At 38.1% G+C, this 72,089-nt stretch overlaps 1 long non-coding RNA gene across 1 annotated transcript; it reads right to left on the reverse strand.

Moving 5' to 3' along the window:
• Nucleotides 1–6,057: 6,057 nt before the first annotated feature.
• Nucleotides 6,058–50,445, reverse strand: LOC117098760. The gene is made up of 3 exons (XR_004443579.1): nt 50,312–50,445; nt 49,709–49,771; nt 6,058–6,156 (listed from the first exon to the last, which is right to left on the reverse strand). It is a non-coding gene; the product is annotated as an uncharacterized LOC117098760 (long non-coding RNA).
• Between the last annotated feature and the right edge of the window lie 21,644 nt (nt 50,446–72,089).

Here is a 72,089-nt window from a genome sequence, read left to right on the forward strand (position 1 = left end):
ATAGCAGTTCAGGTAAAGAATACCAACCACTTGACTTAGGGCAGGAGAAATAGTTTCAGAAAAATTAGGAGGCACAACTGTGAGGATTGGGTACTGGCTCTGTATGTTGAAAAGAAGGGAAGCATCAAAGGTGATCTAGACTCTACCATGGGTCTCCAGGAAAAATTCCAAAGAAATAGGATTAATGGTGAATCATATTTTTTTGCTGGTCCAGTCAGGTGTTTGCTAGTCCATATGTTTCTGACAAATATGTCATGTGTGCAACAATGTCGAGGGAACCAAATGAGATCATAGGTTTGCAAATTGTAAAGTAACAGTGTAATGGTAAATGATATTTATCCATTGACAGATAATTGGATAGCTATTGTGGGCCAGGCACAATTCTAGGTGCTGGGGTAGAACATTAAGCAATGTCTTATTGTTCATGGATCCAGTATTCTAGTGTAATAAGAACTTTTCTGATTTTAAGTTAGTCAAGAATTACACATTCTCCTTCACTCACAAATAACTAACATGGATTAAACTCTTTCATTATACCAGGAGTTTCATAGAAAGAATATCATTTAATTCTGGGAGAACACTTGAGATGAGCATATCATTCCCATGTTGAAGATGAGAAAGCTAAGACTTCAAATATTTGAGTAGCATTACAAGGTTCACATAGATTCAAAGTGGTAAAGCTAATATTTGAAACTGGGTGGAGAAGGTGTCATGACAGACTCTTTGGGATGATGCAAGGACAGGAAAATGCCATGTAATTTGAAAAGGCATCACAAATAATATAAGTGCATATTTAGAAATTAAAATAAGACTTTTTAATTTTTTAAATATAAACTACAAATCTCAAGCTAAACCAATCTGGGGTGAGGGGACTGTTGGGGGTATGGGTTTAAAAGCCTCGGAAATTCTTTCCTAGCTAAAATATTGACAGGACTTTCATAAGGCCCCTTCCCAGTTAAGTTCAGTCACTTACATTTTCAACCTAAAACTATTAAAAACAACATCTCTACAACCCCATGAAGTTAAATACCCTTGTTAAAATGATCACATATATTTCAGTTAAATAATAGCCGTGGGAGAGGACAATTAGCAGATGCGATCAGGAGAGAAAAAGATATGTTTTTCAGATGAGATGGAGAGTCAATGAGGCAGAAATATACAAGACGCTTTTTTTTACCCTGAAGTTTCTTGAATTCTGTTACTAATGATACCTTAAGATTCTTAGAGCTCTGACCAGAAAAGACACATTGCGATCAGGGAAGTTGAAGGAGACTTTCAAAAAGTCTAACCACAACTGACTTTTACCTAGTTCTTTCTAGAAAGCAGTGTTGCTCCTCCATCCTTGTTGCATTTATCGATCACTTGAACTGAGAAAGAATCAGTCATTACGGTTTTGTACCTAATCCCAAAGGGAGAAAGAAGGTAGAAATCTGGTTTCTTGAAAAGGAGAAGGTCATCAGCTTGAAAGAGCAGACAAAGTACTCAACTCAAATTCTATTCCCTGATTCCTGCGAGTCTGCTTGAAATTCCACCACTATTTGCCATCATTCTGGATTTTGATGGATTTTGGTCTTCTAGTCTGGCCGCAGAAATGCAAGCATCTATTTGTGGTCTTTCACAGGATGCTTTGTACTTTTAGTTAAAAAGATGAAGGGGGATAGTAGAAATCTCTGTGGGTGAGTGAGGGGAAAAAAGGATTTGATGTTCAAGTGAATCTAGGTTTAATTTCTGACCCATAAATTTACTAACACTTGTTCATCTTGTCCATCATTGTTTTTAGTGAACCAAGAATACCTCATGACAACTCAATAAACATTTGTTAGAAAACAAATGGGTGACCTTGAATAGCTCTTTTTCTCTCTCTCGTTCTCACCTACTCTCTTTCTCATCTCATAGCAAAAGTCCATCAGTGATAGAATGAAATGATATGGACAATTCTAAGCCAGTTCCTGCTCCACAAAAAATATCAAAAAAATTACTTTCTTTTCCTCTAGAATTAAGAAAGTTTAATTCCCAACTATACTATGCAGTAGCCATTTCTTTGATCAGATCAATAATTCTCTGAGACTTGATTTCATCGTTGATACAAAGGAAGGGATAAAGATCTGTTCCCATTCACCTCTCAGTTGCTCTGAAGATTATAAGAGTTTATGGAATTACATACATTTGGTAAATAGCACAGCACTGTTTAAATGTTTATTATCATTATCCTTATCATAATTGTGCAGATGTGGGTCAAATTCTCACTGCAGACCCATCTTTCTTTGGTTGTGGGAGCATCTACTGTGTCCATAGCAATCTTAGAGTCATTATTTTTAAAATCCCACTATGTTTTCATTAACTAAGTCTACCTTTAAGAAGCCGGATGCTTTCCAGTGCATCTAATTGCATAAAGCAAAAGATCCTAAAGGAATTTATGTGGCCTCAAGGAGCATTATTAATGGAGGTCCCTTCTAGAGATGTAATTTTGGAAGCAATTTTCCATGAAATTGCTGAATGTGTGTATCCATATAAATTTGAGCCCATTTGGTACAATTATAATTTAGCCCAATGATTGCACTAATGACATTTTCAGTAGATATTCTGGTTTAAAAGGAAGGGATACATTTATTACATGTGTATGTAAAACATACTTCAAACTGGATTGTCAGATAAATGTTTCCATGAGGGCTTCCATATGTTTTTTCCATTTATCTTCACTGACACACGACCACAATGGATTCTACAATTGAGTAAGGGAAATATGTGAGTCTGAATTGTCTTTAGTTAGAGCTGAAATATATCTCAACAAAAGGAATTACATGTCATCACATCTTGTGACCTATCAGACTAACAAAGCAGGTGATTTATAGGATGGATTTTGGAACCAGCTGGGGCCAGTTTTGAATTCTGGATCTGCCCCACAGAGCAGATGGCATTGAGCTTTAGTTTTCCACCCTTAAAAAGGAAAATAGTAGTATTAATCCTTAAAGGTCTCCCAGGGTTGTCAGAATAACAACAGCAAAATGCACAGATATAGGCAAAGTTCTTAACACAATACCTGGCATATAATGCACTCTTTAAGTAATTAATGTATATGACATCTTCCTAAGATATTGATTTCAGATAGAACCAAAATAAAGTGTGTGTGTGTGTAATGTGTACTTCTCTGTGTGTGTAACCACAAAACCTGAGGTTCAGAATGGCTGTGTAATGAGTTCAAATGGGTCCAAAGATACACAATTCATTAAGCAGTTAGTTGTGCTGGCAGCAGAATGAGCTTTCAGGGACCTCAGAGATAAATCAGTCCAGTCTCTTATATTTCAAGGACACTGAATTAAGAAGGAATAATTGACTTGTCATAGCTAGCGGAAGCAACAAGACTAGCCCATTAGACTTTGTAAGTTCAATTCAATATTATCTCATTAAAACACACCTTTACCCAGAGGGCCACACAGCCTTTTCTCCACCCACTGCCTTCAGCTTATCTTTGCTTCATGTACGCAGGTTATTGGGCTTCTCTTTCACAAATGAAATATATATGCAACCCTAAACCATATGTCTCTTTTATTTTTTTCCCCAAGACAGCAGGAAGGCATGGGTGTTGGAGAGTGTTTTTCACATATTCCACTTACAGGAATTCAAAATACAGCCTTAGCAGCCTGTGTGTGTGTGATGTTCCCTCTCAATTATGCTTCTGTAGGACATCAGGAGCAACTTACAGGTTACCATGCTCCTCAATTGTCCTCAAAGATATCAGTATCAGAGCTGATCATGGTAGTGTCAATGATTCTATACATATTGGGTATTTATAGTTATTTTGCCCCCTTGAGTCTACAATCAGGTTCTCTTGTCATCAGTCAGCAATCATCATGGCAACACAGCTGTTAATTTCCATACATGGTTCTCTCTTATGCTCCTTACCCTCTCACCAAGCCAGTCTACAACCTTCCGTCTTTAGAGGCTTCCAAAGTAAAACATTCTACCTATTATGTCTTCTCCATCATCCTTCAAAAGCAGATGGGACTGACTTTTTCCACAGGAAACGTAGCATTGTTCCTCTGCATCCTCCCCACTTGCTTCCTCTAATTCTGCAGGTGTGGTTTGTGCCTCTTTCTCCTTTCTGGTGTTGCTGTCTCTCCAAGATAGCAGTGACTCTCCATTGATGGACAGCTATTTTGGGGATCCTTTATTTATTTTTTTCCTTAGAACATGTGGCACTAATGATCATGTTAACCCCATTGCTTTCTAACTTTGAGTTTCATATGGAAAATAAAAGGTGCTCATGAAGGAAAAAAAAAAATTAAGAATAAAAATTTACCAAGAAGCTGAAAAGAAAAAAAGGTCTTATTTTCATGCATTACAGTTAAAAATGATCCTCAAACTTAAATATGTACTCCAGTGTCATAATTATTCCCTATTATCCAGCATTATCGCAATTCTAGTGTCACCACTCTCCACCCCAGGGTTTAAACTTCTCCCAGCCTTTTTGTCACTCACTTTAAAACCAGAGGGCCTTATACCACACTAAAAACACAGCACTGGTAGCAGAGGCTGAATCTTCTCTGTCTGGGCTTTATTTGCTTGTTTAATTTCATTTATGTTTTGCATTTATACAATTTATATTAAAAACATTTTTTTCTCTAGTTGGATTTTGTTGACAAGGATTTCCAGTGCCTTCGTTCTGCTGCATTGTTTGGGCTTGAACACCTGACTTTTGTGTCAATAAGTTCTCCTTTACCCCAACTTGTAAAATAGAATCAGCTGATGGGTTTTCAAAATTTTTAAACAATGAAAATATTTTTAATAACAAGTTTTAGTCTACAATATTGAAATTTTACTGAGCTTCTTGTTTCATTTTGAATTTAATTATATGATAAGATAATATAATCAGTATAATGCACAATTATTTGGAATTTGCTGAAACATTTGGACTTTATATCATTAGATGAGACAAAATCGTAAATGATTCATTTTCTTTGTATATTGCTAGGCTTCTTACCATGAAATATTTTCTTTTCTCCATCATAATAAAACTTTTTGCCCTAAATTTCAGTTTATTTGATATAAATATTGCTATACAAGGTTTCTTTCGATTTATATGTTCCAATATATGTTTTTCTCCTTTATTTTGAGATAAATAGTTCTTGTAAGTAACATATTACTGGCTGTCTTTGTTATTAATTTTTTTGTTTACTTACCTTCTTCTTTTTTTAATGATCACTTTCCTGTTTCTCTTAAATTGATACAGTTTTGGTTTCTGTTTTTTCCTATTCTAGTTTGAAAGTTACTTATTTGGTTTCTATTATTTAAGGAGTTTCCCACAATTGTTATCAAACATTCTATTAATTTACTTTTTTCTAGCAACATCTAAGGTTAATCAGTTATCTATCAAAGACAGAGAAATCAGTTATGCTTTCTTCTCTGACCCCCATCACCTGGTTGGAAGCATTGGAATTTGAATTCCAGATTGTTATAGAGAAAAAAGTACATATGTTTATCTTTCATGTCTAATCTAGACACCAATGTGGTATTTTCTTTACTCACAATTACTTATTGCCTATCATGACTTCCTTTTGTATTCATTATTCTTATACATGTGGAGTATCTTTAACCATAAGAGCCAAAATACAAAATGTTTCAGAACAGAAACTTTTTCAGTGCTTACATAACACTCAAAGAAATGCTCATCAGAACATTTTGATATTTTACATTCTCAAATTGGGGATGCTTGACTGGTAAGTATGTACAAATATTCCAAAATCTAAAAAAATACACAATCTGAAACACTTATTTTCCCAAGTATTTTGGATAAGGAATATTCAACCTCTGGTATATTCTTTAATCATGCACTAGAAATATTTTTGCTAGTGCTTTTTTTAAGTTCTTGTCTGCCCATAAATATCATTATTTATCTCTCATATTCAAGTTATAATTTAGTTGCATATAGCATTCTTATTTTACCTTTATTTTGTGACATAGTCACATGTTCCAGGGATTAAGTTGTGGATTTGGGACATTATTCCCCCAATACCTGTGAGTCCTTGCTTGCCCCATGTTTCTTGGGTTCTCGTTTGTGCTTTCAATCTTCCTGTACCTTTCAGATGCTGTGATACTTTGGATTTCCAGGAATAGGATGCTGTGGCAAAGTTGAAAAGTTTGAATGGTGAGTAACACCTGTGAAATTAAAAGGGAGTGGCAGGATTGGGTGGGTGAGGGAGCTGTCAGCATACTATTTTTAACCTAGCAGTCCCTGACAGCCTGTCAGGGATCTGTCAAGGTCACCCATGAAAGAATCCCCAGCTTCCCACTCTCTTGCTCAGTCACTGGCTAGAGGCTGCCCTGAGAACAGCATGATCTTGACTCAAAAGCTGGGATGGATGCTTACGATGCTACTAGCTGAAGGCTATCAGCTAAGCACAGTCCAGCAGCTGGACAGGGAGTTTTTTTCTTGAAGGGGATCTGGGAGTGCATCTCATGTTACAGAAATTCATTCTGAGAGATTTTTACTCTTCCAGATCACCAGTTTCTCCTTGACTCTGTCCACTCTGTTATTCAGTCTATCTCTTCTGTGGTTCCTGTTATTCTTTTCATTATATAACCATGTCAATTTCATTACTAAGACCTCCTCCTTCTTCTTTTATACAACCTCTTAATTTTGTTTCATAGAAGCTCCGCTTACCTATTTTGTTGATAATGTTAATTATGCTTATTCTAAATTTCTTGTCTGCATTTTCTATCAGCATTTTCCCCTCTTTGTTCTCTCCCTTTCATTGTGCTAGTTCTCACATATCCATAATTCTTGTCCATAGCTTATGTTTATAGTTGACCTTAACTTCAAGACCGTCAGCTAACTTTTTAAAGGGTGGAAGCTTCTACTGAAATCTTTCCCTCTCGGTTTCAGTAGGATTAAGGAATGGGTGGAATGTAGCAGGAAGAGAAGGATTTTTCCCACTGATATCTCCGGATTTCTGGCCACTTGGGTTCTGCCTTGTCTCCTACCTGGAAATGGTCCCTCTATTTACAACTCTTTGTTACTAACAGCTTGAAGTGGGGATGGCTCACATAGCCTGGCCACCTCTCAGCCCCATCAATACCCTTCTGCCCCTTGAGTACTCGGCATTACCATCCAGCAGTAGGAAATGCCCATGGTATTGCCTCCAGGCCCTTTACTGCTGTTATCCATAGTTTCAAGTCTCTGGAGCTACTCCTTCCTTTAATTAAACGCCACCTTCTCTTGGCTTCTCTTACATTCCTCCTATTCTCTATTGTGAATATGTTGCTGTACTTACTCAAAACCACATTTTTGACATTTCAGGTCTTAGATGCAGATCACAGAGACAATAGCATGAACTCCAAATGCCGTGTTGACTAGAAGACCCAGCTTAACACAATTTTATTTTTCCCCCAATAAGAACATGGAGCTGCTCTCCCTGAAGTGAAAGGTGGGACCTGGAGCCCTAAACCCCAGAAGTTCCTTTGTATCTCTCCTCTGACTGCATGGAACATGGTGTTTTAAATCATTGGATTGGATGACTTCCAGGCTCACTTTTACTCATACATTTTATGATTTCAGGGTCCAAGAATGATGGTGTTATATGTAAGAACTCTGAAACCTCAAAGAGAAGAGCAATTAGAATTCTTCTTTCTTTCCTATTGTTCATAAACAGGGTATTAAAATAACCACTAAAGAGCAGAAACATTTCACAAGCTGTTTCCTAGCTCTGATATTATACAAAGACAGAACACCCTACCCTCACTTCCCTTTTAATATCTCAAGTCTCTTCTTTCCTTCGTCTGTTAGAGAACATTTCTCCATTTTTCCATGTTCAATATTTATTCCATTTTTATTTAATTATTAATTATCTACATTGCAATTATTGCCACCAAGTTGAGGGGAACATGTAGAGAAGCAGGTTGTGAATATCAATACTATGCTTGGTCCAGGTGGGGAAAACAGCTTTAGAAATGACTGGCCACTTGTGAAAAACTTGGCAGTGTTTCTTTCTCATTTTGACAAAAAGTATAAAGTCAAGTCTTCTTTCACTTTTATTTTTGGTAACTTTAACACAGTTTTGTTTTGAAAGTTGAGTTCAGGGAAAGACCTCGAAAATTACCAATTAAATGCCTCTGTTAAAAGCCACTCATAAAAATTAAAAAATAAATAAATAAATAAAAAAGTCTCTATGGTGTTTGAGAAAAAAAAGTGAAAAAGAAAAGCACAAAATTTCTAGGAGAAAAAACTCTGGGCACCATTAACCTTCCCCACACAACATGGAATTATATGAAGACAGGTTTCTTCTAGATGTTCATTGAAACTCAGAGCATATGCACACAGAAAGGAGCTTAGCCAAAGCAGTACTCTATAAGGGGGCTGATTATCTTATTCTGTGCACTCTGGGAACCTATATGTTGGTTATAATAATTAAGTTGGATTTGCTCCAGTGAGATATCAGCCTATGAAAATATTTCCCAATGTGTGCTTTATAGAACAGTTATCTTACAAGATATGCTATAAAAAAGACCCTGTGATCAAACAAATTTAGGGAATACACCATATTCTCTGCTCCTGTGGGAGATTTCCTGTGCATATTATCATGTCAGGTAGTTTAATTACATTAACCCAGCATTTCTGAAAACAGTTTCCCATAGTAACCTCTTTGTTCTGGTTCCTTGACACCTGTTGCTAAGGGCAGGTGGTATATCATGGCCGGTAAGAGCAAAGCCATAGAAAATGAAGAACCTGATTTCAAATCCTGGTTCTTCTATTTAACAAGTGAATCTCTTTTGGCTTCACTCCCCTTGTCTATAAAAGAGAGACAATAATCATGATCATGTGGATCACGTGGGATTGTTGTGTTCACAGGCAATAATATATCTAAGGAACACAGCTCTGTACCAGCCATGTGCAAAGGCTCAGAAATAGTAGCTAAAATAATATGTAGTGATTTTCGAGGTTAGATTGATAATAATAATAAAAACCCAAAAACAGCAAAAACACCTGGAAGCCTAGAGAGTTATAAATATTAATACATGGATAATTTTGTTCTTCCTTCCATTGGTCCTAGAAAAATGTTAGAATGAGAATAGAGACCTGGAAAAAGCTTTACTATAGAGAGACAGATTTTTAAGTACTTCCTAAAGTTAGTTTTTATTATTGCCCCTTCAGTGGAGCCCTTTCTACACCTGCATCCTTTCTATCCATGTCCATGTGACAGGATATTTCTTGTTTCCTTTCTGCCATTTTTTTTTTTTTTTTTTTTTGAGATGGAGTCTCGATCTGTCGCCCAGCCTGGAGTGCAGTGACATGATCTCGGCTCACTGCAACCTCTGCCTCCTGGGTTCAAGTTATTCTCCTGCCTCAGCTTCCCAAGTAGCTGGGTCTACAGGTGCCCACCACCATGCCCAGCTAATTTTTGTATTTTTAGTAGAGTTGGGGTTTTGCCATGTTGGCCAGGCAGGGTTTAAACTCTTGACCTCCAGTGATTCACCTGCCTTGACCTCCCAAAGTGCTGGGATTAGAGGTGTGAGCCACCATGAGCGACCCTCTGCCATTTACTTTTACACCTACCCCAACATGGGAGTTGCTTTCTATGACCTTTGTGTCCCTCTTGTCCCACTGTCTTTTTCTCAGTGATGAACTCTTAATGTCCTCACACATAGCCACTGCTCTGTGTAGCTGAAGAGGCCCCAGAGAAGCCTGAGGAGAGATACATTTTTGCCGTACGTAGAAGCTTGGGTGAAATTCGAAGTGAGAGTTTTCAGCAGCCATGTTTTCACAGAACAGCTGACCCTAGCAGGGGGTGGTAGATTTGAATTTCGCTGTTAGTTTCTTTATTGCTAGATTAGGGAAAAAAATAAAACAAAACAAAGAAACAAAACATTCAAATGCATTTGGCAGGTGGTCTTATAACTCCAGCCTGGGTGCTTAGGATTGCAATGTTAAACTTGGTTAATTATGATTCAGAATTCAAGGAAAGGAATATTGCGGAGTATAGAGATAGAGTCCATGAGCTTTGATGTTAAAAACTGTGATCTTTGGGAGGCTGAGGCAGGCAGATCACAAGGTCAGGACTTTGAGACCAGCCTGGACAATATGATGAGACCCTGTCTCTACTAAAAATACAAAAATTAGCCAGGTGTGGTGGTGGGCACCTGTAATCCCAGCTACTCAGGAGGCTGAGGCAGGAGAATTGCTTGAACCCGGGAGGTGAAGGTTGCAGTGGGCCGGGATCACACCACTGCACTCCAGCCTGAGCGACAGAGCAAGACACTTTCTCAAAAAAACAAACAAACAAAAAACTGAGATGTGCTTATGTGTGGATGAAATAGCTTCTACAGGCCTCATTTTTCTTATCGGTAAGTTTTAAAAATAAAATGGTTTCTAAATCTTAAGATTTCTGTTAAGTTTAAAATGCAGAGTATTTGGAGTATTTGCTATTCTGTCAGTTTAGGAGGCTGTTAGCTTTCAGGAAAAGGTGTAGGTTGATAGACTTAGCAGTTTTTGTGTGAGTTAGATTTCTATCCTAAATTGGGAATTTTACTCTCCATTGCATTTGTCCATCCATATATTAATGCATCCTCTGTCCCTAAAAGAAGTTACATACCAGGCCATAAACAAGATGTTATGTTCCAAAGTCTGAAATGTTAGACTAGAAGATCAAATCTTTTCTGATATTTGACAGATTTTACCATCCCAGAGTCAATTAACAGGTGATCATTTGTTTCTGTAGAAAAGTTACAGAAGATTTCTAACATCAAAGAATTTGAAGGCCGTTCTGCTAAATGGATGATTTAGAGCAGCCGTATAGGGATGTATTCAGGAAGTGGTGCTTGTTCTAATCTAGTTCTCCTTGGCCCAGTCTAGTTTCAAGTACAGGGGAGACAAAGAAACAGCAGAATAGGGCTTGGTCCATAGTTTTCAAATAAGGGACCCAAGGCCCTACTCAACCCATTCCCTCCTTGGTTGTATCTAAAGTGCTATTTCATTGTTTGTATTTTTTATCAGATGACTATTTTAATTTTGATTTTTATCTACCGGATATATTTCAATGTATTTTAGTCATTTCTTATGGTTTTAATGCATCTTTGTGTCTTTGTTTTTTTCTAAAAAAAAATACTGATTTTGTAGTTGATATCATATGGTTCCATTAATTGAAATGGTAGAAGATCTTTATCAGCTGTTTATTACATCTGTTCCTTCTTACTTGTGGTGGATCATTTTCTTTTATGTTTTGTGCTTTGGGGTAGTAAGCTCATCTTCCTGTACAGCCTGAGGTGAGGGTATATCTCTCCAGAGAGTAACTGTGTTGGAATTTTCCAGGTGCCCAAAGGGGACCACAGACCTGGGATCATTTGTATGTTAATAGAAAAGCTTGTGGCTTCACAAACCATAAAGGAAATTTAAATTCAAACCTGATTCCCAAAAGTGAAACAGGATTATGATTTTAATTTCACAGATTCTTGGAGGATTTTTTCCAACCAGAGACTAGAGATAGTTGGACATGTTTTCTTGAATTCATTTTATGATGAGAGGTGGTTTTATAAACTCCCTTCCTTCCATGAGAAAGTACCGCTTTAATGGATTTTACAACCATTTCTCAGGTAGACTGCTGGTGAGCCCAAGGTCATGTCTTCTGTTTCTGAACATGTGTTAAACAGCCTAGTCCCTAGTTTAAGGGCCACCCTTACCCCAGTGGCAGTATTAGCTCATGCGTTTCTGAACATGTGTTAAACAGCCTAGTCCCTAGTTTAAGGGCCACCCTTACCCCAGTGGCAGTATTAGCTCATGCACTTCTACTCTCATTTATAGTTCTATTTTGACTCATAGCACTAGTGGATTTCTCTTTTGTTATGACTAGTTGGGCTACGCCTGTAAAAATTTGCAACATTTTGTTGACAATGTCTAAGTGTTTATTACAGGAGGGTGCTATGGTCTAAATGTTTGCATTCTCCTAAAGTTTATATGTTGAAATCCTGTATTAGTCAGGGTTCTCTAGAGGGACCAAACTAATAGAATAAATATGTATATAAAGGGGAATTTATTCAGTATTAACTCACACAATCACCATGTCCCACAATATGTCGGCAGTGGGCTGAGAAGCAAGGAGAGCCAGTCTGAGTTCCAAAACTGAAGAATCTGGAGTTCAATGTTCGAGGGCAGGAAGCTTACAGCACGGGAGAAAGATGTAGGCTGGGAGGCTAGGCCAGTCTCTCTTTTCACATTGTTCTGCCTGCTTATATTCTAGCTGAGCTGGCAGCTGATTAGACTGTGCTCACCCAGATTAATGGTGGGTCTGCCTTTCCCAGCCCACTTACTCAAATGTTCATCTCCTTTAGCAACACCCTCATAGACATACCCACTATCAATACTTTGTATCCTTCAATCCAATCCAGTTGACACTCAGTATTAACCATCACAAAATCCTAATCCCCAAAGTGATTATATTTGGAGGAAGAAACTTTGGGAGGTGATTGCGTTTTGAATGTGGAGCCCTCATGAATGAAATTAGTGCCCTTATAAAAAAGACCCGAGAGAGCTCCCTCATTCCTTCTACCATGTGAAGACACAGGAAGGCACCATCAATGAACCAAAGAGTAGGCCCTCACCAGATACCAAATACATTGGCACCTTGATCTTGGACTTCCAGTCTCCAGAACTACCAGAAATAAATATCTATTGTTTTTAAGCCACCCAGTCTATGGTATTTTGCTATGGCAGCTTGAATGGACTAAGACAAAGGGTCTTGAGTTTCTGTTGAGAATCATGTTGCCCTAACTCCGAGTCAAGTAGTATTGTTTCAACCTAAGGTCCTTCAGTGGATTCTGGGGACTTAGCAGCGCTAAAGAGGCATCTGATATGCCAGCTCTCAGACCTTCCCCTGCTCTCAGCTGAGCTACTTTGCTTTTGTCTATTTTGTATATTAAACTTCTGAATAAAAATTGGATACACATAATGGTTTAGTCTTTCAAAATAGAGTTTTAACATTCTGCATTTAACATTATGATAGAAAACATCAAGATGTGGTGTGGCAAACACAAATCTCATTGTCCAATGACCTGAGCACTTAACAAATTCCAAACTGCCATAATCATTTTACAAATAAACCTCCACGCTCTTTGGGTTTCTGTATCTCCCAACTTGAGATACAATTGAGACAATCACGCTTCAGAAGGGAGTAAACCACTCCAGGAAGAAGTTGAGTAAGACTGGAGGCCTGTTAACACTTGTGAACTAGGGAAAGTTTCTTCATCAATGCTGGCAGTAGTGGGGACCTTATATCTGGAAAGAGTCAATAATGCATTACACTACTTAAGCTGTAGAAAGAGTTCATCGACTATGTCTTTTTAAAGGCTCTCTTCAAGGGACTTAACCTAGGGAGGCAAGAACTCCTTCAGTCCCAAATAGGCTAAATAAGGTAGAATATTGGCTGTGAGGACCCTGTCCTAGAAAAAGCATAGAAAGGGGAACAGAACAAACATAGAGAGTTGAAGAAATTTTGTAAAATAAAAGAAGGTAAAAGTAGAAAGAGGGAGCATATGGCTACAGAAGAGGGGACAAAAGTAGACACTAATATGGACATCATCTTTGGACATCAAATGTGAGATGCTATTAATATAAACATATTAGAGTCTAAGACATGGTAATACCAGAAGCAAAAAACAGCCTGACACAACTAACCTCCAGGAATAAATACTTATCATGTCTGACAAAGCCTGATTAACCCCAGCCCTGCCTACCTGCAGTCAAACTTTCCTTACTAGAATGTATATTCCATGAAGGCAAAAATAGTTGGTTCTCCATGTCTAGGATAGTTCTTGACACTCAATAAATATTTCTTGGGGGAATAAATAAAAAGATAAAAAACAGAAAAATTGATTTTTAAGAAAGTTAAATGCAATTAGTCTTGTAATAAAGTACTTTACAGAGTCAACTGTTGATTCCCCAAAGATCACCAGAAAAGTCTATTGATCAAGAAAAGCTCAGTTTATTAGATTTACTGCAGGAAAGGAGATAGTCTTAGTAGTGTTTCAAAATAGAAATATATATGGTTTTGGGGTCAGGGGTGACTGAATTAAAGGAGAGTCTTACAAGATAGAAACTATTTGGGATTGGGCAGAGATTATGCCATGATAGCTTTGGATTGATGGTCACAGTGCGGAGGGTCTTGAAATAATTCTGGATGAGTCAGGTGTTATTCATGATAAATAAGCTGTTTAGTTAGTTCCCAGTCTTATCTTCCAGGAGCAGTTATTTCCTAGAGCAAGCAGCTAAATTATTTTTGTTTATTCTCAACATTGCTTAGCAAAGAAAGAGCTAGAATACATCATCCTAGAGTTGTTTAGCTCAGAGAGAGGGGAGTATGCCTGTTTCCAGTGTCGTCAAACACAGGGACAGAGAATTATTTTGGTTTGTGTTCTTAGTCCACCTTTTAGTTGTACCGTAGCCTGAGCTTAGGAGTAGATTATAATTGTCTTGAGATGTGATCAATCCAGATCTTCAGTGCTGTTTGATTGTTGTGTCATCTTATAGAGTGTCTGGTGGTAGTCTTTTTGATATTGAAACGTATCAGATTATCTTTTGTTTTTCATACTGGAAGTTTATTTGTCCTCTCATTTGATGGGACAGTGGCTTCATGTGAGCACAGTGACACAATTGTGAAGACAAAGATTATAGTTAGATGGTGCAGTCCACTTTTAAAGCAGGAACAATGACTCCTGAATTAAACCAAGAGAACAGATCCCATCCCCATTTGAAAGAGCCCACAAAACTACATGTGGGAGATTTTGATAAATAATCTAATTTTGGCTTATTTGCTCCTCCAAATCCCACCTCCGATATATGACTATAAATACTCCAAAATCTTTTCTTTACATTGCCCAATTATTCATATTTAGATTCAATCCTGCAAGCCTTGAGGACTGCTCCTACAAGAAATACCCAGGGGAAGAAGTTAGAGAAAAAGGAAATTTGTCTTTTGAGAACCTACTATGTGCTGCCATAGCAACCCTGTTAGTTCTGACAATAAAAATTGAGGCATAGAAAAGGAAAACAATTTTCTAGAAATGGGGAAGGTAATAAATATTGAATAATGGATATTAATCTGAGTCCCTCCAACTCCAGAGACTGTGTACATCCCACTGTACCGTAAAATTTCCTTTTGAGGAAAAACACCACAGGCCATTATCAGTTAACTCCATATTTTTTTCTAATAATATAGTTATATCACTCTTGCTTGATATTTAAACAGTTTATCTTTTGAACGATAAATGGGGGCTTGGATTTTTCTTGGAAGCAATGGGAACCCACAAGAGGGGCTGAGACAGCATTCACAGGATCAATTTTGCTCTTATTGTAGCCACAAGTGGGATGATAGCAAACAAAACTGGAGTCAAAGAGATCTCTAATTATGCCCATAGAGGGTTAAAAACAAACTTTTTCTCCTTAGAGAGAAGGGTATCAGCATAGATTCATTGTCAGATGGGATGAGCCGTTGTTTCCCAACTTTAAGAAAGATGCATAATTTAGGCCAAGATAATCACCAGTGATGCATACAGCAGAGATTAATTTGAAAATTTAATATCAGAAGATTGGAGGACTTGCTTATGAAGCCACAGCTTCTAAATTATAGTGAGGCATTGGCTGGTAACAAGTGCTCAGGAGCCTCAATGTGCAGAAGAATATTAAAAGATACCACATGTCCTCTAATTAAAATCACGGCAAAATGGAGTAATGATTGCAGATATAATATTAGCAAAGGGTAGGGGGACGATTAGAAAGCAGTGCCAGGAAGGCAACAGGGGCTGGAAACCGTGGCCTCCATGGGGAGAGGCCTTTTCCAAATTGCAGCCAAATCCCTGGAAATTAGCAAGAGCTAGAGGGAAAGCAAATGGGAGTTGCTGGCATTATAGGAAATAAAAATATTGCTCTATCACACATGATTTGGACAAAGGTTTGGTCTGTTTGTTCAGTGCAAAGTGACAATTGGGAATAATTAAAAATGGAGCCTGAGTTTGCAAGGGACTCACACACAATAATAGCAATCAGGATGGTCACATGGACCTGATGCTTTAGGAATGTTTGGCTGGTTGATGTAATGTCTTTTATTGTTTTTGTTTGTTTGTTTTGTGATTTTTTGTTTAGTTTTATAAGGGGAGGTTAGTGGGAAAAAGCCAGTAAAATGGTAAAAGTTTCCATTCATTCTTAAAAAGACAATATTGCGGCAAGTCAAGAGGACTGGCAGACTTTGTACATTTATATCTATCCTTTTACGAAGCTGCAATAAAAAGGTGTGTTATTAGAATGTGCCCAGAATTTTAGAGGCATGGGTTTGTAAGGCAGGGGAATGTATTTGGGCTGGTTGATGTCAGAGAGTGAGGCGTGAGGCTTAGTCCTTCTTTTATTTATTTTTTTTTGGAGGGAGGTGTTGTGTGTTTTTTGTTTGTTTTGATTGTTTCTCTACAAATTCATGAAACCTGATTGGAATTAGAATGAACAACAATGGCTAATGAGATAACATGAAGGCATTTGAGAATAATCATTCCTCTCTTCATCAACCCACCCCTATTTAATCCTCCTAACTGAATACTACTCTTCTATAGTTTGTACTTATCAGGGCCTAGCCAAAGAATACCGTGAAGCCCAGAACAAGATCGTACTTTGTGAGCAGGCTATATTGTATATATTACACATATACTATCACTTCGCCATGTGATGCTCACTGCAGATATTAACAATCCATTACAGCAGGCTTTCCTACTGACTCCAAATAAATCCTCAGAATCCTTTTCAACAGAGGATCCCAGAAATCACTATCAATATTCACATGTGGAATGCAAGATGCCAGCCTCTACTAGGGAAATTCTGGAAGTTTGGGAGATTTCTGAAAACTTCTCATCAACAGGAAAGGAAGACAGAGAGTAAGGTGAAGGGAAAAGAGCCCCACATTAGCCATCAGAAGTCTGGAGCTTCTATTTCCTCTTCTGCTTACTATCCTTGTAATTTTGGACAAGTAATAGAACTTCTTTGATTGTTAATTGCTTCACCTATAAAACTGAAGTAATACGTACCAGTAATAGTTCTGAAAGTAATACAACAACAAAATGCAGTAATTCAGTAATATGTCATGAGTCATGTGATGATAGGAGAGAGAGCTGTTGTTAGTATTAAACTGATAATCACTAATTCTCAGTTGCTTGTCTCTTTTCTCAGTTGCAGCAGAGCAGCTGGCAGAAGCACCTTTAGCCAAACTTCTATTACTTTGCCTTAAACCACATTCCCTATTTCAGTTATCCTCAAACTTGAATGGCCAAAAGAATCACCTGGGGGCACTTGTTAAAACACAGATTGCTGGCCCGGTGGTTGGCTCACACCTGTAATCCCAGCACTTTGCAGGGGAGGGGGTGTCACCTGAGGTTGGGAGCTCAAGACCAGCCTGACTAACATGGAGAAACTCTGTCTCTACTAAAATTACAAAATTAGCTGGATGTGGTGGTGCATGCCTGTAATCCCAGCTACTCCGAAGGCTGAGGCAGGAGAATCGCTTGAACCCGAGAGGCGGAGATTGAGGTGAGCTGAGATCATGCCAGTGCACTCTAGCCTGGGTGACACGAGCAAAACAAAATTCCGTCTCAAAAACAAACAAACAAACACACACACACAGATTGCTGCCCCCGCCCCCACCCCTCAGAATTCTGATCAAGTAGGAATGAGGTGGAGCCCAAGAATTTGCAGTACTAACAAATTCCCCCGCAATGCTTATAGTTGCACTTTCAGGGACAATACTCTAGGAACCTCTGCATCACCGAAATTCTACATTACAAGGTTGAGATCATTTTCCATATCTTTTAGGAAGCATCTGCAATAAACCCAACCCCAGTTGTCATTTCTCAGAACTACTGTACCACCTACAGTTTTCTTCCATTCCTGTGAGGCTTAGCAGGCTTATGTTTTTAGGAATCTTTTCATTTGTATTTGTCTTGCCTTCCCAGAGAGACTGGGAAGTTCCTCGAGGCTTCAGCTTTATGAATTTTTGTAGCTTTGTCTCTCACTAGTGACACTGATCCAAGCACTCATTTAAAGTACTTTTCTCAACACATCTCCTGGATGATTCTGAAGACCCTCTAGGCTGTTGCCTAAAAAGTGCAGAGCACAGCCCCCCACCCCCATCCTTTTTTAACCCCTGTCACTCCTGTCACCACACAGCTGCCAAGTCCTCAAGAGGTTATTCTTCCACTGGACACAGCTGCCCTTTGTTGGTCACCCTTCTGCTGCCATCACTCTGCTCTCAGTAGCATGGGTCCCGCAATTCCCAGTCTCCTTTACCTTGAGATCCCCATAATTAGGTCTGACCCTTTTAAAAATTTTCTTTAGTAGCAGACAGGAGGCTATTCTGATGTAAATGATTTATCTAAAGGGATAAATATATACAAACAAGTAATTGCAAATGTTAATTTATAACTACAGCTCAGGCCCAGACTATAATTTCGGCTGTCTGACTTGCTCCCTGTGAGTTTCCACTTGGCCAGGTCCTGCTACTCACAAGAAGTAATCCTATCTTCTTTGTAGCTTGGACTCCTAGATCCAGGGAATGAAAGACCATCCCCCCTCACTACAGTCCTAGTCACCCTAAGTCCCGGTGTTCCAGCCGCTATCTCTTCCCAGGACTCTTTGAAAGTGGTAATAGCCCGTTCCTACAGGGAAAGCCTTGCCTCTACCCAAAAGTAATAAATTGGCTCCATACCCTGCTGATGTAGTCATAGTAGCTGAACATCAGTACATCAATACAGTTCCCAAATACCTACTATTGATTCTTAAAAACCACCACATGTACCTCATAAATATGTATACAATTATTATGTATCAATGAAAACTTAAAAAAATAAAATATGCAAAACATTTTTTAAACTATATTTTTATTTATAATATCAACGGCCATTCCTTTTTCAATTTCTCTTTACCCAGATTTAAAAAACAAAAAACAAACAAACAAAAAAACACCTTGGTGTTCAATTTCACCCAGAGTCACCTTATTACATGCATTGAATTGCATTGAGAATGTTTTAATGAAATAAATGCATATACATAAATGCATATTAATTTGATCTATTTGTATTCTATAGGCCACTGTGTGTTGGGAAACAGATTTAAATAGCTAAAACAGAACTGTAGAATCTCCGGTCTTTCCTCTGCTCCTAATGTTCTTCCTCTTTACACGTAGCCAACTCCCACTGTATCAAGGTAGTTTTGTAGCAGATGAAAGTCCTTGAGCCCATTTGGTCACACAATGGGCCAGCCCTTTACTAATTCTACTACCCTACTGAATAATTCTCTGCTTTGCATGTGCCAATGTTGTTACCCAGGCACCTGCAGGTCCTTGCTTGCAAGGCCCTGCCTTGAGCGAAAATTGCTGGTTTCAGCCAGAGCAGTTTGTCCCTGTTGCTTGTTTAAGATGAACCTGTCCATCTGTCTTCATGCCACAGACCCTGGGTGGCAAAAAGCAATAAAAGGAAAGCACTCTTTGACAGCCCTCTCGGCATAATGCCGGCTTGAACAGAGGTTATTATCTTGTAATGCCACTGTTATTTCCAACAGCCCCCAATGGATCTGCTGACTGTGGCTAGACAAAAGGAGGGACACTGAACACAGCCCCTACACTTCCTAGGGGCAGCATTGTGCTGGGCTATCAGAGTGACTTTTACTGCCTATTGATTGGTGTATCGACTGCAATTAAAGCCCCCTTCTCCCATTGACGTTGTCACTGGTATATTTATTTAATAAATCTCAGCTTGGTCCATGACCATGCAGGGCTGACCTAGCTAGCTTCTGTGCTTCTTGATACACTGGGGAGACAAGTGGACTACAAATGTGAAGATGTCTTCTAGTCCCAGGCTTGCCACTAAATTGCTATATGACCTTGAAAGAATCACTTCTCTCTGGGTCTAAAGTCCCTCCTCTATATCCCAGGTCTGATGGAAGAAGAGTCTACATTTCTGTGATTCTTATTTCAAGACGTCTAGCTCCCGTGGGTTGTGGCATGAACTGGTTGAGAAGGCCCCCAAAATAGCAACGAAGTAATTGCAATGTATATTCTAATAGCAGCAGCTGTAGTAACGGAGCTGCCTCCCTCCCTGGGCTTCCTCTTTAGGGGTGATATGCCAGAATGAGAAACAAAATTACTGTGTCTGTTCAGCAAATTCCTCCTGACAAAATCTTTAAGCGTTGACAAGAGTAATATACTGAAAATTAGTTTAGAAGTGTTTCAAGTTTCAAAAATCAATCAAAATCAAATTAGGTTCTGAAGATGCTGTCTGTTGAGTTTTAGGAAAAAATAAAGATTCGCTTCAGCAACTCAGGAAAGTGGCTTTGACCCCGAAAGAGGTGACTCTTTCACACAAAGTGGTTGTTCTTCTTTACATCTTCCTTTAAGACCTTTACCAAGGACTTGACCAAGTATGTCCTTGTTCTATTCTCTCAGCCATTTGTAAATAACTTACCAGCTGACCTACATTTTAATCCCATTTCTCTCTCTTCTGTCTCCCAAGCCCCAAGCCCCATCGAAAGCTAAATGAAGGAAAAAAATTAAAAAGTAAAAAACCTAATCTTATTTCCAAGGATGGTAAAAAGGCCTGGAAGTGGTGGGGAAAAGGAATTAATAGCCCGTGGCCTTTCTTAACTTGGTCTAATTGTCAAGTGCAAGAGAGCTACATTCAAGATGTAGGCATGCATGCCTCTGTGGGGTTAAATGATTAACAGGAGTTTCAACTTTGGCTTCATTCTTTATCCCCATATGTAACTTAAAAATCAGGGTCTTTTATAGCCTGGGAGGATAATAATCACTTTGACATTTACACTTCAATGACAGTGGCTTATTGTTTCCTACATACAATGACTTACCCCACCCACCCTACTTCCCCTTCTCCTGTTCTTAGTGGTTTTGGAGCGTTCATAGAAGCCTTACTACACGTCCACAAATCAGGCTGGCAGCCATAGTCACCACAAAGAGGCCCTGTGTCTTTTTCTCTCCTGTTTATCAATGTCTGTTATCTATGAAGCTGTCATACCTTACATACCTCTTGAAAGCTACCATTGCCTGGGCCAAGGGTGTCATTACCCAAAGTTTCCAAAGTCTTTTATCCTCTAGGTAGAGCCGAGAGAATGGCCTCCCCCTATTCTGTGCAATCTGGATCTCCAAGCATTTCTAGTTGGATCTAGAATCTCTTTGTTCCCAAATATTTTGTTCAAACAGTACATTTAGTTTCTAGCAAAACTCCTCTAACCATCAAGATTCAGACAAGGATTGACAGGATATGTATATGTATGTAGGATGTGTATGTGTCTATGTGAGTGTGTGTGTGCACATGGGTAAATGGTTGTGTGTGGATTGAGTGACTAGAATTGATATTCTGCCTTGCTATGACCGCTTCCTTCTCATCTAAGCCCAAAGCTTATTTTTGGATATATTAACATGGGTTATCTATAACCAATATAAATGGTTGGCAGTGGAGTTTGCTTTGTGTGTCATAATAAAGCTCTTTCAGCTGGTCACTTGAAAAAAGAGAACAGTCTGCTCCAGATAACAAACTTCTTCAACTATTGAGAAAAAAAAACAAAAAAACAAAAAACAAAGAAATGCTGCCTATTTGGAAATAATAGATTTCCAAATTTCAAAGTCCCAACAATCTTAGGTCTTTTAGAACCAAGTTTCAGATGTTGCCTCCATTATATATGAGATCTCTACGGTGGCCTCTTCATGGCCAAATCAGTAGTTTCTAACCTATTCATTCAGAGCTGCAGGCTCTGCCTACTCTCTATCCTACGCCAAAGGCGTACACCTACACACAAATACACCTGCACACAGAAGGAGAGTTGCATTGTCAGATTGGCATCTCAAACTATGGACCTATCATTCAAATCATCCTCTCTCCCTCTCCTCTGCATAGGTGATATTTCTGAAGATTCCACTAATGTTTCAAGTTAGTGATAACTTCCCTTGGACTCACATAGTCCTCACTTTCAGTATGTATCTCAGTTTCTTGTAATTCAACACATATGTAGAATTAAATGAGTTGCAGCTTCTCTACTACACCAAAGACATTTTCCCTCCCTCTTCCCAAGCCCACAGCTGTTACTTCAGATATATGTGGAGGACTTACCTGTTGGCACCTCCCATCTCTCCATAGCTAGCTCTATTTTTTGACAAATATCATGAAAGACAAATGACCCTTCTTTTTGTCCTATTGTGCTTTCTTCCTTCAGCAAAATCTGGGGCCACTGTACTGCTTGATGCTGGCTCTCCATCAGTGCCTTCATGGCTCACAGCACCTAGAGGGAGGACTCAATAATTTGCTATTTTCTATCCCAGCTGCCTAGAAAAGAACTTGGCACACAATATATATTTGATCAATATTTCTTGATTAAACTAATGGAATGAAGGAAAGAAGGAAGGAAGGAAGGAAGGAAGGATAGAAAAGTGAATGACAAAATTAGTGTGTATTTCCTGGCAATAATAATCATAATAGTATCATGTTAAACAAAAACCTGCCCTGTTAAAAATACAATTTTGTCTGCTTAGTAAGTATCACATGGGCATTTGGGAAACTCAGATATACAGACAAAACTAAAAGTTGCAATTAATTCACTGTCCAAATAAAACTACTGTTAAAATGTTGTGTTTTTATATGTCCATTTTTCTATAAGTATCAGCAACATGCTTTCCTTAACAAAATTCTTATTAGTATATTTTGCTTTATAATCTCCCTTCTTTTTCTATGCTTAACTTACACAATGGGAAGTTTTTGTAATCTAATATGCTTTGAAGTTTTCTTGTAAAATATAGTTTTTACTGCATAGCATTCTACTCATTAATATATTCAGATTAATACACAAGGTATATTGAACTAATTTCTTATTCTTTGATATTTTGATTTTTCATTTAAGTTTATACACTTGCATGCATCTATGACAGTTTTTAAATAAAATTTAGCTCAAAAGTTCTAAAGAGTAAACAGATATCATGCAGGTAAGTGCCAGTATTAGACATTGCCACTTTTCTCACATTTGGGTACTCTTTGATTGCAATGGAAAAATGAAGAAGACTTCAATTATAATAGATTTTTATAAATCAATTATTTAAACATTATATAAATAGAATAAGACCACAATTTCTCTGCACTTTAGAAGCTGGGCATAATTTTGATTCCTCTATCTCCTTTCTTGACATATAATGAATCATTAAGTCCTGTCTGTTTCACTTTCATAGTGTGTTTTCAACCTTCCTTCTTTTCCAACCCATTTGACACTGTTATAGTCCAGGTCCCATGTTTGTGTTCCTGAGTTTTCAATATTGCTCTTTGTTTAGGTTTTTTGTCTCTTACTTTCTTTTCACTGTAACATTTCCCAAGTGTTTTCCATGAGACACTGGTCCCATGAGACACGTGACCAAAGAAGTCCCATGACAAACTTATGCAATCTTACTTCTTACCTTCCCTCCTGGGGATATACCAAGCATATCAGTTTGCTAGATTTTCTAGGAAGTCCTAGAGTTAAACAATCAAAACCAACAAAAACAGTAAGAAAATTTTTATGTAGCTTGCTTGAACATAAAATATACTAATCCTGACTCTCACATTCTTTCAACAAATCATCGTTTGTATGATTACCATGAGTGATGGCCAGTTGTGTGAGTGTATGAGTGTGTAGGTATGTGTGTGTGTGTGTGACATCTTTTAACCACCAGTTGAACCTGTGCCTTAAGCAAACACTTTGGGTGTCACTTTTACATTGCATTTCACACAGCTGATGAAGTCATTTTTTAAAGACTAGATACAATTATATAGTTTTGAAAAAATTATCCAGTAAAGTAGACATTCCAGATGACTACAATGGCATTCAAGATCTGTTAGACTTTCCCTTAATCATAATGTCTTAGTCTGATGTCCCATTGTGCCCCTGCATCATCAGAAAATCAAAACATATCAAAGTTCTATCTCCTCTCCAAATATGTCATACTTTTTCAGCTTTTTGTATCTGATTTCTGCCATTTCTTCTGTTGATCTTTTCCAGTGATGATATTTGGTTTACCACCAATAGCAAATATTAATATCTTGCAAAATCATGCCTATCTTCTCCAGTGGTCACTTCACTCATATCCTTCAAATTCCAATGATGGCTTCTCTACAAAACATTTTCTAATGCCCTGAAAAAGCTGCCCCTCCTGCCTTAACAGCCTTCAGGTAGGCAGACTGGTGATGTTCACCTTCCTTTTATAGATGAGAAAACTGCATAATTGTGGGTTCTCTGCACATTTTGTGATCTTTGCTAACCACCTGGTTACATCTCAAAAGATAAGAGGTTGGAGAGTGAAGAGGGTGGAGGGAGGGAGTGTCCAGGGACTTCTGGAATCTCAAAAGGAATGAACACTTAGCTAAGACATGAGAGGCCTTAACTAAATCCCAAGTTTGTTTATGGCCATCAGAAATGTACCTGGCACATTCAGTTCTGATTTTCAGGGATTTAAGTTTAGCTGGCAAAAGAAGTTGCATAAACTCAGGAAATGGGACAGGAAAAATTATTAAAGAAAGCCAGCTAATCAGAACTTATTAAATTCATAAAAATGTGTTGGCTTGAATTATAGTTTTTGGGGAGATATTAGTTATAGTTCACTATTCAGTAACTATTGGCATTATGAGTCCCTAAATTAGCTGTTTACTGATTTATTTAAGCCAATTGTTAAAATATCCACATTCTGACAAACTGCGAGGATTTTGGGGCAAGCATTATGAGTACAATTATTAACAGGCTACATTTTATTGACTTGTAACACTGTGCAGAATGGTTTTACATCTAGAATACTCACCATAATACCCATTTTATAGAATGGAAAGCTAAGACTAGCTTCTGATAATGTTAAGTGATTATTCAGAGCTAACAGAAATAGGAATGACAAAGTTAGAGCTTGAAGCCATATGTTATAAATCCTAGTGATGTCAAGAGGGCTCACATAGCATGGAGTGATTTAGTAAGCACCTACTTCTCAGTTTTTAGGACTGCCAGGCATTGAGGAAGCTGAGGCATCCATGAGACGGAGGGAAGTCAGATGGCATGAAGCCCTGCAGACATAAAGTTGAGGGCAAGCATGAGAGCCAGAGCCTGTCTTCCTGGTTTGTTCTTCCTGCTTCTGGCTCTTGTCTTTTATCAGGAATGAAAGTACTACCTGTGTTATCTGAACAATGGTCTAATCTCTTTCAGTACCTGGTGCTGAGAAAGATTTGACTAGAACACATTGGGAACGGATTTATGTAAGACTTGAATATGTTATTAACTGTGGGTAGCTGGAGTTTCAGATAAATGATGATGAATATATGTTTATTACCTTGATCACTTATTTTATAATGTTTCTTGAAAGTTTACTCTGTGTCAGACATTATACCTAGCTCTCAGCTGTATGAAACAGATGAAGCCCTTTGTATTTAAGGGGCACAGACTCCTACAGACATAGCAGGAAGGTAAATCTTAATCTTTCTGGGGCATCTGGAACATTTCAATAGACAAAAGTTATGGATATGTTTTCCTGGAAACATAGACACACACATATGTGGACTCACACTTTTACTTATGGGCATGAGATGAGAAATTCAGAATCTATTTAGACTTCTCTAAAGACCAAACATTTCCCTCCTAGACATCCATAAACCTCAGGTAAAGTATTCTAGGACAGAGCATCATTAATGTGAACAAATTTTTACTGCTTCCTGCAGTATTCAGGGCAGTGGGAACAAAAGGGTAATGTCCAATTGACTGTTGTGACTGTTGTGACTATCACATCCTTCTAAGTCTCCTTGACATTGTGGAAAGGCAGACAAATTACATTCCCAAGGATATTTTTGCCCACTGTGGTAGTGGTTCTAGGTTAGAGCTTGATAGTGAGAGACATTAGATCTGGAAAGCAGACGGGAGTAAGAATCCATTATCAACTGAGATATTTCTAGCCAGTTACATTAGAAAGTCATGAAATTTACAATGACTTGCCAGGAAGCTTTTAAAAAGCACGTATACTCAGTACCATGGACTGAGATGGATGACAGGAGCTTCCCAGAGATTCTTTTGAATTCTGGTTGTGTTCTGGATAATGTCTGAGAACAACCCACTTCTGTGTTTCAGGATGAGGTCTACAATGACAACTTTCTGATCCTTGCTCCCTTAGCTTCCAGTGGTTGGGTAAGCCATTAATTTCCTATTTAGTCCCTCTTACTTGGAATACATCAAATGGTTTCTATTTTCTAGACTGAACACTAACTGATACATGGAGTAAGGTATGGTCTCTATTTTTGTTCTCCAAGGTGTAAACATTGTTTTCTGTAAAGAGATAAATAGCAAATATTTTTGGCTTTTCCTGGCAGACTATCCTTTTTGTAACTACTCAACTCTGCCATTGCATCAAAAAAGCAGCCATAGACAAGATGTATACAAGTAAAAGCAACTGTGTTCCAATAAAATTTTATGTAACAAAATAAGTGCTAAACACCTACATCAAGAAGATAGAAAGATCTCAAATTAACAATCTAATGTCACACATAGAGGAACTGGAAAAGAAGAATAAACTAACCCCACAGCTAGCAGAAGAAAAGAAATAACTAAAATCAGAGGAGAACTGAAAGAAACTGAGAATCAAATATTTGTACAAAGGATCAACAAAACCAAAAGTTGTTTTTGAAAGGATAAACAATATCGATAGACTGCTAATTAGATTAATAAAAAAGAGAGAAGATCCAAATATGCACAATCAAAAATGACAAAGTTGACATTACAACTGATTCCATAGAAATACAAAAGATCCTCAGAGACAATTATCAACACCTCTACGCACAAAACCAGAAAATCTAGAAGAAATGGATTAATTGCTAGAAACACACAATATCCTAAGATTCAGTCAGGAGGAAATTGAAATGCTAAACAGAACCAATGCTGAGTTCTAAAATTGAATCAGTAATAAAAGACTTACCAACCATAAAAGCCCTTGACCAGATGGATTCACAGCCAAATTATACTAGACATACAAAGAAGAGCTGGTTCCAAATCATCTGAAACTATCCCAAAAAATTGAGGAGGAGGGATGCCTCCCTAACTCATTCTATGAAGTCAGCATTACCCTGATGCCAAAACCTGGCAAAGATGCAACAAAAGAAAAGTACAGACAAATATCCCTGATGAACAGAGGTGCAAAAATCCTCAACAACATACTAGCAAACCAAATACAACAGTTCATTAAAATGTTAATTCATCACAATCAAGTAGGCTTTCTTCTTGGATAGTTCAACATATGCAAATCAATAAATGTGATTTATTACACAAGGAGAATTAAAAGCAAAAACCATATGATTATTTCAGTAGACACAGAAAACGTTTCTGATAAAATTCAATATCTGTTCATGATAAAATCCCTTAAAAAATCTGCGCATAGAAGGAACATACTCAATAAGAGCCATCCATGATAAGCCTACAATCAACATCATATTGAATGGGCAAAAACTGGAAGCATTCTCCTTAAGCACAAGAACATAACGAGTATGCCCACTTTCAACACTCCTATTAAGATAGAATAGAATAGAATAGAATAGAATAATTATATGGATTCAACAACCCAAATAAGAAAAGAAAATGTCGAGATTTTCTGACAAGATGGCCAAATAGGAACAGCTCCAGTCTCCAACTCCCAGCGCGAGAGACACAGAAGACCGGTGATTTCTGCATTTTCAACTGAGGTACTGGGGTCATCTCACTGGGGAGTGCCGGACAATTGGCGCTGGTCAGCTGCTGCAGCCCGACCAGCTAGAGCTGAAGCAGGGCGAGGCATTGCCTCACCTGGGAAGCGCAAGGGGGAAGGGAATCCCTTTTCCTAGCCAGGGGAACTGAAACACACAACATCGGGAAAATCGGGTAATTCCCACCCCAATACTGCGCTTTAAGCAAACGGGCACACCAGGAGATTATACCCACACCTGGCCGGGAGGGTCCCACGGCCACGGAGCCTCCCTCATTGCTAGCACAGCAGTCTGTGATCTAACCAAAACTGCAGCAGCAAGGCTGGGGGAGGGGTGCCCACCATTGCTGAGGCTTAAGTAGGTAAACAAAGCTGCTGGGAAGCTCAAACTGGGTGGAGCTCACAGCAGCTCAAGGAAACCTGCCTGTCTCTGTAGACTACACCTCTGAGGACAGGGCACAGCTAAACAACAAAAGGGGAAGCAGCAGAGGCCTGTGCAGACGCAAATGACTCTGTCTCACAGCTTTGAAGAGAGCAGTGGATCTCCCAACACGGAGGTTGAGATCTGAGAATGGACAGACTGCTCGCTCAAGTGGGTCCCTGACCCCTGAGTAGCCTAACTGGGAGACATCCCCCACTAGGGGCAGTCTGACACCCCACACCTCACAGGGTGGAGTACACCCCTGAGAGGAAGCTTCCAAAGTAAGAATCAGACAGGTACACTCGCTGTTCAGCAATATTCTATCTTCGGCAACCTCTGCTGCTGATACCCAGGCAAACGGGGTCTGGAGTGGACCTCAAGCAATCTCCAACAGACCTACAGCTGAGGGTCCTGACTATTAGAAGGAAAACTATCAAACAGGAAGAACACCTATACCAAAACCGCATCAGTACGTCACCATCATCAAAGACCAGAGGCAGATAAAACCATGAAGATTGGGAAGAAGCAGGGCAGAAAAGCTGGAAATTCAAGAAATAAGAGGGCATCTCCCCCTGCAAAGGAGCACAGCTCATCGCCAGCAACGGATCAAAGCTGGTCAGAGAATGACTTTGATGAGATGAGAGAAGAAGCCTTCAGTCCATCAAACTTCTCAGAGCTAAAGGAGGAATTACGTACCCAGCACAAAGAAACTAAAAATCTTGAAAAAAGAGTGGAAGAATTGATAGGTAGAATAATTAATGCAGAGAAGATCATAAACGAAATGACAGAGATGAAAATCATGACACGAGAAATACGTGACAAATGCACAAGCTTCAGTAACCGACTCGATCAACTGGAAGAAAGAGTATCAGCGATTGAGGATCAAATGAATGAAATGAAGCGAGAAGAGAAACCAAAAGAAAAAAGAAGAAAAAGAAATGAACAAAGCCTGCAAGAAGTATGGGATTATGTAAAAAGATCAAATTTACGCCTGATTGGGGTGCCTGAAAGTGAGGGGGAAAATGGAACCAAGTTGGAAAACACTCTTCAGGATATCATCCAGGAGAACTTCCCCAACCTAGTAGGGCAGGCCAACATTCAAATTCAGGAAACACAGAGAACACCACAAAGATACTCCTCCAGAAGAGCAACTCCAAGACACATAATTGCCAGATTCACCAAAGTTGAAATGAAGGAAAAAATCTTAAGGGCAGCCAGAGAGAAAGGTCGGGTTACCCACAAAGGGAAGCCCATCAGACTAACAGCAGATCTCTCGGCAGAAACTCTACAAGCCAGAAGAGAGTGGGGGCCAATATTCAACGTTCTTTAAAAAAAGAATTTTAAACCCAGAATTTCATATCGAGCCAAACTCAGTTTCATCAGTGAAGGAGAAATAAAATCCTTTACAGATAAGCAAATGCTTAGAGACTTTGTCACCACCAGGCCTGCCTTACAAGAGACCCTGAAGGAAGCCCTAAACATGGAAAGGAACAACCGGTACCAGCCATTGCAAAAACATGCCAAAATGTAAAGACCATCGAGGCTAGGAAGAAACTGCATCAACTAACGAGCAAAAAACAGTTAATATCATAATGGCAGGATCAAGTTCGCACATAACCATATTAACCTTAAACGTTAATGGACTAAATGCTCCAATTAAAAGACACAGACTGGCAAACTGGATAAAGAGTCAAGACCCATCAGTCTGCTGTATTCAGGAGACCCATCTCAAATGCAGAGACATACATAGGCTCAAAATAAAGGGATGGAGGAAGATCTACCAAGCAAATGGAGAACAAAAAAAAGCAGGGATTGCAATCCTAGTCTCTGATAAAATAGACTTTAAACCATCAAAGATCAAAAGAGACAAAGAAGGCCATTACATAATGGTAAAGGGATCAATTCAACAGGAAGAGCTAACTCTCCTAAATATATATGCACCCAATACAGGAGCACCCAGATTCATAAAGCAAGTCCTTAGAGACTTACAAAGAGACTTAGACTCCCATACATTAATAATGGGAGACTTCAACACTCCACTGTCAACATTAGACAGATCAACGAGACAGAAAGTTAACAAGGATATCCAGGAATTGAACTCATCTCTGCACCAAGCGGACCTAATAGACATCTATAGAACTCTCCACCCCAAATCAACAGAATATACATTCTTCTCAGCACCACATCACACTTATTCCAAAATTGACCACATAATTGGAAGTAAAGCACTCCTTAGCAAATGTACAAGAACAGAAATTATAACAAACTGTCTCTCAGACCACAGTGCAATCAAACTAGAACTCAGGACTAAGAAACTCAATCCAAACCGCTCAACTACATGGAAACTGAACAACCTGCTCCTGAATGACTACTGAGTACATAATGAAATGAAGGCAGAAATAAAGATGTTCTTTGAAACCAATGAGAACAAAGATACAACATACCAGAATCTATGGGACACCTTTAAAGCAGTGTGTAGAGGGAAATTTATACCACTAAATGCCCACAAGAGAAAGCAGGAAAGATCTAAAATTGACACTCTAACATCACAATTAAAAGAACTGGAGAAGCAAGAGCAAACACATTCAAAAGCTAGCATAAGGCAAGAAATAACTAAGATCAGAGCAGAAGTGAAGGAGATAGAGACACAAAAAACCCTCCAAAAAATAAATGAATCGAGGAGTTGGTTTTTTGAAAAAATCAACAAAATTGACAGACCGCTAGCAAGACTAATAAAGAAGAAAAGAGAGAAGAATCAAATAGACGCAATAAAAAAATGATAAAGGGGATATCACCACAGAACCCACAGAAATACAAACTACCATCAGAGAATACTATAAACACCTCTATGCAAATCAACTAGAAAATCTAGAAGAAATGGATAATTTCCTGGAAACTTACACTCTTCCAAGACTAAACCAGGAAGAAGTTGAATCCCTGAATAGACCAATAGCAGGCTCTGAAATTGAGGCAATAATTAATAGCTACCAACCAAAAAAAGTCCAGGACCAGATGGATTCACAGCTGAATTCTACCAGAGGTACAAGGAGGAGCTGGTACCATTCCTTCTGAAACTATTCCAATCAATTGAAAAAGAGGGAATCCTCCCTAACTCATTTTATGAGGCCAACATCATCCTGATACCAAAGCCTGGCAGAGACACAACAAAAAAAGAAAATTTTAGACCAATATCCCTGATCAACATCGATGCAAAAATCCTCAATAAAATACTGGCAAACCAGATTCAGCAGCACATCAAAAAGCTTATCCACCATGATCAAGTGGGCTTCATCCCTGGGATGCAAGGCTGGTTCAACATTTGCAAATCAATAAATGTAATCCAGCATATAAACAGAACCAAGACAAGAACCACATGATTATCTCAATAGATGCAGAAAAGACTTTTAACAAAATTCAATAGCCCTTCATGCTAAAAACGCTCAATAAATTGGGTATTGATGGAACGTACCTCAAAATAATAAGAGCTATTTATGACAAACCCACAGCCAATATCATACTGAATGGGCAAAAACTGGAAAAATTCCCTTTGAAAACTGGCACAAGTCAGGGATGCCCTCTCTCACCACTCCTATTCAACATAGTGTTGGAAGTTCTGGCTAGGGCAATCAGGCAAGAGAAAGAAATCAAGGGTATCCAGTTAGGAAAAGAAGAAGTCAAATGTCCCTGTTTGCAGATGACATGATTGTATATTTAGAAAACCCCATTGTCTCAGCCCAAAATCTCCTTAAGCTGAAAAGCAACTTCAACAAAGTCTCAGAATACAAAATTAATGTGCAAAAATCACAAGCATTCTTATACACCAGTAACAGACAAACAGAGAGCCAAATCATGAATGAGCTTCCATTCACAATTGCTTCAAAGAGAATCAAATACCTAGGAATCCAACTTACAAGGGATGTCAAGGACCTCTTCAAGGAGAACTACAAACCACTGCTCAGTGAAATAAAAGAGGACACTAACAAATGGAAGGACATACCATGCTCATGGATCGGAAGAATCAATATCGTGAAAATGGCCATACTGCCCAAGGTGATTTATAGATTCAATGCCATCCCCATCAAGCTACCAATGAGTTTCTTCACAGAATTGGAAAAAACTGCTTTAAAGTTCATATGGAACCAAAAAAGAGCCCGCATTGCCAAGACAATCCTAAGTCAAAAGGACAAAGCTGGAGGCGTCACGCTACCTGACTTCAAACTATACTACAAGGCTACAGTAACCAAAACAGCATGGTACTGGTACCAAAACAGAGATATAGACCAATGGAACAGAACAGAGTCCTCAGAAATAATACCACACATCTACAACCATCTGATCTTTGACAAACCTGAGACAAACAAGAAATGGGGAAAGGATTCCCTATTTAATAAATGGTGCTGGGAAAATTGGCTAGCCATAAGTAGAAAACTGAAACTGGATCCTTTCCTTACTTCTTATATGAAAATTAATTCAAGATGGATTAGAGATTTAAATGTTAGACCTAATACCATAAAAACCCTAGAAGAAAACCTAGGTAGTACCATTCAGGACATAGGCATGGGCAAGGACTTCATGTCTAAAACACCAGAAGCAATGGCAGCAAAAGCCAAAATTGACAAATGGGATCTAATTAAACTAAAGAGCTTCTGCACAGCAAAAGAAACTACCATCAGAATGAACAGGCAACCTACAGAATGGGGGAAAATTTTTGCAATCTACTCATCTGACAAAGGGCTAAGATCCAGAATCTACAAAGAACTCAAACAAATTTACAAGAAAAAAACAAACAACCCCATCAAAAAGTGGGCAAAGGATATGAACAGACATTTCTCAAAAGAAGACATTCATACAGCCAACAGACACATGAAAAAATGCTCTTCATCACTGGCCATCAGAGAGATGCAAATCAAAACCACAATGAGATACCATCTCACACCAGTTAGAATGGCAATCATTAAAAAGTCAGGAAACAACAGTGTGGAGAGGATGTGGAGAAATAGGAACACTTTTACACTGTTGGTGGGATTGTAAACTAGTTCAACCATTATGGAAAACAGTATGGCAATTCCTCAAGGATCTAGAACTAGATGTACCATATGACCCAGCCATCCCACTACTGGGTATATACCCAAAGGATTATAAATCATGCTGCTATAAAGACACATGCACACGTATGTTTATTGCGGCACTATTCACAATAGCAAAGACTTGGAATCAACCCAAATGTCCATCTGTGACAGACTGGATTAAGAAATTGTGGCACATATACACCATGGAATATTATGCAGCCATAAAAAAGGATGAGTTTGCGTCCTTTGTAGGGACATGGATGCAGCTGGAAACCATCATTCTTAGCAAACTATCACAAGAACAGAAAACCAAGCACCACATGTTCTCATTCATAGGTGGGAACTGAACAATGACATCACTTGGACTTGGGAAGGGGAACATCACACATCGGGGCCTATCATGGGGAGCGGGGAGGTGGGAGGGATTGCATTGGGAGTTATACCTGATATAAATGATGAATTGATGGGTGCTGACGAGTTGATGGGTGCAGCACACCAACATGGCACAAGTATACATATGTAACAAACCTGCACGTTATGCACATGTACCCTAGAACTTAAAGTATAATAAAAAAAAAAGAAAATGTCAAATTATCTGTCTTCACTGATGATAGGATTTTATACCTAGAAACCCCAAGAAACTCCATCAAAAGGCTTCTAGAATTAAAAGTGCTTTTAGTAAAGATCTAGGATACAAAATCAATATATGAAAATTATTAGCATTTCTATACACCAATAACATTCAAACTGAAAGCCAAATCAAGAATGCAACCCCATTGACAATAGCCACAAAGAAAATAAAATGTCTAGGAATAAATTTAACTAAGGAGGTAAAAGATCTCTGAAAGAACAATAACAAAACTCTGCTGAAATAAATTATAGATGGCACAAACAAATGGAAAGACACTCTATGCTCATGGATTGAAAGAATCAATATCATTAAAATAACCATACTGCCCAAAGAAATCTACAGATTCAATGCTATCCCTATCAAATTACCAATGTCATTTTTCAAAGAATTAGAAAAACAACTAAAATTCATATGGATCCAAAAGAAAAGCACAGATAGTGACAAACAACTCTAAGCAAAAAGAACAAAGCCGGAGGCCTCACATTGCTTGACCTCAAACTATACTATAAGGCTACAGCATGGTGCTGTTACAAAAACAGATACCTAGACCACTGGAACAGGTTGGAGAACCCAGAAATAAAACTGCACACCTACAATCATTTGATCTTCAACAAAGTCAACAAAAATAAACAATAGAAAAAGAACTCCCTATTCAATAAATGGTACTGGGATCACTGGTTAGCCTTATGTAGAAGAATGAAATCAGATCCCTACATTTCATCATATACAAAAATTAACTCAAGATGGATTAAATATTTAAATGTGAGATCTTAAACTATAAACTCCTTAGAAGAAAACTTAGAAAATACCCTTTTTGACACAGGCATTGGCAAATAATTTATGGCTAAGTCCTCAAAAGTGATAGCAACAATAACAAAAATTGACAAATGGCACCTAATTAAACTAAAGAGCTTTTGCACAGCAAAATCAACCATCAACAGAGTAAACAGACAGCCTCCACAATGGGAGAAAATATCAGCAAACTATGCATCTGACAAAGGTTTAATATCCAGGATCAGTAAGGAACTTCAGCAACTCAACAACCAAAATACAAACAACTCCATTAAAAAGTGGGCAAAGGACTTGAGTAGACACTTCTCAAAAGAAAACACACATGCAGCCAACAAACATGAAAAAATATCCAGCACCACTAATTATCATAGAAAATGCAAATCAAAACCTAGACCAATGGAACAGGTTAGAGAACCCAGAAATAAAGCTGCACACCTACAATCAAAACCACAATGAGATACCCTCTTAAACCAGTCTGAATGGTTATTACTAAAAAGTCAAAAAACAACAGATGCTGGCAAGGCCCTGGAGAAAAGACAATGTTTACATACTGTTGGTAGGAATGTAAATTACTTCAACCACTGTAGAAAGTAGTGTGGAGATTTTGCAAAGAACTTAGAACTACCATTCAACCAGCAATTCCATTATTGGACCGGTACCCAAAGAAAAATAAATTCTTCTACCAAAAATACATATGTATGTTCATGTGTATGTTCCTCACACCACTATTCACAATAGCAAAGACATGAACTCAACCTAGGTTCCCATCAACAGTGGATTGAAGAAAGAAAATGCAGTGCATAGATACCACAGAATACTACGCAACCATAAAATAGAATAAAATCATGGTTTTTGCAGCACATGGACGGAGCTAGAGGCCATTATCCTAAATGAATTAACACAGGAACAGAAAATCAAATACCCTATGTTCTCTTACACAAGTGGGAGCTAAACATTGGGTATACATGGGCATACAGATGGGAACAATAGGCACTGGTGACATTACAGAAGAAAGAGTGGGAGGAGGGCAGTGGCTAAAAAGCTACGTATTGGGTAGTATGTTACTACCTGGGTGACAGGCTCACTCATACTCCAAATCTCAGCATCATGCAATAAACACATGTTACAAACCTGCATGTGTACCTCCTAAATCTAAAATAAAAGTAGAAATTATTTAAAACAAAACAAAACGTGTTGTACTCCACCCAAAATAAATTTGGCATTGTTTGTTATCATAATTGTAGTTAGATTTTAGCTCTGCATCATTTATATTTCATCATGTTTTGTTGAGTTTAATTATAAATCCATACATATTTGTTAAGAAAACCTGGCTTGATATTTTCCAATGACAATTAGATTTTATCCAACGGAATAAAATGTCTTAGAATAAAAACTGCAAGAAACTTTAAACAAAAACTTTATATATAAAAACAGTTAGCAGGCCAGATTTGGCAGGCAGGATACATTTTGCCAACTTCTACTTTAGAAGATTGAGTTAATCATAATTCTCACTTCATGGCTTACAGTCCCACTGATCCATGAAAGCTCTCTCTTCAAATGTCCTTATTTGATTTTTTTTTAATTTATATATTTCCTATATACCTATTCACCACTTCCATTCCCTTCCCCACTAGCCATTCTGAGATAGATAGATAGATAGATAGATAGATAGATAGATAGATAGACAGAGATAGACGGACAGATACATACATACATGCATATGTACGTACATACATACATAAATAAAAGATAGATGATAGATATAAATGGGTATATATTCATTTTAACATGTTCAGTATAGATTTTTTCTTAGTGTAGGTCTTTACAAAACATGTATAGGTATTTCATGTATTTTAACTTTAAATGAAATTAACTTTTATGTCATATTTTTTTCATACAATGTCATGTTTTTAACAGTATATTATACAGTCATAATGTATTAATTTAGTAGGTTATCTCTAACTGCTAAATAGGTAGGAGTGGTAGATGTTAGTATTATTCACCAATACCTAGTTCTCATTTCCCGAGTCATCGAAAGAAGTGATTGTTGACCCAGAATGTTTGTCTAGACACTCACTGGACTCTGCACCAGTGAAAATAAATATGTTAGTGTTCGTTTATTACCGTAATATTACCTATCCTATCCTTGTATGTTGCTTTTAGGTACTCCACAGTATATGTCTAAAGCATCAAACCCATCTACTGTCCTAGGAATGGATCATTGGTTTGCTTAGGCAGCATAGCATAGTGGTTAAACTCACAGTCTCTGGAATTCAAGTGTTTGGTTAAAATCCTAGAGCCACCACTTACTAAATATGTAATTTAGGGCATGATTGCTTACATTTTTGGCTTCAGGTCCTTTGTCTGTTATATAGGGAAACTTATAATGCATACCATGTGGGGTTATCCTTAAGATTAAATTATTAGAATCATATTTTGAACCTTAAAGTAATTTTTAGCATTTAAAAATTACACACGCTTTTAAACTTAAAAAATAAAATAAACTGCATGTCACCAACATTTTTAAACTTAGGATTTAATATGTAGGACCCTTCTGTGGTAAATATTTCATGCTTGCAGAGGATGAGCAGGGTAGGTATTGTTGCCCACAAGTTGCAGAAAAGAAAACCAAGATTCAGAGAAGTGAAGTCAGTTCTCTAATATCATGCTGCTTATAATAGCAGCAAGATTCGAACTTCTCTCCTTGGCTCTAAAAGAGTAACTCCTGAGTTTCTTTGGTCTATAGTAACAGGGGACACTATGTATGGAAAAGCAATTCAGCAGAACCTCTTATGATGGATATTAATGCAAGAGCTCCAAGTGGAAGACTTGCTGAATTCTAACCAGGCAGTGGTGGAGGTGGGGAAGTGAAGGGAGGGAGAATGAAAGACAGGAGTGTGGGAGGGCAGAAGCTGCCAGTGAGGTGAGGAGAGATGTTTCCCCAAGGATAGAGGGAAGGAAGGCTAAAGGCATATTGATCTTTAGTGGGAAAACACTCTCCTGACTTTTTATCCTGCCTTCAGATCATCTGGCATCAAAAAAGGGTCTGTTACCAAGTTCAGCTTTGGAGATGGGGGAAAAGATACAACAGAAGAACAACCATTTACTGACATGGAGGGCACCAATGTGGTTTTTGATGATATGAGTTAAGCTGCAAGGTAGAGGCGATGTGGAACCTGTTAAAATATGCTTCAAGTGGCGGGCAGGCAGCAGCCAAGCTCAGGCATCATCTCAAAAAGGACCCATTTCCTGACCTAAATATGGGTCTGACTTTCTTTTCAAAGGAAGTTGCAAAACCATCCAGATCAAACCCACAGGGGCAACAGAGCATGTTATAATTTCCAAGGTGCTTCCCCAACAATTACCTTCGAGAATTCTCAGAGCTATCCTGTGATAGTAGGCTGAGCTCTGTTTATTGTTCTCGTTTTACAGATGATGAAATTGAGGATGAGAAAAGACAAGGACACAGGACCACAGAGACAGTGGGAGAAGTAGGAGCAGATCACGGCTTCCTTATAATTGCCCGATTATCTTCGCACCAGAGCACATTATATCTGGCCAAATTGACTTTTCACAAGGTAGGGTGATGGTGTCCCTGTATGAATATATATGAATGTACCTATCAACTTAACTCAATTATATATTTATGTGTCTTCATTTCCCATTCATCTTTATAATCTATCACTTATGATCAATTCCCATTACCTGTTAATATTTTCATAATTATCTGTATCCAAGTAGCTGTAAATTGTCTGTCTATTACATCTCCTGATTGGTCATCTTTACATAGTTTTTACACTGACTCATGTGTTGTATGTATGATTAATCACACCATGAAGGAAAGCACAAGAGCATTGAAAACATCAATCTATGGTTATAACCTTTGTATTCTTAACTTTGTCTCACTGATTTACTTAACCTCCCTGAGCCTCAGTTTTCTTCCTTACCAAATAGAGACAGAAATGCCCCTCTCCTGGGGCTGGGAAGATCTCCTAAGGTAGTGGTTATAAGATGCTGGGCATAGTGTCTGGATCAGAGTAGACTCCCAGATGTAATTCTTCCTTTCTGCTTGCCTCCACCAGAACTTTGTTTTCTCTTCTGGTTATTTAGCTTTTCTATTGTTTCCAGTTGGTTATTTAGCTTGTCTATTGTTTCCAGTTGGTCTTATCTCTGAGCCTCAATGTCATATATCATATGAGTGGATTATTTCAGCATTTGTCACACAGTTTTGAGAATTACCCATTTTAGGTCAGATGCCATGACTTGGCAACTGGCTATAAGCTTCTTGAGGGTAGAGCTTCCCATTTACCATAGAAAACCAAGAAGTCATCCTGAATTCCCTACTCTGAATCAGGGCTTCACTCCTAATCAGTGTCAAGTGAATATTTAATAAATTAGATAAAGAATATTCTCAAGGAGCATATTTGAGCTCAGGAGAAGACAATGTAGGAGTATAGGCATGCCAGGGTTGATTCTCCACATACATACAAGAACTGGGACGGCAGAGTCCTCAAAAGTTTTCCCAGAATAATTATTTAACGAATTCCTTCAGTCTGTATTTCTGGACCAACTAATCTATGCTGGGTCCTGTGATATGTGCTGGGGTTATAAAGCTAAACCAGACACACATCTGCAACGTGAACAATAATGAAACAATTCCATTCCAATGTGATGAGGGCCGGGATAGACGGATGCATGGGGAACATTAGAAGCAGAAAGAGAAAGAGGGCATGATGTTGGGCATCTGATATTTTTCTGCCAGTATTTTTTTTCTCCCTTCACCTTGTAAGACCACATCTTTATTTTGAAGAGCTAAGGATCCACCATTTAATGGTGTTCCTGGCATTCATGTGGCCACAGGCTAATTGTAAACTCCTCCTCTTGGCTACAATCATTGGCTCAAACATTGGTGTGTGATCCAACATGGTCCAATAAGAGTCCTTCCCTGGAAATTTATAAGCAGATACTAATAGAAGCTCTTTCTTTCCTTTGGATGACAAAAGTCACTTAACAAACCAGGAGGTATGTGTTGCTTGACCCACCACTCTAGCCATTGCATGGAAAGCCTCTTCATGATATAAGAAAATGAAATCAAACCATAAGGTGAAGCAGGTAATTGCAATAAAGAATAAACAAGTTCTGGATAATTTTTAAGTGTCTAGAGCTCCCTGAGATCATTCTATCTTTGTATTTCCCAATTACATGAGCCAGTATACTCTCATATTGGTTCAAAATTTGAATTTCTTATACAGCTATTTTTATATAGCTGTTTTACTACTTCAAATATGTGTAGTATTTTGTACCATTATCTTGTTTTAATCCCAAGACAATATTGTGAGATCAGTTGGTATCACATCATAATACTATTTTCATAAGAAAACTGAAATCAGAAAAGTAATGATGCAGCTGAGTCTGGTGAAGGTAATTGTACCTGAATCTGAGAGATAAATAAAACTTTCTGGTATTTAGGGCAGGGTTCTAATCTCATTCATCCTGAGGTATGATTACCAGAGCACACATTTTAGTGTTCATTCCTGGCATTAATATGAAGCTTATCACAATATCCTACTATTTCTTATCCAGAAATATTGGTTGGAGTTCAGTTAATACTTCTACGTTGCTAACAATATGTAGGATTAATGTTGCTCTCTCTCTGGTTTTCTCATATATATGAGATATTTATAAGATATGCACACTTGTATGAGAGAGCCAGAGAGATGGCATATATGTACATGAGATACATATAAACACACATGTGTATGTATAGATTACATATATAATATATAACAAAATAACACACATGTAAAATACATATATAATGTATACATATATGTATAGTGTATATTATTTGTGCACATACTATATTTATCATTCTGACTCAGAGAATTTCATTAAGAAACATGTGTTAGAGGTGTTGATCAGAATTCCCTAGATAAGGTCCATTGCAAATGCCACTTGATAATGGTGCATTTATTTTGTTTCCAAAATGTGAACTGTCAGCCTTAAATTGAAACAGGTTGATGCAATGTGATCACATTATATCAGTTTGACTTTAGATAAAGTGGTATGTTTGAAATGTAAACATATGATTGGTTTTAGCAATGTCTTTTAAAAGCTTGTGATCACTTGTTTTGTACAACCCAGTTTTAGCATGTCTTTTAAAAGCTTGTAGTCACTTGTTTTGGACAACCCAGTTTCTGACTTACTGGATATGCTTGAAGTATCTGGTCAGCCCATCACTGACCATTGTTGAAAGAGGCCAATTACTTGATTGCAAATGATGTCAAAAGGCTTTCAACTGACCTCAGTCCTGGGAAGAAGCTAGTTAAAAAGCTTGTTATGGATTTCTTCTTCCAAATATTCTATCTTTGAATTTTTATTAATTAGACTGTCAGAATCTTACTAATTTAGAGAGCATCCATATAAATTGATGCTGTCTTTTACAGTTTTAAAAATATGCATGTATCTATTAAAATTTTAATACCGATATCTGCATTATTGCTGTTGCTACTGTTATGTGGACGTAGGGATGGGAGTTCCTTGTTGGTTTGTTTGTTAATGTAAGGCAAGAGTATAAGAAAAACACACTCCTAGAAGATTGATTTTTTTTTCCAGTCAAAGCCCTAAGGCATAATTTAAAGTACTGTTCATTGACCCTTGTGAAACACCCAAGTGATAACGTCTACCTAATGTCGCGTATCAGAAAATAATTATATCAGGAATGGATATGCTTACTCTGTCAAGCCAAGCTTTACCTCTTCTATACCACATTACTTGAAGATAAAATACACATTTAATGCTAAATAGTAGATTTTTTTTCTCCAAACTAATTTACTCAACAATTACTATATCACAACCAGAACTCATTGAATGATGACTGTCTGCTAAGCACTTTGCTGATTTCTTCCATTCATTATCTCATTTACCTCCCTGATGGAAATTTTTTTGGATTTTTATTGTAAGTTAATCCAAATATATACATACCCATGGTTTGAAAAAGTGATTAGAATGGTTTATGATGAAAAAGAGTATTGCCATACCACGTTCTTTATTCCTGCTACTCAAAAGGAATCTCATTTCTCAAAATCAATGCTGGCATTATTTTCTAGTATTTAGCAGCATACTTCTAAAAGTTTATGTGTCTGGTAATATTGTTTGACTTATCAACCTTATGCATGTTTTTCTCCACACTTAACATCTTTCCACAAAGTAAGCATAATTATAATACAGTTTTATTTAAAATAAAATATGTATGTTCATATTGTCATATTTACATAAATGAACATAAAATTTGCTTTTTCTTCCTCGGATATTTTTGAGTATTTTAGTGGAGTTAGTAATTGCCTATCTTTACTTTCACAATATTTTATAGGCTAACATCATTTTTCTTTTTTTTTTATTTTGAGATGGAGTCTTGCTCTGTCACCTAGACCGGAGTGTGATGGCGCAATCTCAGCTCACTGCAACCTCCACCTCCTCAGTTCAAGAGATTTTCCTGCTTCAGCCTCCCCAGTAGCTAGGATTAGAGGTGCCTGCCACCATGTCTGGCTAATTCTTTGCATTTTTAGGAGAAATGTGGTTTCACCATGTTGCCAGGCTGGTCTTGAACTCCTGACCTCAAGTGATCCGCCCACCTCGGCCTCCCAAAGTGCTGGTATTATAGGCGTGAGCCCCTGGACCCAGCCACATCATTTTTTAATACATCATCACATATACTAAGTACTAAATGATCATTTCACGTCCTCTATACTTTTTTTGTTGTTGTTATTTTTTTAACTCCATGTGTCAGACCTATCTTACCTTTTTCTTTTGCTCCATTTTGAAAAGTTTGTTCCCTGAGCCTGATATAAAATGATCCATCTAGAACTTTCTTCCAATAAAACTGTAGGATTTCATTATGAGATTTTTCTAAAATAGAAGATGTGTTTCATGGATCTTATTACTCCCACTTTAATATTTAGTCCTTCAACCTTATAGGAGCATATCTCCCAATAGCTTACTAAGCAAAGATATGGGAAGTAGTACTCACAAATCTTTACTTACCTGAAGTTATTCTTTCATGTTTACTATATGTTTATAATTCAGGGGGTTGGAAATGTTGTCTGTCAAATTTTTAAAAACATTACTCTTTATCTTCCAACAATTCTGCATTGTCTTTGAGAGGATTGATATATCTTGATTATTTTTTCTTTTTAAAGATGGTCTTCCCCATCCAAACTGGAAGTTTTTAGACATTTCTATTTACGCTTTCATTTCAAGTCATGAAAATGTCTGATGCTGTGGCCTTTTCAGGATCTTTTCTTTTCTCTTTCTTTCTGTAATCTGGCCACTTGCTGGAAAATTTCAATCTGGAAACTCTTTTCTCTTTCAGTTCAAGGAATTTTATTTGTTTGTATTTTAGAAATACCTGTAATACCTATTACCTATAATCATTCTTTCTAAATTGGTTCTTTAATATGCTTATCTTTTATTTCCCACCACAACCATTAGGTCCAGCCAAGAGACAGGACCCACACAGTAATTTTAACAGGGAACATTTAATATGAAGATTATTAATTAAAATGTGGTATTATGGTAATGAGGAATTAGCTAGTAAAAGGTAAAGATAACATGAGAGAATATAAGAATAATAGGCATAGGTAAGGGCCACAATCCCTAAGGTTATAATAGAACACCAAGGGAAAATCCCTCCCCTACTTCTAAGGTGGATCTAGATTCCACTGGAAAGGATGTGACCATGTTAACTGAATTACCATTCACCTCAGAGAAGTTCACTGAGGTGCTTCACCAGCAGGACTTACCACAGTCATGTCGTAGCCTTCCACAGAGAGGTTCCATACCCAAGAACACAACATAAAACGACACAAGAGAGTTCTGGGGAAGTGAGGCAGGTCCCATGTACTGCTGACCACTGGGCTACCACACTGTACAGGGGCTGGGTGCTGTAGAAGCTGTGTGCGCTACAGGAACCTAGGGAGAAGAGCAAACTAGAGCCTGGAGGAAAAGACCCTTCATTCTCTAGTTTTCCTCCAGTTTCATGCCAACTGGCAAAGAAGAAATATTCATAAGGCCCATCTCCCTTGTCTTAGAGAAGGCTATAAATGGTGCATTTAGAGCTTACAGGCAATACTTGGAAAACTGTCCCACATGCTTTTTATCTTTTTGTCATTTTCTCTGTCTGAATATTTTCTTAACTTTGCCTTGCAACTTTTTATTGGATTTAAAATTTCAGTCAATGCATGTATATGTACATATATACATATATATACACACGTAATTTATAAGAATTATTTTCTGTTTTTTATTATCTTTTATGCCAGCCTCTTCATTTTTTTCAGATACAACTTCTAGGCTTACATGATTAATAGCTTTGGTTCAGAAGTTTTATTTCACTCCCTGTCATATCTGTTTTCTTCCAGCTTTTCCTTTCATATTTATTGGTTTAGAATTTTCCCAGTCATTTTGGATGCCTGTAAACTATCAGTTGATCCTTTACTGCTTTTTCACCTTCTAGGTACAAAAAAACTAATTTTACGCTTTGAGCAAATTGGAGGGGTTTATCATTGGGCTTTATTATCAAAGTGAAGGGGTGGGAAATCACTACTTTCACTGACTGATCACGATAACCATATCTGAAAGTCCTTTTTCTAGGGCCATACAGATTTTTCCATTCTCCTGCCTCTGGTCTCTGGGCACAACTGCTCTGTGGTTTACGAGAACTCAGGAGATGGAGTGATGTTCAACTCCTTCATACATAGACATTCAATCAGCCCCCAAATTTTTACCATCCTCGTATATCTGTTGTTATATATTGACTTCTTAGGATAAGTTGGTTTGGTTTTCATCAGTGTCTCCCTCTGCAGACACTTATTTTGTGGTTCTGCCTCTGTTGAATCTTCTATCTTCAATTCCTAAAACTTGTTGAAGTCTCTTATGTAGTGCCCTTTCTTCTTCCATTGTTTTGATTCTTGTAGACTTATGCAATTTTTTATTTCTTTACTATCACTTGAGAGATGCATTCAGAAAGGAAAAGATAAATGTGTTCTTCTATTGTATGTTATTTTCTAATTTAACAGTCTTATTGAACAATTGTTTATTGAAGTCAAAATTCTTCTTAGAAATAATCTAGTCACAACTAATAAATAGTTTTAAAAATTAATCTTGAGAAAATGATAATGTGGGACAGAGAGAATACATGAAGAAGAAAAAAGTTGGGTAAGTGAATGAGAAAAGGAATGAAAGCAGAAATAAACAATTGTATATCGGTGGAGAGCAGGGTGTAGTAGAAAGGACAGTGAGTTGACAGAATCTGAGTCCTCGGTTTGTGTCTCACCTGCTGTAAAGCCCTGGGCAAGTCAGCTCTTCAAATGATCTGAATCTTCTCATCTGCACAGTGGGTCAGAGAAGGTTGAGACGAAAAATATGAAGGATCCCTTCAGGACTTACAGTCATCTCTGCTCGCTCGTTATCTTATCTTCTTTAAAATAATAATAATAATAATAATAATAACAAATACATTTAAGAATAAGGGATCCCAGGATTTTCTTAAAGCATTGGTTACCAGGGTGCCACAGGCCCCAGTGAGAAGCTGATAAATCTGATGTGGTCTTTAGGAGCATGTACATATACAAGAAAATACTCGGTTGAGAATTTCAGAGAGTTCTCAGGCATCTGAAGGCTCACAAGAGGATTGCCATTGCCATGAGGGAATGTTGACCTTAGAGCTTTTGTTCTCCTCCAAGGTGACCTCTGGACTTTGTCTTCTGCAGGGGACTGCTTATGTGTGTTTCCTTGGGATTTTGAGGCATCCCAGAACATAGTGAAAAAATTGGAAAGATTTTCCTTACATATAAACATTGTTATTCAGGTGAACCAATTTTCTCTTTGTAAATCAGGATGTTTGCAAATGATTCACTAGCTTTGGCCCAGATAACTCCATAACAAATGCATTTGCTGTGTGGTGCAGATGATGTATCAGCACAAATAGCTCACTGGGCCCCCATTAATTATATAGAGAAAATGAAGGAAGTATGAAGAGGCAGTCACAGAAATTCCATTTAGGGGTATATTTCCCTGGGACAACTAGGTACCCTATGTTGAAAGAATCCTATAAACTATCTGATCCATTATTTTTCAACAAACATGACAGTGAATCCTTCATTCTTTGTTTCATTTAGTCACCTAATATTTATTGAGCATCAAGCGAGGATGCTAGGTGCTAGAGATAAATAAATAAACAAAAAGAGATACAGCCCTTGTCCTCCTGGAACAAACATGTGGAGGTGATAGTAAGAAAAGGATCACAGAAAAGAATATACAACTACCATAATTATCAGGAGCTGTGAGAGCAGTTAAAAGGTTTAGGGGGTAGAATACACCTGGCAAGGAGAGGTCAAGGACATTTTGGCAAAGGAAGTGATTTTAGAGCTGAACTGTGATGGGTAAGATGGAAGTAAACTGGCTGAAAAGTTGGGGAGAGGGGAGCTCAAGAGTTACAATACATTGGGCTGAGGCACGTGCGCCATATTTGTTGAAAAAAAAAAAAAGTCCAGTGATGCGGGAGGATAAAAATATAATTAGAAGAGGTTGGAAAGGCATAGAGGTCACTCATACAGGATCTATAAACATCTGAAAATTTTGACTTTTAGTGCAGGGCCAATGAGAAGCCTGTGGGGGAATTGAAGGGATGCAGAAATTAATCAAAACACCAACGCAAACAATTTCAGGTTAAGATTTGGCATGAGAAAAGAAAACCATTAGACCAGCAATAGGCAAACTTTTCCACCAAAGGCCAGATAGTAAATATTTTTGGCTATGTGGGCCATGATGAGTTTTTTTTTTTTCCTTTTTTCACAACACTGTACAAATATAAAACCAATCTTCTCTCAAAGACAATGTTAAAATAGATTGAAGGCAGGATTTGGGCACCCAGTGTGTGTTCAACCCCTGCACTAGATAACCATAAGCTCTATGAGGAAAAAAGATCATAGTTCTCTTACCCACTATAGAATTTTCAATGCTCAAAACAGCAGCAGGCACATAGTGAGTACTTAACGTAAATTTATTAAATTAATTAGTGGCTGAACCAGGTGTTTTAATTATTTAATATATCTATTGATGAGAAAAACAAATGATATGCTGGTATCATTGTCATTGACTTTTTCATTATTGTTGCCACTGCTATTCTTGCTGTCATTATTCACAAGTCAAAGATAAGAAAATAGTTAAATTTGCCCAAAATCATATAGACAACAAGTGACAGAGCCAGAATTTAAACAAAGTCTACAAAATTTGTAATCCTATGCTCTTTATTATGATTACACTGCTTCTTTTGTAAATGACACATAAACACTGTGTAATATTAGTAAACATCGGATGACAGAAGCACCACCAAATACTAAGGGGAAAATGTGCCATTTTCAGAATGGGGAACAGAGAGCATGCACCAATATCCTCCTTTCTCCTGAGATGATGATAAGTGTTAAAGACCTGGAACCAACCCACATGCCCATCAAGGATAGACTGGATTTAAAAAAAAAAAAAAAAAGTGACACATATACACCATGGAATACTATGCAGCCATAAAAAAGGAAGAATTCATGTCCTTTGCAGGCACATGGATGAAGCTGGAAACCATCATTCTCAGCAAACTAACACAAGAACAGAAAACCAAACACTGCATGTTCTCACTCATAAGTGGGGATTGAACAATGAGAGCACATGTACACAGGGAGGGGAACATCACACACTGAGACCTGTCAGAGGTGGGGGGCTGGGGGAGGGATAGCATTAGGAGAAATACCTAATGTCGATGACAGGTTGATGGGTGCAGCAAACCACCATGGCACGTGTATACCTATGTAACAAAGCTGCACGTTCTGAACATGTATCCTAGAACTTAAAGTTTAATTTTTTAAAGAAAAGAAAGAATGCTTACAGGCCGAAAGCTTTAACGAAAAAAAAATAATAAAGAAAGAGAAGGAGACAGAGGGAGGAGAGAAGAGGGAAGAAAGGAGAGAGCATGGGAGAGAATAAAACAAAAGAAAGCATCATGGATGAGAGAAGTCAAACACTTTTCAGGATCAGATGACACTGTTCACTGATGAGACAGAGTGTGTATGTATGAAAGAGATTTTCACTGAAGTAATAATTACCTGCCCAATAGGTTACAGATATGAATCTCTCATAATCTCCTATGACAAGGTGTTACTGCAAGTTCTGTGGATTTTATCTATCAGGGAAGGAAGGTGTCTTCTTGTAAGCATTTCAAATATTTATGTTATTTTCTTGGCATTCCTATTACTTGGCTTGGAAGATATTGAGAATTTCCTTTTCCTTGTCTCATGGAAGAAGAAGAGAAAACAACTTATCTAGAAAATTACGTTTTGCACAATGGCAGCAAAAACTCAGGTTACTCTAATGTCTGTCAACCCCTTTACCTACCCTAGTCTTACGCAGATTGAGGAATGAGGAAGAGGGATGCTAGTGTTCCTAACAGGAAGGTTGCTTGCCGGTTCCTTGCAAGATCTAGGGGTCAGACATGAAGGAGTGTGGCCCCAAAGTTGGCTATTCTTAGGTTTCTATTTAGAATATAAGCGACAGGATATTTTGTCTTTAGCTTTGGGACTTAGATACAATTTAGACTATACAAATAAAAATGTCATCAGACATCTTATTACAGCAATATTCAGTCCAGTTTGGAAAAATAGCACTGAAAATTACAGGAGGACATTTTCTGAGGGATATTGATGGTGGGAGCGATTTGACAGACACTCTAGTATAATTGTTAGCTTGGAGAGATTTTTAGATATCATAAAAGGACAGAACACAGAGAAAAAAAGATAATCAGAAATTCTGGAAATAAACACATAAACCAAAAACAATAATATGTTTAAAATATGAAGCTAACTAAAAAAAAATGAAGCCAACTAAAGCATGACATAATTTTGAGCTATTTTATGTTTTTTATTAGCAGAGTCTACAATTTTGCTGGTGTTGTGAACATCCCCCTTGGCCTGATGGTGGCCAATGCCATTAGAAGCAGTGTGAAGACAGAGTCGTAGTATTTTCTTTGGTTCTATATTAATTCAGTTTTCAAATTCAGTTGTTAGAAGCAGCCTAGAAACACACCACAGAGGACTGAATTAGGGGACACGCTCAGGGTACAGGTTCAGTCCTTGCTCTACTTTGGCTCTTAAACTTTGCCCCCTTATTACCTTGCTTGCCTGTACTTAATCCCAGTCCTGTCCTAGCATTCCTAACCACTATGCAAGGCTACATTATTTTATCTTTCTATCATCACCATAGCAAAGTGACTGGCATCATGTAGGTCCCTGCCACTCAAAGAGTGGTCCAAGGACCAGCAGTATGAGCTTCCCCTGTAATCTTTTATGAAATGCAGAATCTTAGGTGCTACCCTAGACCTACTATAAAAGTATTTGCATTGTAACATAATCTCTAGATAGTCTGTATGTTCATCACAATTACAAATCACTGCCCTAACTCAATTTTCTTCCTAATGAGGACCTACCTGCTCTTATATCTATTTAAACTAGTTGTTTGGATTTTTTGTGGTTTTTTTGTTGTTGTTGTTTTTGCTGCTGTTGTTGTTGTTCTTATTGTCATTTTAAAGCTGTCACTATAAAATACAGAAAAACCTCAGAACAAGAACTGAAGAGAAAGAGTGATACAATGGTGACGATCACACAATTTGGAGTAGGACAGCGTTGACTTCAAGTTTTAGTTTCACCACTATATAGCTGGACACCTATTTACTTTTCCTTAACTTCAGTCTTCTCAAATGGGCACATTAGTCAGTTCAGGCTTGGCTACACTGTGTAACATACAGACTTCAAATTTCAGAATTCACGTCTATATGTCTACGTATGGCTATGACTCTCCTCTGTACTGTCTTTGCTTTGACAAAACTAGGCTGATTGGGCAGACTCAATCTCAGACTTTGTTAGTCTAATAGCAAAGAAAAATCAGATATGACACACCCCACTCAAAATCTTGAAGCTTCTACTCAACAGTGACATCTGTCACTGCCACTCACCTTCTGCATCGCCTAGTCAGCCTTCAGTGATCAAGAAGCATACTCCTCTCACAGGGAGAGCCACTGCAGAAAGGGAAGCAGGGGTGTTAGGCAAAATAGCAATCAACAATGGAAAGAATAACAATACTATCTCCCTGTCATATTAGTTTGAGAACTGAATGCCTTAAGACACAAGAAGTCCTTGATCCTTTATTCCATAGCTGGGTAGCTATTGCACCCTTCTGAACTTCAGTTTCCTTATCTGGAAAATGAGAATAATAAATACCAGCACATAAGAAAGCTTTAGAAGGCATGCCCATGTGGCACATAGTAGGTATTTAGCAAAAAGGGACTATGAAAATAGCAGAAATAATTATCATCTTTTATGCTTTCCGAGGTAGAAAATGCCTAATCTTCATAAAAAATTTTGAGTTAGAGATGCTGGGCGAGACATCAAAAAACTGAGAGTTGCTGCATTGTCTCTTTCCTCTGGGTCTGCATCCTTCTTTGCAATAGCTTGTCAGGAAGCCTGCTATCCTTTGGAAGCACAGGATGGAAGAGAGTGTGTGTTTGCAGAGATAACATGGAGCGAGTTCAGGGGTTACTAATTGGGTTTCTGCTTACCTTTCATATTCATTCAGAATCCCAACCAGAACAGGTGTTACAGCAGCCTCCCTCCATCTTTCTCGATCCTCTCTCCCATCTGCTGACAGCACGCATGTCTCTTCCAAAGTCACTTCCCCACTTTAATTGTAAGTCTAATCAGAAACTGATGTGGCTGCAAAACTGGGGAGAGACAAACATGTCGCCTATGAAGATATTTTGAGATTGGATTTGATAGTACAATAAAAGGCCATACAAGGAGTGTTTAACTCTCTCCTGGAAGTGGAGTCTGACAGCCCTGACCCCCTATGTGGCCCACATACTTACCCCTTACAGTCTGATACTGGTTCAGGGGGTTTAGAAAATGGTGCCCAATTGCAAAGATTTTTAGAGTCTAAGAATTGCTTCCATGCAGTGCAGTCCATTTAATCCTTCCCAGAACCCTAAGGAAATGAATGTAGCCATCATAGTTCTATTTTACAGATGAGGACACAAAGAGTCAGCAAGGTAATGTGAAACGCTCTCACGGGCACAATTAGAAAATGGTGAAGGCGGGGGAAAGCCCATATCTTCTACTCCCTTGTCCTTCACGTGGTGCACACATTCTCTACACCATTTTTCCTTCAGAATCCCATTACCCTTTGGTGCAGAGTTAAAGTAGAGTTTCTGGAGCCATAAACCTGAGAGAACAGACTCTAGATAGCACTCAACCCCACTACCCTCATGCTCCATTTGATGAGGATTTTCATTTTCCCATCACCTCTGTCACTACTGCCATTTGGCCTCCTGGCTTCCAGCCTTGACTATCCTTATCCACAGGCAACCAGAGGAAACTCTTGAGTGCAGCTCTGACCATGTCAATTTCTTCTCTATTCCTGCAAAATGTTGCTTTAGAAAAAGGTACTCTGTGATATGACCTACAGTGCTTGTTATTTCCTGCTCTCCTTTCTAACTGTGACCCTCTCCATTACACCATTCTCACTTTTGCACTTAAGCCAGATTGAACTGCTTGAAGAATCTGGATTAAATCAAGTTTCTTCTCTTTCACATCTTGCAAATGCTATTCCCTCTGCTATATGGTCCTCCCTTCACTTCTCTTCCTGTTCAATCAGGAGTCACCTATAGATACTCTGCAAAGGTGGTACCTAGAAGTGTCTATGATGTGCTCCTCATCAGGGAGGGAAAATATCCTGAAAGCACTCGATGTCTGCTGCAACTCAGTACTTATTGTTGCACTAGCAATGTTCCTCTGCAGGCCCTCTTTCCCTACCCTTAGCAGACACACTAGACTGGAAGATCCTTGAAGGCAGGAACTTTTCTTACCTATTTCTATACTCATAGTTTCTAGTGCAACACTGAGTAAAGCCCTGTATCAGTCAATCTGTTAAAACTAAAAATTCTTAGCATGAAAGATTCTTCTATTTACTCCAGATCACAGAAATGTAGAGTGTGAAGCTATCTCAGTCTTTATGTAATTCCCCTGCTTCAAATCATCCAGATTGCCTTGAACTTAAGGCTTAAGAAGACTTATGCACAATCCAGCCTTCCAGCTTTATCTTCCTCTCTCTTCCTTTATCTATCACATCATCTATCTGAATAAGGGGCACACATACCCTGTGAATATGTTGAGTACTTTTTCTCCTGCTTGTTCACTGCTTCGTTTCTAGAACCTAGAAGAGTGTCTTTCAACTCTGGCTGCATGTTATCATTGCCTAGGAGGCTTTTAAAACATACTGATGCCAGAGGCCTTCCCTATGCCAATTAAGTAGAATTACTTGGATGGGCCAAAGATCAGTATTTCTTAAAAAGTACACTAGGTTATTTTAATATGCAGCCAGGATTGATAAACACTGGAACAAAATAATGCCTGGCACAGAATGGGTATTTAAAAGCATTTGCTCAAAGAATGAATGCATAAATACATAAACGTCCTGTGTTAAGATGTAGTTACTAATGTGCATTCATTATCAGACCTAAGCCCCAAGCACATGTGCATATACTGGCTGGGAGCTGCTTGAGGGTGAACAAGCTGTATTACATATTTTTGCTTCTTCAATTCTAACTTATAATAGAAGCTCAATGTTTATTAAATGAATTTGCTGTTATGTATACCCAGGACAAGAAGCAGGAAGATCTACTGGACAGATGGAGAAGAGTGATGTAAAAGAGGATGCATGGAAAGAGGACACTTTGGAGTCAGATGGATCTGATTTTGAATTCCAACTTTATTACCTACCAACTCTGTGAACTCTAAGCAAGTTTCCTAATTTGTAAATGGGGGTAGATTACCCCTCTCAGCATGATTGTACATCTTAAATGGAAAAAACAGCATGAAAGTATTTATCCCAGTACCTCATACATTAAAGATACTTATATAATATCTCTTCCCTTCTCCTTTCTTTATCTTCCCTTTGACACAAGTCTAGCTAGGCTGATTATGTTGAACCTTTGAGAGATGATCAGAGAAAAATGGAGAGAGAGAGAGAGAGAAAGAGAGACAGGGAGACAGGGAGAAAAAGAGAGAGGGAGAGAGAGAAAGAGAGAGAGGGAGATAGAGAAAAAGACAGAGGAGGGCAGTGGGCAAAGATAGAAGTGAGTCAGAGGAAAATCTGATGGTGGTTATAGAATAATGAAATAGCTGTTATTGACCATAGCCAAAACAGCCCAGTCTTCAAGCCTCGCGCTAGGCATTCTTTTTTCCTCTGCCCAATCCAGACCTGCAACACAGCCATCAATCACTGTTCTTCATAAGCAACAGACAGTAAGTGCCATGAGCACTACTGACAATCTTTATCACCAGGTAAGCAGTTCCACATAGGGGTTGCTTGGGCCAAGCTCCTAACCATTTGGAAGAACTCCCAACTCTACTCCTGATGCCTTCTGTCCTAGTCTTTCTTGGAATAAGGGGTGTGAAAACAACGCTGGCCAGGGAATGTAAAGCAGCTGGCTTCTAGTTCACCTTTTATGTGGTCACAAATGTATTCACCTATACGGAGGCAAGGACTCAATGAGATTGTCACTTGATGTCCCTTCCAGTGTTTCATAGATCTGGGGCTAATTGGAAGTGCATTTTATCTCATTTAAGCAGTTAGTGATACATTTGACCAACCATACTACATCTAAGGAGATTTTACTTTATCTCATCTTTGGTGATGCTGAGACAAATTATTTTTTTGTAATGGGTTGAGCTACAAATTTGAGGTGGAAATAATATCTTTTTAATTGTTCTAATGATTTACACTAGTTCCCAGTTGCCTTAATAACATGAATTGTAATTTTTGAGACTTCTCTCTTCTGATTTGTTCAAAACCAACAAGACTCAAGTGTCCCAAAAAGAAAAGTTAGTCCAAGGTATTATATAAATCTGAAACTCTTCCAAGGGGTTATTTGTTACTAACTTCATCCTTAGAGGGCTGTGAGCATTTTTCTTTGAAATCCTGGAAGCAATTTCTCTGTCTCTCTTATTCATCTACCTTATTTTTCTCCCTTTTAAAAATCTTTCCTTAAAAATGCTATGTTAAAATTTCCCAACCTTCACCAAACTTGAAGCTAGGCAGAGCCAAGAAAATACCATAGGTTGACAAATTAGATAAGCTAAACTATTATTCTTAGGGAGAAAGTCATTTATCTCCTATGTGTCTTTCTTTGAGTTTCTCTTTGGACGTGGCTTTTCTCATCACAAAGGTGATGCATTGGTATAGGCAAAAGTAGTCAATCGGCCAGGCACTGTGGCTCACGTCTGTAATCCCAGCACTTTGGGAGGCCAAGACGGGCGAATCATGAGGTCAGGAAATCGAGACCATCCTGGCTAACACGGTGAAACCCCATCTCCACTAAAAATACAAAAAAAAAAGAAAAAAAAAATTAGCCAGGTGTGGTGGCGGGTGCCTGTAGTCCCAGCTACTTGGGAGGCTGAAGGAGGAGAATGGTGTGAACCCAGGAGGTGGAACTTGCCATGAGCCGAGATTGCACCACTGCACTCCAGCCTGGGTGACAGAGCGAGACTCTGTCTCAAAAAAAAGTAGTCAACCACGTGACCCACTTTAGCTCACTATGTAATCATTCTGGAATTTTGAATAAAGAATACCTATAAAAGTACTTTGTTCCTTCTCTGCTTGTCCCCTGTGAAAATATACTTTTCTTAGTGCTCTCATGGGCACTGGCTGGGTCAAGAGAGAATTTCAACATTCAAGAATCCTGGGTTGCATCAATTGCCACTATTCCCACTATAATTTACAGATACTGAAGACTAGAAGGTGTACGTATGCACAAATGACAAGGATTTAGAAATCCAGTTTGTATCCAAATATGTTTCCAAAGAATGTATTCTGCCCCACCAAAGAAATACTCTGCAAATCTTTGGTTTTGTTTTTTCATTACAACCTGCTCTCTCTTACACTTGCTAAAGCATGCATAACCCCCTCCTCCCAATCTCTGTTTCCTGCTTCTTTCTCTAGACTCATCTCCCAACATACTTCCCTTGCCCAGACCACCCCAGCCACACATCCTTTCTAGTCCACAAGCACTCCAAGCTCTTTCCCACAATGAGGACCTCAAGGCATGCTTTACCCACTGTGGTGGAATATTTTAATGCTACTTTCCCTCCCCATACCCGAACATCTACTCCAAGTAAACACAAATTTTTGTCTGGAACCTTTGCTCCATGAGAACTAAGATTTTTCTCCGTTTTGTTGATATCGTTTGCACGTTTGTCCCTTCTAAATCTCATGCTGAAGTGTGATTCCCAATGTTGGAGGTGGAGCTTGGTGGGAGGTGATTGGATCGTGGGGGTGAATCCCTCATGAATGCTTTAGCACCATCCCTTTTGTGATAGGTGAGTTCTTGCTCCATTAGTCCATGTGAGATCTAGTTATTTAAAAATGTGTGGCACCTCTTCTCTCTTTTCTCTTGCTCCTGCTCTCACCATGTGATGTGCCTACTGCCCCTTTACCTTCCACCATGATTGGAAGCTTCCTAATGCTTTGCCAGAAGCAGAGGTCAACATCATGCTTCCTGTACAGCTACAGAACCATGAGCCAATTAAGTTTCTTTTCTTCATAAATTATCCAGCCTTAGGTATTTCCTTATAGCGATGCAAAAAGGACCTAATACATTTGTTATTGCTATATCTCTGGTGTTTAGAAGAGTTTCTGGCACACAGTAGGTATTTAACACATATGTATTAAATGGATGAATGCTAGCACACTTTTTTTTTCTATTTAGGAAATAAGGCAATTGGCAATTGCACAGAATTTTAAAACGCATAAATACATTAAGACCAAGCAGAGGCAGCTGGGAAAAGGAAGACAAGCAGACAAGCTCCGAGGTCATCTGTTCAGCCAGAAGGCCATTGTTGGGAGTGGAAGCTCGTCCCTACCACCTGGCACCAGTCAGAGCATCAAGACTTCTTTTCAAAGGCAGCAAATTCATTTGCAAATGAAAATAAATAAAACTTTATTGAAATATTAAATTGCAAATGGAAATGGCTGGTTGGGGCCCTTTGCAGCAACTATGCAAAAGGCTTTCATTTGCTTATTTTTATATGCAAGTAAAAAAGATATTTTATTTTTGTAATTTATTTATTTAGCAGAGCTCAGAGGTTTGCATGCATCTTGGCAGTCTGATTCATCCAATTTTCTAACCAGCTGAAAGGACAATGTGGTTTCATTAAGCACCAAGATTCTTCTAGTGTAGGAAGTGACTGACTCCTTAACTTTGATCCCTGTTGATTCTACAGGTTGATAAATGTCACAGTCAATTATTAAAACAGGGTCTCCTTTATACCATTGGATTGAGTATATTGGTGCAGTAGTAACAGAAAAATGCACACTCTTTACTTTCTGCTCTCCATCTCATCTCATCTTACTTTCAAACTGACTAGCTTTTCTCACCAAATCAGGAAGTTTATCATTAAAAATGGGGTTTGAACCATAACATTGGGTATTATGGTGACAGTGCTGGTTATTCGTATGAGCTGTACCAGTTATTGTAGTGGCTAAGATAATTATCCCTGGAGTCAGAAGGACCTGATTTTAAATTCCAGTTCTGCCTCTTGCTTGCACAGGGCTTTGGGCACATAACCCAAACCAAATCTCAGCTTCCTCACTGGTAAATAGAGATAACACTGAGAAGATGTATACAGAGTGAGTGCTTGGCACATAGTTAACTCCACATTGCTGGTAGCAGTAAAGAGTAATGGTAGAAGCAACATAAGTGACATACCGGAAGGAGCAAAATTTTAAAGTTCAGACAGACCCTGTTTATACCCGGAATCAAGATGCTTCATGATTTTGGACAAGTCATTTGATCTTGCTAAACTTCAATTTTTCTCATCTATAAAATATTGACAATAACATCTAACTTTACAATGTTGCTTTTGAGATTAGCTTTGGTGCTTGTCATGTTTCCTACCTAGAGTCTGACTTACAGAAGCTACTAAAACTAAAGGGAGTTGTTGTTATCATCATAGTTACCATCATGATCATGCTTCCTCATTACTCTCTGTGTGCCTTAGTTTCCTTCTTGATAAAATATAATGGTGATGAAAAGCCTATTCCAGTGCTGCAATTTGTCTACTCCATCATTCATCCATCCCAGATGTAACTTCACTGCTGAGAGCACTGGCCTTCAGCCCAGACTCTCTGCTCCTATTTCACCCTCTTCCCCTGTGCTCTCATTAACTACTACTCTTTACAATTAAATTGTGCAATGAATGTCGAGTACCTGGCTTGAAAGAATTCTAGCTTACCACACTGAGTATAAATTTCCACCAACAGCCTTTCCGGTTGGATCATAATTCAGAGGCCATTAATCACCTACCTGGCCTTTAGGACTCAGCAGAGGCAGAGGAGTTAATAAAGACTTCTTTGAGGAAAGAACAAAATCTTACAGCCAGTATTGGAAGATCTTTTGATGGTCATTGAGTGGGCTGCCAATTGTTGGAGAAAGCCCTGGGTAATTAGAGTCCTTAGGGATAGATACAGCACAGGGTCTTCTTGATGTAGCAGTAGTTACTGTCTTATATAAACACATAGACAGTTTCTGTCTATATGGTCTAAATTAAGAGCCGTTTGGCAAGAATATCCTCCTCTAGCCACAAATTTTCCTGCGCCTGCCTGTTACAACAACTACAATTCTACTGATAGAGATTAGTCCCTCTGAATCATTATTAGTAACTCTAATTATGATGGTTACATTAATTCCACATCACATTTTAAATCACTTTGTAAACTTCTTTTCAGTTTGTCATATTTAACTGTCAAATCAGGTTAACAGGAGATACTTTCTTTTCTTCACTTTGTAAAGGAAGAAACTGAGGCACTAAATGTTTATGCGGATTTTCCATGATCTCTAAGCCACTAAATGGAAGATCAGAGATTCCAAGCCACACTTCTGGACAGTACATCCATGGCTTTTCCTATGTGGACCATATTGTTTAGACTCAAAAATGATTTTCGGGTCTAAGTGCAGTTAAGCACTGGTAATATCAATCTAGGAAGATGGGAGGAGAGTGTGTAAAAAAACACAGAATAGATGGTGATCTCTCAGAAAGAAATTAGCTCTAGTTTTGTCTGCACACAGAGAAAGATCATAAATGCCTCTGGTGCCATGTTTCATTGATTGTCTCCTGAGCAAAAACATGGTAAACTGGAAAGGGAACAGGTCTTCGCTTCAACAGATTTGGCTTTGCTTCTCAACTCTTTTTCTTGAGACATGGAATTTCAGTTTTCTCAATAAGAGAATAGTGTATAATACCAACCTAGCCTCTTGGTGATGAGACTTAACTGAAATAACTAATGTGAAGTGACTGGTAAATAGTCATTGCTCAACTAATGATAGATATCATTTGTTTTGCTAGACTCTGCTCTATGATTATTATAGTTTCCCACAATTATATTAATAAGGACAACTGTAGTTTAAGTAACAGAAACTTAAATGGGATTAAGTAAATAATTTTTTTTTTTTTTTTTTGCCTGACAAAACTAAAACTTGTGAGTACCACTGGATTCTCATGTACATTCTGATATTATCTTTAGGACAGGAAATAATTCATGTGTTGTAACAAAGAGTCACCAAATATTCCAAATATCTGAGATATTTCCATGCCTCTCATGTCTCAGTTGCAATAAAGAACCCACAAATATCTAACATTCAAAGATTTGCTTTTTGGTTTATGATACATATTGGTGATAGTTTAAATTATTGTTCAACAAATATTTCACTTCCCTTTTCCTCCCACTGTGATTGAGTCTATTCTTTACCTCATTAAAGCTGGACTTCATTATGACTAACTTTGGCCAATCAAACATTGGCAGGCATCATATGAGCAGAGACCAAACACATGGTGGTTCAGTCTGGTTTCGGTTCCTGCACTTTTGTGACACACCATGAAAATAAAATGGTCTAGATAGTTATTGTCCATCTACCTGGCCCCAGGTTGGCATATGTAGGGCACTACTCATTTCCTTTGAGGCTGCTGCTCTAAGAGTAAAAGATACCTGGAACAGATCTGAACCTAACCTGCAGCCTGGATCCTCGAGTCCAGCCTAAGCCAGCCAAGATGCATTCAGTCCACAGACCAATAAATGTTACAATAAATGGTCAATGTTTAAACGACTGAATTTTGAGATGATTTGCTATGTGACAATATTGTGGCAAGTCTCATATGGATGTGGGTCAGCTCTTGGTGGAAGAGGCCAACACAGGCTTTACCTTCCTTATGTTTAACAGTTTTATGGCAGCATAATTGACATACAACAAACTAAACATATTTAAATTATACAATTTGATATGCATGCAATTTCTGTCGTATGTATCACTACAATCACAACCACCAGAATCAAGAAAATAAACATCTCTATCACCTACAAAAATTTAATATCCCTTTGTAATTTCTCCCTAACTCAAACATTTCCTTTACCTCTGTCCCCAGACAATCATTGAGTTTTTTCTATTACTTAGTTTGCACTTTCCAGAGGTTTTTATAAATAGAATCATAATTGTTCTTTCTTGTGTTTTGTTCAGCATAATTATTTTAAGATTCACTCATGATGTGTGTATCAATGATTTATGCCTCTAAATTGCTGAGTAGTATTTCACTTTATTTTTTAAAAAATTTTAATCCATTTATTTCCTGATAAACATTTATTTCTAGCTTTTGGTTGTTATGAATAAAGGAGCTGTGAATATTTGCATAGAAGTCTTTGTATGGACATATGCTTTCATTTCTCTTGAGTAATGCTTAAATTCTAACGACTGGGTTCCATGGTAATTGCATGTTTAACTTTTAGCCACCTGCTTTTTCAGATGTGCAACTCATCGACTCATTGTGGGGTTACCACTTACAGAGGATTGGTCTGAACTTACTACCACACTGCCTTGCCTCACTTCAGGGGTCTGAGGAAGGAGGAATACACCTATCTTCACCACATCATGCCTTTGTCTCTCAGCATGTTGGTTCTGTTTCTCTTTCTGATAGCTTCTTTCTCAGCAAGGCTCTTATTACAAGATAGCCAGGTTACTATCATATCAGGTTACCATCTTACTAGATCAGCAACTGCAAGGAAAAAAAAAAGGCACTCTTTTTTCTATATGTTTCAGCAAAGTCCATTGTTCACTTTCACTTAACTGGGGCGATAAGCTTATTTACGAACTGGAACTAGGGAGATGGAATAAGCCAGTTGTCAGGCTGGGGACTGGGCATTGGATAGGCCTCGCTAGACAACATTGTCAGGGACTTGGAGAGGGAACATTTTCAAAAGGAAAAGCAATGGCATTTGGCCAAAATAAGAAAGAGATAGAAAAACACATACTTAAACAAAACCCCCTGCTACAGTGATCATAGTGAGATCATGTCAATATTTACGACTTTGTTTTGTATCTAGAGCCTCTCAATGCCAAATTGGATTATGCCACTCTACCAGGCTCTCCTCTTTCTGTCTTCCAGTGGACTGGGATGCTCATTATCATGTTAATATAATACCGGACTTCAATTCCATCTGTCCCTCAATATCAGTAGGATATAAAAGGAGGCTTTACCAAAATAAAGGCAAAACATGTCAGGATAAATCCTAGAGTCTTATCTTCTACTAATTGTCTATTAGTCAATAATTCTACAACTCTTCTGTGACTCTTATATTTTGCTGTAGGAGTCTCTAATATTGAGATTTCAACGTGTCTCGATTCTTGAGACAGCACATGCTCTTGAGCAGGCCATATTCTTATCTTGTTACCAAGTTCAGATCATGAGGTTGATACACCCCTTAGGACAGATTGACATTTTGATGTTTCTAGTTAGCAAAAACATGAACTGGGGAAGCTGCATTAACAAGCAAATAAATTTATGGTATGCCAGTGTTAAAATGAATCTTACTATTTGTCGGCAGCTTTTAAAAAGTGAAATATGTACATTGCTCTTAGAACTAGGGAAGATCTCTGTTCAAAATGTTTTTCTCTTTTACATCTCCACAATGCAGAAAAAAGAAAGAGAAAGTTTCAGATACTGTGTAACTACTGTATTATTGACGAGAGGTCGTTCTAAGGAATGGAGGCGGCCTTTGATTATTTTCTCTGCTCCTAAGTCAGACTTTATAGCTCAGACTGGGTCGCTAAGCACCTCCTTTGTTCTTTGCACAGATCCCAAAGGAATCACTATAATTCCTTCTCCTCACACTAATAATTTCATACTCAGTCTCTTGGGATTTCTTTTCTACAAGAGGGTGACAAATAGGATTTCTTTTCTGTAAGAGGGTTACATCTCTAAGACCTTTGTTTTTTGGCAACACAGCATTGTATACTGGGTAGATAGGGCTTTGGTTTAGAAGACCTAAATCTGAATCTGTAATCTGACACTAACTGGGCCTTTCAGCAAGTGTCAGTGACCTTATGTGTCCCATTCACAACACCTTCAATGAGATTTAAGTTTTTCCACCCTCTCCAACCCCCCAGGTGCTAAACTTTAAGTACTATGTGTTTTCATACTGTTCAACTTCAGTTGACATGAAATAGAGTGGAGCCCTTCTGCCATGGCATGGTAATCCAACCAACTAGACTTTCTGCAACAATCTTAACTTCAGATATCAATTATTTTATCTAATAAACCAATGAAATATTCCAGAAAATCAAGCATTTCAAAATCTAAACTATATCTAAGACTCATACACTGAAGTACTTCATAAATCTTTTGTGAAAATTTGGTGTTCAGGAAATATGATCACATAGAACTTCCTTTCTTGATGCTTGATGTAAAGAAGGCACTGAAATATCATAATATTGGGCACTTCTAATCATTCTTTTGTTATCCCATTAGATTTTCAACAGCTCATAGGTATAGATAGGGCAAGAATGTTCTCCATTTTATGAATGAGGAATATGTAGTTTAAATGTATGAAACAACTTTCCCTAAATCACTTAACATGAGACAGTGCTATGAAAATCAAAGGGAAAGTAATTAGATATTAAATAACTCTGAAAACTAGAAAAAATATATTAATTAATATTGTTAAAATGTACATACTACTAAAGCAATCTACAGATTCAAAGAAACTCCCATCAACATCCCAAAGACATTTTTTACAGAAATAGAAGAAACAATCCTAAAATACACAGGGAACCAAGAAAGAAATGGCCAAATAAATTTTGAGCAAGAAGAATAAAACTGGAGGCATCCTATTTTCTGACTTCAAAATATATTACAAAGCTACAGTAATCAAAATAGCATGGTAGACCTATTCATCAGAATAAAGAACCCAGAAATAAACCCATTTATATACAGTTAATTGATTTTTTATGAAGGTGCCAACAATATACAATGGGAAAAGGACAGTCTCTTTAATAAATGGCATTGGGAAAGCTGGATATGAACATGCAAAAGAACAAATGAAACTGAATCCTTATGCCATGCACAAAAATCACCAAAAACATAAAGTAAACTAAAAACATAAATCTAAGACCCGAAATCATAAAACTCCTAGAAGAAAACACAGGAAAAATGCTTCTTGACATTGGCTTTGGCAATGATTTCTTGCATGACACCAAAAACACAGGCAAAAAAAAGGCAAAGATAAACAAGTGTGATTACATCAAATCAAAATGCCTCTGCACAGCAAAGGAAGCAATCCAGAATATTACGAGACAACTTACAGAATGGGAGAAACTAATTGTAAACCATATATCTGATAAAGGGTTAATATCCAAAAATCTACAACAAAGTAATACAGCTCCATAGCAAAAAAACAATCTGATTCTTTAAATGGGCAAAGCAAATGACTTGACATTTCTCCAAAGAAGACATACAAATGGCCAACAGCAACAGGTATATGAAAAGTTGCTCAACATCACAATGAGATATTACTGAATATCTGTTAGAATGGTTATTATCAAGCAGACAGTGATAGCTTGTGTTGCCAAGAATGTAGGGAAATCAGAACCCCTGTGCATTGTTGGTGAGAATATCAGTTGGTGTGATCACTACGGAAATGGTATGGAAGTTCCTAAAAAATAAATAAATAAAACTATTGCGTGATCCAGCAATCCCACTTCTTTAAATTCCCATGGAATTTAAATTAGAATCTCCAAAGCATATCTGCACTCCCTTGTTCATTACAGCATTATTCACAATAACCAAGACATTGGAGATTAAATGTCTATTGACAGATGAACAGCTAATGAAAATATGGCATACACATACAGTGAAATATTTTTCAGCCTTAAAAAAATCCTGCAATTTGCAACAGCATGGATTCAATGGGAGGACAATATGCTGAGTGAAATAAGCCAGATACAGAAAGATACATACTGCAAGATAACACTTACATGAGAAATCTAAAATAGTTAAACTCATAGAAGCAGAGAGTAGAATGGTAGTTTCCTGGGCCTAAAGGGAGGGAAAAATTGGAAGTTGTTTTTTTTTTTAAACATGCTTGAGTATAGCATAAATGACCTTTTTTTTTTTTTTTTTTTATACTTTAAGTTCTAGGGTACATGTGCATAACGTTTATATCATGTATAACTCCTCAATGCAATCCCTCCCTCCTCCCCGCTCCCCATGATAGGCCCCAGTGTGTGATGTTCCCCTTCCCGAGTCCAAGTGATCTCATTGTTCAGTTCCCACCTATGAGTGAGAACATGCGGTGTTTGGTTTTCTCTTCTTGTGATACTTTGCTAAGAATGATGGTTTCCAGCTGCATCCATGTCCCTACAAAGGACGCAAACTCATCCTTTTTGATGGCTGCATAGTATTCCATGGTGTATATGTGCCACATTTTCTTAATCCAGTCTGTCACAGATGGACATTTGGTTGATTCCAAGTCTTTGCTATTGTGAATAGTGCCGCAATAAACATACGTGTGCATGTGTCTTTGTAGTAGAGTAATTTATAATCCTTTGGGTATATACCCAGTAGTGGGATGGCTGGGTCATATGGTACATCTAGTTCTAGATCCTTGAGGAATCGCCATACTGTTTTCCATAATGGTTGAACTAGTTTACAATCCCACCAACAGTGTAAAAGTGTTCCTATTTCTCCACATCCTCTCCAACATCTATTGTTTCCTGACTTCTTAATGATTGCCATTCTAACTGGTGTGAGATGGTATCTCATTGTGGTTTTGATTTGCATCTCTCTGATGGCGAGTGATGACGAGCATTTTTTCATGTGTCTGTTGGCTGTATGGATGTCTTCTTTTGAGAAATGTCTGTTCATATCCTTTCCCCACTTTTTGATGGGGTTGTTTGTTTTTTTCTTGTATATTTGTTGGAGTTCTTTGTAGATTCTGGATATTAGCCCTTTGTCAGATGAGTAGGTTGCAAAAATTTTCTCCCATTCTGTAGGTTGCCTGTTCACTCTGATGGTAGTTTCTTTTGCTGTGCAAAAGCTCTTTAGTTTAATTAGATCCCATTTGTCAATTTTGGCTTTTGTTGCCATTGCTTTTGGTGTTTTAGACATGAAGTCCTTGCCCATGCCTATGTCCTGAATGGTACTACCTAGATTTTCTTTTAGGGTTTTTATGGTATTAGGTCTAACATTTAAGTCTCTAATCCATCTTGAATTAATTTTCGTATAAGGGGTAAGGAAAGGATCCAGTTTCAGCTTTCTACTTATGGCTAGCCAATTTTCCCATCACCATTTATTAAATAGGGAATCCTTTCCCCATTTCTTGTTTTTGTCAGGTTTGTCAAAGATCAGATGGTTGTAGATGTGTGGTATTATTTCTGAGGACTCTGTCCTGTTCCATTGGTCTATTTCTCTGTTGTGGTACCAGTACCATGCTGTTTTGGTTACTGTAGCCTTGTAGTATAGTTTGAAGTCAGGTAGCGTGACGCCTCCAGCTTTGTCCTTTTGACCTAGGATTGTCTTGGCAATGCGGGCTCTTTTTTGGTTCCATATGAACTTTAAAGCAGTTTTTCCCAATTCTGTGAAGAAAGTCATTGGTAGCTTGATGGGGATGGCATTGAATCTATAAATCACCTTGGGCAGTATGGCCATTTTCACGATATTGATTCTTCCTATCCATGAGCATGGTATGTTCTTCCATTTGTTAGTGTCCTCTTTTATTTCACTGAGCAGTGGTTTGTAGTTCTCCTTGAAGAGGTCCTTTACATCCCTTGTAAGCTGGATTCCTAGGTATTTGATTCTCTTTGAAGCAATTGTGAATGGAAGTTGATTCCTGATTTGGCTCTCTGCTTGTCTGTTACTGGTGTATAAGAATGTTTGGGATTTTTGCACATTAATTTTGTATCCTGAGACTTTGCTGAAGTTGCTTATCAGCTTAAGGAGATTTTGGGCTGAGACGATGGGGTTTTCTAAATATACAATCATGTCATCTGCAAACAGGGACAATTTGACTTCTTCTTTTCCTAACTGGATACCCTTGATTTCTTTCTCTTGCCTGATTGCCCTAGCCAGAACTTCCAACACTATGTTGAATAGGAGTGGTGAGAGAGGGCATCCCTGTCTTGTGCCAGTTTTCAAAGGGAATTTTTCCAGTTTTTGCCCATTCAGTATGATATTAGCTGTGGGTTTGTCGTAAATAGCTCTTATTATTTTGAGGTACGTTCCATCAATACCGAATTTATTGAGCGTTTTTAGCATAAAGGGCTGTTGAATTTTGTCAAAAGTCTTTTCTGCATCTATTGAGATAATCATGTGGTTCTTGTCTTTGGTTCTGTTTATATGCTGGATTACGTTAATTGATTTGCGAATGTTGAACCAGCCTTGCATCCCAGGGATGAAGCCCACTTGATCATGGTGGATAAGCTTTTTGATGTGCTGCTGAATCCGGTTTGCCAGTATTTTATTGAGAATTTTTGCATCGATGTTCATCAGGGATATTTCAACACTCCACTGTCAACATTAGACAGATCAACGAGACAGAAAGTTAACAAGGATATCCAGGAATTGAACTCATCTCTGCACCAAGCGGACCTAATAGACATCTATAGAACTCTCCACCCCAAATCAACAGAATATACATTCTTCTCAGCACCACATCGCACTTATTCCAAAATTGACCACATCATTGGAAGTAAAGCACTCCTCAGCAAATGTACAAGAACAGAAATTATAACAAACTGTCTCTCAGACCACAGTGCAACCAAACTAGAACTCAGGACTAAGAAACTCAATCAAAACCGCTCAACTACATGGAAACTGAATAACCTGCTCCTGAATGACTACTGGGTACATAACGAAATGAAAGCAGAAATAAAGATGTTCTTTGAAACCAATGAGAACAAAGATACAACATACCAGAATCTCTGGGACACATTTAAAGCAATGTGTAGAGGGAAATTTATAGCACTAAATGCCCACAAGAGAAAGCAGGAAGATCTAAAATTGACACTTTAACATCACAATTAAAAGAACTAGAGAGGCAAGAGCAAACACATTCAAAAGCTAGCAGAAGGCAAGAAATAACTAAGATCAGAGCAGAACTGAAGGAGATAGAGTCACAAAAAACCCTCCAAAAAATCAATGAATCCAGGAGTTGGTTATTTGAAAAGATCAACAAAATTGACAGACCGCTAGCAAGACTAATAAAGAAGAAAAGAGAGAGGAATCAAATAGACGCAATAAAAAATGATAAAGGGGATATCACCACCGACCCCACAGAAATACAAACAACCATCAGAGAATACTATAAACACCTCTATGCAAATCAACTAGAAAATCTAGAAGAAATGGATAATTTCCTGGACACTTACACTCTCCCAAGACTGAACCAGGAAGAAGTTGAATCCCTGAATAGACCAATAGCAGGCTCTGAAATTGAGGCAACAATTAATAGCCTACCCACCAAAAAAAGTCCAGGACCAGATGGATTCACAGCTGAATTCTACCAGAGGTAAAAGGAGGAGCTGGTACCATTCCTTCTGAAACTATTCCAATCAATAGAAAAAGAGGGAATCCTCCCTAACTCATTTTATGAGGCCAACATCATCCTGATACCAAAGCCTGGGAGAGACACAACAAAAAAATGACCATTATTTTTATTGGTACAAAGTCCACAGAAATTTAAGTAAGATGCTAGAGAAATGTCCCTTCTGAAGTGTGGCAGATTTCAAAATGTGGCCACAAATTTCTCTCTTCCTTTTATGCAATGTAACACTGACTATTTTTCTAGCAGGAGGTAGAGTCTATTCTGGACCCTTTGAAATGTTGAACCCTTTTAAATATGATCTAGCTTTGTGACATGCTTGGATCAATAGACTACATGATTTGCGATTTCTAAAGATGCCCTCGAGAAAGCTTGCAGCTTCCATTCACAATGTCTTAAAACCCAACTGCCATATATGGAAGCCTGAGCAAGCCATGTGGACACAGGTTGCACACAGAATCAAAATGATATAGTTTGGATATCTGTCTCTGCCCAAATAGGGCCTGGTGGGAGGTGTTTGGGTCATGGGAGAGGATCCCTCATGTGCTGGTGCTGTACTCGTGACACTGAGTGATTTCTTGCCAGATCCGGTTAAGTGTGTAGCACCTCCCACCTGCCCCCTCCCACTGTCTTTTGCTCCCTCTTCTACCCTGTGTTGTGTCTGTTTCCCCTTCACCTTGTGCCATGCTTGTAAGCTATCTGAGACCTTATCAATGGCAGATGCCAGTGCCATGCTTTCTGTACACCCTGCAAAACCGTGAGCCAATTAAACCTTTTTCTTTACAAATTATTCACTCTCAGTTATTTCAATACAGCAATAGAAGAATAGCCTAACACACAAGGTATCTGAGCCAACTGCCCCAAAGAACTGCTAGACATGTGAGTCATTAAACATCTTCCAGACAACCTATCAATAGACTAGTCAAGAAAATATACATTTAAGTGTCCATGATGCTTTTAAAAATAGGTCATTTCTCACTTTTTATCAGTTTATCAAAATTTATTATGCACAATATTGTTAAAAGTTGCTAAATTAGATTCATACAATAATGGAATCTTAGAATTGGAAGGAACCTGAAAATAAAATGTGTATAGGGTGACTAGATATCTTGGAATGTCTACTATCCTCACAAAGTTATGTATCTTTTCTACTTCTCTCATCTCAAATGGATTTCTGTTTGGGAGAATCCAAACTATTTATGGAGAAATCTCATCTATAATATCTCAGGTAAACTCTGCTTGAATATTTCCATGAATGGCTTCATGGCTTCAGAAGCCATTCCACTGTGGAGTAGGTGCTGCAATTGATTTAAAGTATTTCCTTTTATTAAGAAAAGACCAGGGCTGGGTGCAGTGGCTCAAGCCTGTAATCCCAGAACTTTGGAGGCTGAGATGGTAGCATCACGAGGTCAGGAGATCGAGACCATCCTGGCTAACACGGTGAAACCCTGTCTCCACTAAAAAATATAAAAAACTAGCCGGGCGAGGTGGCGGGCACCTGTAGTCCCAGCTACTCTGGAGGCTGAGGCAGGAGAATGGTGTGAACCCGGGAGGCGGAGCTTGCAGTGAGCTGATATCAGGCCACTGCACTCCAGCCTGGGCGACAGAGCGAGACTCTGTCTCAAAAGAAAAAAAAAGATCAGAACCATCATTTCTTCCACTTATCGGTTTCTGATATTTGAACACAGCTAACTGACTAACTTCTCTGATATCACTAAACTCAGTCTCACATAAGAATACACACATACATACAAAGACAGTTTTCTTCTCTTAGCTAACAATCCTAAATCCTGTAAAATTTCTCCACATGTAAGAGGTAAAGTCCTCTTATTTTTGCCATCCTCTTCTCTGAAAATAAAATTGTAATAAGATTTGAGAGTTAACCTTTTGACAGAGATTGTGGGTCTCTTCTCTGCCGTTCATAGGTTAACCAGAAATTTCCCATTTCATGGAATTTTTAGCAAAACCTTTCAATATCTTGGCAAGCACATTCCAGTATCATTGATTTTGTTTATAGGAATACTGAACAGAAAATGTGTATCTATGGAGAATGGCAAAAAATAAAATGAGTTTATTTATTAATTAAGACAGCAAAACTGTAGCTGGGGCATGGAAATAATTTTTTTGGTGCAATGAAACTTACTGAGACTTTGAAAGAATGTGTAATAGAACACGATTCTCTAGTGAGGGACATGGGCTGCATGGTCTAATAGAACTGAATTTATTCCATGTCCTACTATCCATTTGTTCTTGTGTGAGTTCTTTAATTTCACTGAGAGGTTACAGACACGTCTACGAAATGCAGATTTTGATAACATCCATAATGCACGGTTGTAATATAAATGCTTAGTACATTGTGTGGCTGGTAACAACTTTTTAAAGAATGCTTATTTTTATTATTTGGAATTAGAACTGGAAACAAATTGTAAGCATCATCTAATAACTCCTATAATTTGAGTAAGTTCCTTAACCTCTTTGAATGTCAATTCCTTATTTGTATAACCAGATTAATACAACTTAACTCATAGGGATGTGGATGATTTAATTAAGAGAGTCAAAGGTTGACAAAGCAGACAAAGCATAGAAAAGTTACATACACTAGGAAAATAAGTAACTTCGACATCAGTCCATGACCGATGGAGCCCTTGTTCTCATGGATTGTGTCTCAGACAAGTAAATTATCATTTTCATAAAAGCTATACTGGGGAAGAGAGGGAAATGATCAAGCAAGATTTCCCAGGGGAAATGATATGTAAATTTATACGAAAAAGATGAGTCAATGAGAACCAGATGAAAAGAAGTGGTGGGGCATGAAGAACAGAAAGCAATGGCACAGGAGTGAGAGGAGGCTTGGAACTAGAGAAAGCCTAGTAAGTTTGAGGAAATAAAAGCAGTCCAGTATGTCTAGGGCTACAAGTATGTATCAGACACTACATGAAGCACCTCAAAATTATTATCAAAATTGACCTTTCTATAGCCCTATGAATTAAAGTTATAATCTCCCCTTCAACAATGAGAAAACTGAATGCCAGTTAAAAGTCATTACTTAGGTAAAGTAAAATAAATAAATAAAAGAAATATAAGGAAGAGCCAGAATTAGAATTAAAGTCCTCCAGTTCCAAAGCCAATGATTTTTCCACTGCCCAAGGGAAAAATAGAGCTCAAAAAGAGAAGAAAACTGGAGGAGCCAGTACCCCTAACTCTGAGGTTTCCAACCATTAATCCTGAGAGACAGGGTGGGCAGGTGACCATGGGGCCCCAATGCATGTTTATTGAAGCTGGAAGGATGAAAGAAAGGGGTAGCTAGTGTGGCCTCCCCATGGGAGTATCCAAAGCTTAATCCTTCTGGGAGAAAGGAATAGTCTTTGGCAAGCACGATTTCCAGACAGTTCAGATGCTTAGGAAACTCTAAAGAAGCTGTGAGGACAGAACAGGCAGACCTCACAGAGAGAAACATGTCTTTAGACAGGATCCTGAACATTTAGACCTGATCTGCAATTGCAGTCTCGCTGGGAATTTGTGTCCCACAGTGAGTGATTACAGCTTTCTGTAAGCACAAGTGGCCTTCCTGATAAAATTCAGCTCCAAGGAATTAGGGAAGAGGCCCTCATTTGGTTATTTTTCAAGGCCCTTCCTATCTCAAGCCAGCAGCTTTATTGTTCTGTGGCTGCTTCAAACGACCTTCTCTGGAAAGACCAGCACATTCTCTCCCTGCGCCTTATCGGCCTCTCTCAGACCTGCTCATTTGCCTAATGGCATCTCCACAAAAGCAGTAGAAAGCTCCAAATCTGAGCTGAGCAACTTCTCGCTTTTGGCCAGCTGCAAGAATTCCCCTGGCCTCTGTTGGAGGCTCAGAACTCACCGAATAGCCCTGCTTTCCAACTTTTGACCTTGCTGCAGTCGATGCAGACATGAGAATTTGCTGGGACTCAGACCTTCAAGACCCACTGGGTTCTCCAACATGTCATGTTCTCCAGTATTCATTAGCTGGCAATGCACCTATTTGTCCCAGGCTGCTTGCTGCTTCACTTTCGTGTTTGGACTATGAGCAGGGAGCAGGGGTGGATAGAGACAATATTGTGTGATGGGTAATAGTTTTCTGATGAGATAGATTTAAGGAATCTTACACCTAGGTGTTTGACCTTACATGCTACTTAGATTTTCAAAGTTGCATTCTTATTCATAAAACAGTTATAACCACTGCCTTTCACTTTACCCACTCTACTTGGTCATACCAACCTACCTAACTTTCCTTGATTAGGACAAATATTTCAGTGCACCAGGGTCTTTGCACTTGCACCTCCCTTGGTCTGATATGCGTTTGGGTCTTCTCAAATGTCAACTAATCCGAGAGGTCTTCTCTAATATAAAAAGCAACTCTGTCTCTCCTGTAATTCGCTAAGCCCTTAAACAATGTTTTTCATCACACCACCTATTGCAATCTGCTACACTATTATGTTTTAAATTTGTTTTATTTTTTGGCAACCCGAGAACATAAGCTTTATGTGCACTGGGAACAAATTCTCCCTTTTTTCTAGTTCTATCAAATTACCCTTTACATAAAATTATAATGCATTTACTCATTTTAATGCATATTTTCATGAAGTTTTGAAAAATAAATATACTGTGATCAGATATAGGATATTTTTGGTCACCCTCAAAAGTTCTCTGTGATATCCCCTCCTCATCCTACACAACACATTGATCTGCTTTCTATAACTATAGATTAGTTTTCCTCTTCTCAAATTCATAAACATTGAAGTATACAAAAAGTATTGTTTTTGTGTATCTGGCTCTGTTCATTGAATATAATTTCAAGATTCATTCACGTTCTTCTAATGATTTGCTGTTTGTTTCTTTTTATTAGTAAATAGTATTCAATTGTCATGAATATATCACAATTAATCTCCTGACCTTTTGATGAACATTTAGGTTGTTGCTAGGTTGGGGCTACTATCAATAGAGCCACTAGGAACATTGTGTACAAGACTTTCTGTGAATATATATTTTCATTTCTATTAGATAAACACCTAGGAGTAGAACTGTTACTAGGTAATAGGTTAAGTATAGTTTAATTTATCTCTAAATCTCTACTATTTTGCTGATATATCTGTACTATTTAGAACAGTGCCTAGCATGTGCTAGGCATCCAATAAATATTCATCAATTGAAAAACTTTAACAATTAACTATAAGAGCAGATGTAAGTCCAGATTACTCTGCAGCCCACGTTAGAGCTTTGTCCACTGCTTCAAACTGATAGATGGGGGATATTATTGATGTGTAGGCTCCGTCTCAGACCTGGATGGGCAATGCCTATGTGAGCAGCTCCTATGAGTCCCTTGCTGAAACCATTCACGATAGAACGTGAGTGGAGACAACTCTGACACCCTGACATGAGGCAATGTTTCCCTGGCCTTTATA

Source organism: Trachypithecus francoisi, unplaced genomic scaffold (genome assembly GCF_009764315.1).
Source record: "Trachypithecus francoisi isolate TF-2019V2 unplaced genomic scaffold, Tfra_2.0 Lachesis_group16, whole genome shotgun sequence".
In the NCBI taxonomy this organism is placed as follows: domain Eukaryota; kingdom Metazoa; phylum Chordata; class Mammalia; order Primates; family Cercopithecidae; genus Trachypithecus; species Trachypithecus francoisi.